At 45.6% G+C, this 72,089-nt stretch overlaps 1 protein-coding gene across 1 annotated transcript; it reads left to right on the forward strand.

Moving 5' to 3' along the window:
• The first annotated feature begins 3,959 nt into the window (after window positions 1-3,959).
• On the forward strand, window positions 3,960-48,798 carry LOC126522261 (uncharacterized). The gene is made up of 5 exons (XM_055066307.2): window positions 3,960-4,037; window positions 14,768-14,940; window positions 35,113-35,216; window positions 39,719-39,819; window positions 48,690-48,798. Exons 2-5 carry the CDS (start codon window positions 14,855-14,857, stop codon window positions 48,774-48,776), a joined length of 378 nt encoding a protein of 125 aa, XP_054922282.1. The 5' UTR covers window positions 3,960-4,037; window positions 14,768-14,854; the 3' UTR covers window positions 48,777-48,798.
• The last annotated feature ends 23,291 nt before the right edge of the window (window positions 48,799-72,089 follow it).

Raw genomic sequence — 72,089 nt, forward strand, 5'->3', positions numbered from 1 at the left:
GGTGGGCGAAGACAGTTGCACTGAATGTCGTGTGGGGCCTATCTACTGGGAGACTTGCGAGGTGGTGGGTAGGGGTCCGAGTGAAGTGTCTTATGTGCAGACGCATTGTTTCAAAGCTACGGTGCGTTCTTAGAGTGGAATCTTGAGCGACTGTAATAACTTCAGTCGTTGACGCACTCCGCGATAGGCCAAGGCATATATTGAGGTCTTGGCCTTGGATGCTTTGGATTATATTCAGGTTAGTTCTGCAGGTGTTGGAAATGACCAGTAGGCTGCACCGCAGGAATCCAATAAAGAGGACCCTGTACAGTTGCAGCATAGATTGCATTGGCACTCCGCAGGTCTTTTCTGCTAAGAATTCAAACATATGGCAAATTCCTGTCAGGTGTTTTCTCACGTAATTCACATGAGGGGTTTAGGAGAGATTTCTGTCAATGATCACCCCCAAAAATATGTGACTCATGCCGAGCGAGATCAATTGTCTGTCGACGGATATCACATATAGAGACATTGATTTCCTAGTAAACGCCACCACTGCACAGTTTTCATATGATATATGAAGTCCTTGTTCTCAAAGGTAGGATGATGCTAAAGTGGCTGCCTTGTGAAGCCGCGCGCGAAGCTGCGGTCGCGTCACAGCCGACGTTCAAATGCAAATGTCGTCGGCATAGATGGAGAGCCTAATGGTGCATGGCACAGGGCTGGTCAAGGAACCGCACATACCGCGAGGGCTAAGAATCTGACAGCTCAAATACAATATTAGTAACAATAAAGAAGTAACTGTATATGATACCCTATAGAGAACCCTATGACCCGACAATATAAGCACGGATGTAAAGTCGAGATTTCTTGAATACCCAAAGCACTGATGGCCCCATTGACATTTCAGTGTCTGTCAACTTTAGTAGCTATATTAAAAACTGATGGTAGCGCTAAAAAGGACGGACACACGATGAAAAGACGACACGACTCCTCGTCGTCGTGTCGTCTTTTCATCGTGTGTCCGTCCTTTTTAGCGCTACCATCAGTTTTAAAGAATGCATCACCAACTAGCCCAGCACCAAGTTTTATTTTATTAGCTATGTGGATCGATTCCCCGGGAGCCTTATTTGAGTGCGTCAGGCAAGAAACCAAAGACCAGCGACAAATACCTTCAAGCTCTACATCAATTCTTTGTAACACCGCAACTGCAATTGCTGCAGCGGAAACAAAGATGATCCATACTGCAGTTGCGCAAATTGTCATAAATTTACTTGCGTGGACCGGGGGCACTAAGAAACGCCTCCACACGGCATAGGATCTGGGGGTACAATTAAACGCGAAATCTTGTCAGCTGTTTCCATACACCTCTTTGGTACCCTTCAATGCCGACTTTTACTCTCGAGCCGTCTGGTAAGAGAATTAGTAAAACGATTCCAGTAAAAATTTGACATAATTATATGTGTGAGTAAGTCGTAGGCGAGGTCTTTAGGCCTATTTGCGTTTGTTGCCCGTAGGCCTTCAGCGTGAAAACCCTCCCTACATGGAAAACAACTAGAAAGACAAAACTGTTAATTGGGGCAAAGGGCGGGAAATGAAGATCTGACATGTGCGTACCTAGCGTGCATGTATAACAAAGTCAGCTAATAACGCACAAGGAATGGCAACTGGGAGGTTTGTCACGTAGTGTTTCAACCACCGCATGTATTCGTATGAGCCCTTCGGTCTGTAAATGTAGACGTTTCTAGAAAGTATAAAAAGAGAATATTCTCATGGGCATGCTAACGTTTATGTCACCCGGAAGGACCACAGATGGTAGACAAACAGGCGACTGGCATTCTACATGCGACTTGGGGAGAAACCTAATTGATTGATTTATGGTCCATAGGCAATGATGGCAAGGAAAGAGACGCTGAGGCGGAGCAATTACCAGCCGGATTTCTACGTCCAGGAGAAATTTCACGGTCTGTTGGGCTAGTTGGACGAACACAGTTACCGGTTATGTAGCACGTGTCCTCGACTCTATGTATACTTTTTTGCGCTATATCAGCAAGTTCCCTGCATAAGCAAGCCTGTAGGAACATCATGATCAACACCATCACGATCATTACTGAAGACCTTACTCCTCGTCTTTGATGACTAGCATTGTACCAGCGTTGTTGTTTGAGGGTCGATTCCTCAAACAAATACAATCATAAACGCATTGTATTTACTGCCGTCGCGCGTTAGTCGGAAGCGCAATAGCAGCTTCGAGTGACGACGCGTAATGCACAAAGATGTGTAGTGTAGCTGACATTTTTAGAATTGCTTTAGAAAATTTTCGGCAGTGTATATCTTATACTGACTGTCCAAGTTAATGTGATTAGCATTCAAACATTGTAGCGACACACCCTAATACCGAAGACACAATTATTTGGAATCTCTTGTAGTCACTGTGAGATTATCATTACCTACGTGACATGCGGGATACACTGGATCTGTTATTGGCCCCTTCGTTTATGACGCAAAATTGCTAGCTAGGGTCACCCATGTTCATGACAGCTTGAAGATGGCTGTATAACAACGATGCTGTGATGAAGAAAGAATTATGTTCTGAGTAATGAAGAAGGGGATATGATAACGATGCCGTAACGACAATGAATGACATTTTTAAGATTAACACGATGGCATAACGACGGCAACACGATGATGACGGCATCAGAATAATGGTATGACGACGCGTGTAAGACGACAATGGCATGGCGATGACTGTATGACGTCGACAGTATAACGACGATGGCGTGACGTTAATAAGATGACTAAGCTGCAATTGTTACAAAGACCACAAAAGGGGTCTTGAAGGAAAATACAGTGATGTAATGTGACAATGAAATGACCATGGCAGCATGAGGACGAATCTATGACAACGAATACAATCACGGCGATGACATGATAACGGCTGCGTAATCACGATATAATGTCCGTAGCCTGGCTACGAAAGAAAGCAGATGGAAAGAGGATGACAGAATAAAGAAGCCGTTATGACGACGCCAACATGATAGCAATGGTATGGCGTTTGTGAAATGATGCCGATGACATAACAATGACAGCGTGACTACGGCATGACTTCGATAGGATGACGACGGCTCTACGATCACATTGACATGATGATCATGTCATGGCAAGAATCGGATGACGAAGTTGGCATGACGACAATGAAACGACCAGGACGGCACCACGAGGATGGTATGAAAACAAATGCATGTCCACGGGTGTGAGACGATAACACAATGACGATGATGGCATGCCAATGGTAGAACAATGACACTTCTGTAATGGGACGACGACGACTGTATGGCAATAATGGAAATACGCCGTTATCACAAGGATCCTCTAATGAAGTTCGAGTGCGGACGATGGAACAATCCGACAGCAACTTGATACCATTATGACAAAGAATGCAGGACAATGATTTTAGGACGGCGATGATGGTATGTCTAGGTCATGGCGAAGGTTGCATGACAAAGTTGAAATTATCACAATGCAAATACTTCGACGGCATTACGACGAGGGCTACGTATGTAGTGGTCCAAGCTCTTAGAAAGCTTAAGCCACATGGTTGACGTGGGAACCTAGATGGGTAGATAGATAAATTCAAATGCACGAAGTAAGCAAAGAATGCTAATTATAATAAACCCACTCAGCGCAGATGGCACTCATGTTCTCGTCCCGTTGGGTACGTATTTCAAGATGTACCGGTTCAGTCATATAAAAATATCGGCCCAACAATACCACCACGCATCATGACCCCGAAAATGCATACGTATTGCTCGTTGGTAACGCCAACGGCACGAACAATCTCGAGTGAGTGTTTATTTGATAACCTGAAATAATTAATTACGCATGCGCGATACAAAGGCAACGAGCGCTTCTATTTTCTCCACTTCATAGAAATTACATTTCAAGAGTTCGTGTTTTTGTCTGTTTTCAAGGCTATGATCCTCGTATACTCTGCTGCTGCTGGCCCATGTATAGGTTTGCTGCTTCTGGCAATAGGACTCCCATTTGTACATTCCAAGGTACGTTTTGTTTTTCTAAATTGATAGCCATATACGCGAGCCCTACATATTTTTTAGGTATGCATCTGATGAAAATGTTGGCCAAAACCAAACGCCGCGCAGTCATATCGCAATTCCAACCAAATGCTCGCCCTCTAATTACCGTGCCGATAAACAGCTGATCTAGACTCAGCCTTGGGTTGCCACATCAACACATGTGCTGCAATGCTGCCTCGTAGGTCCCAAAGCGTCATAATGCTACCACGCACAAGCTCGAAAAAAATTTATTTCGAAAAAAATCGCTGTATATTATTATGCGGGTCATCCAGTTGGAAAGACAGCAATTCATAGTTTTATCATTTTCCGAAAATGGCAGTGCAAGACGACATGGATAAAAAACTTGCGCATTGGAAAAAAGAAACTGACATTATGGTGATTTGATGAAAATTCTTCACATGCAACTTGTTTAATTCTGGCAAGTAGACGATTCCTTTCGTTTCCTCTCTTTTAAATATGTTACTGGTGTGTAAATGAGCGTAGTGTACTTTAATTATTAGCCATACGCTTTGATAAATCCAGGATGTACATTTAACGTTCGTTTGGTGTGGTTAGCTTAGTGTTCAGCGTCTACATTACTATTAGTGTTTCCTTAAGCAGCATTAATATTCCAGTTAATGAGCTTGGTACGGAGGCACAGATAGCAGGGACTATAGCTATAGCGCTGCAGGTCTGAAGTTGATAATGAATCATGCTAGGGCGCAAGGCGACGTATCGTTTTCAAAGCATGGTTAATTTAACAATGGTATGAGCAGAAGATAATGTTTTCTCATTCAGCGCGATAAGTTGTCAGTTTACTTCCCCGGAAAAAAAAATGGAAAAGCAACTATATAAAGGGCTCATTCTATATTTAGTGCATTCGGACTGGCTAAAGCGCCGCTATTTCTCTTTCCGTTAGTGTGTACACAACAAAGTTTCGTTACGACTGCTTCGTTTCTTCGCGATGTCATGCATTCTCACTAATACAAGTGACATTGCTCAAAAAAAACCCTCGCTAAATTGTGGAAGCCTAGCGACTACGCAAGCAATCTGAACGTTTGCAAGCACAGCGCAGGATTCTGAGGTTTTGTCCCTGAAAGATTTCACACCAATCAGCATAAGGTAATGGGCAGCAAAGGGTCTTTTACTCGTTGACGAAACACCTCGATTATAAGCCACAAACGCGAAACGCTACCACCACACCAGGCGAAAGAGCCGCTGTGAACCTAGATTTCGTACCTATTTTTCTTCATTTGACCAGCGTTGCCAGCAGGAGTAGCGCGTTCTGAAGTTCTGAAGATAAATATGAAGATAATATGGTAGTGCAGTCTAACAGAGCATCTCAAAACATTAGCTTTCGCAAGGGTATGGTTAAGCAAAAAGCTGAGATGTGACGTAGGCGCCGGTGGTTTCAAAGAGCAACTTTCCCGAGCGAAGCATGGGCGCGATTGCGGTCTAATGTATTGACTATTCGGCGGATGTGCTGCAACACAGAGCTTCAAACCGCCATCGGTCATGCCCAATTTCTTACAGTAACATCATCATCATCATCTTCAGCCTGGTTACGCCCACTGCAGGGCAAAGGCCACTCCCATACTTCTTCAACTACCCCGGTCATGTACCAATTGTGGCCATGTTGTCCCTGCAAACTTCTTAATTTCAGCCACCAACGTAACTTTCGGTCGCCCCCTGCTACGCTACCCTTCCCTTGTAATCCAGTCCGCCACCCTTAATGACTATCGGTTATCTTCCCTCCTCATTAAATGTCCTGCCCATGCCCATTTCTTTTTCTTAATTTCAATTAAAAGGTAATTAACTTGCGGTCGTTCCCTCACCAAATCTGCTCGTTTCTTATCGCTAACGTTACACCTATCATTCTTCTTTCCATACCTCGTTGCGTCGTCCTCAATTTAAGTATAACGCTTTTAGTAAGCCTCCAGGTTTCTGCCCCGTACGTGAGTACTGCTAAGACACAGCTGCTATACACTTTTCTCTTGAGGGATAATGGCAACCTGCTGTTCATGATCTGAGAATGCCTGCCAAGCGCACCCCAGCCCATTTTATTTTTCTGAGTCTAATGATCCGGATCCGCTGTCACTACCTGCCCCATGTAGATGTATTCCCTTATCACTTCTAGCGCTTCGCTACCTAACGTAAACTGCTGTTCTCTTCCAAGACTGGTAAACATTACTTTAGTTTTCTGCAGGTTAATTTTTAGACCCACCATTCTGCTTTCCCTCTCCAGATCACTGAGCATGCATTGCAATTGCTCCCCTGAGTTACTAGCAAGGCAATATCATCAGCGAATCGCAAGTTGCCAAGGTATTCTCCATTAACTCTTATCCCCAATTCTTCCCAATCCAGGTCTCTGAATACCTCCTGCAAAGATGATGTGAATATGGAGAGATCGTATCTCCCTGCCTAACTCCTTTCTTTATTGGGATTTTGTTGCTTTCTTTATGGAGTACTATGTTGGCTCTGGCACCGCTATAGATATCTCAGTATTTTTACAAACGGCTCGTCTAAACACTGATTATGTAATGCCTCCATGACTGCTGAGGTTTGGACTGAATGAAACGCTTTCTCGTAATCAATGAAAGCTGTATATAACGGTTGGTTATATTCCGTACATTTTTCTATCACGTGATTCATACTGCGAATATGGTCTACTGTTGAGTAGCCTTTGCAGAATCCTGCTTGGTCTTTTGGTTGACAGAAGTCTAAGGTGTTCCTGATTCTATTTGCAAATATGTTAGTAAATACCTTGTAGGCAACGGACAGCAAGCTGGTCGGTCTATAATTTTTCAAGTCTTTGGGGTCCCTTTCTTATGAATTAGGATCATGTTAACGTATATCCAATATTCCGGTACGCTCGAGGTCATGAGGCATTGCGAAAACAGGGCGGCCAGTCTTAACCAGACAACCTATTTTCAGTTACGTAACAGAACACTCGAGGTGGATTGAGCGTACCTGATCGCGTCACTGTTTAAACAAAATCGACAACCACACACTCGGCCTAGATGTGCCAATCTGACAACGTAAACTATGCAAGAGCACCTGTGACACGGCGGTTATCGAGGCGTCATAATCATCGCAAACTATGATGTCGTATACTGGGACACACACAGACACACACACACACACACACACACACACATATATATATATATATATATATATATAAGAAGCCAACAAACACTGACACCAAGGACAACATAGGGGAAATTAGTTGCGCTTATTAAATGAAATGAGGAAACGATAAATTAATGGAAATTAAAGTGGATGAAAAAGCAATGCCGCATGTGGGAACCGAACCCACAACCTTCGCATTTCGCGTGCGATGCTCTACCAGTTGAGCTACCGCGGCGCTGTTTCCCCATCCACTTTCTTGGGTATTTATGTGTCCTAGTAGAACCCTGGGAGTGTTAGCCATCGCAACCACTCACAGACCTTGGCGGCGGATGTGGGACGTCTTTCTTTGCCGCAGGCGTCACGAGAATGTGAACTTTTTGGGTGAAGGCAACTGGTCAATACACCCACATATGATACCTGAAGGCATCAATGTTGCCGTATAGTGTCCTCCGTTTCCTCATTTCATTTAATAAGCGCAAGTAATTTCCCCTATGTTGTCCTTGGTGCCAGTGTTTGTTGGCTGCTTATGGTAGGACTAATAAAAATCGCGCCCCTCGGTTAACCCCCTTTCTTCTCGTTTATATATATATATGTATATATATATATATATATATATATATATATATATATATATATATATATATATATATATATATATTCCAATACGACATGCCAATACAGTATGACCTCACCGTGCGTCACAGTATACTTACTATTACTGCGAACCACACTCCCGTGCCTGTCTGTAACTTTGTGTTGGCAATGCAAATTCTACCGCAAGGTATTTGCTATGCCACCATTGATTGTCTCGGCGACCAATACGTGGTAGCGTTATCGATCGATGCCTCTCGCGAGCTTAGCATGCCCCTCGCGCCAGCCTCGGGCGCCGATTCCAACATAAAGATAATGGTTGCGACGGATCTGTCCTCTACGCAAGCTGAAGACCTTTGCGATGTATTATCGTCCTACCGCGATATTTTCGACTTCGACGATTGCAATTTAGGCCATACGCTCGCAGTCAAGCATGGGATTCTTACTGGCGATGCTGCGCCTATTCACCGACGACCATATCGAGTTTCTACGTTGGAACGCTGAGTAATTCAAGATGAAGTGAACAAAATGCTAGGTAAAAACATCATTCAGCCTTCATCGAGTCCCAGGGCGTCACCTGTTGTGTTGGTTACGAAGAAGGACGGCACGTGGCGCTTCTGTGTAGACTACCGTCATCTGAACAACATTACTAAGAAGGACGTCTACCCCGCAGCTCCACCAAAATGTTACGTCTAGAAAGACACAGACGAAAGAGGCTATTCACACTAGTTTACACTGGACTGGAGCCAGAGCACCAGGCCGACATCCGCTCGCGGCAAGGGCACAGACTCACTTCATGGACGTTCTCGCGGCGGCTCGTCTCTTGAGCATCGCTCGATGATATCGTAATATCGTAATGTTATATATATATATAAATATATACTTGGACGTATACTTGGGTTTTTTTTTCTCTCCCATACGACCATGTAGCACCAACCTCCGCGCACGCTTGTTCATTTACGACAGCACATGTCTTTATTTTCCTAGAAGAATACATATTTCCTTGATAGTCTAGATAAAGAGGTCGACCTGAGCTAGTGCGCTTCAGTCTGCTAGTCCACACTGGTAAAGAGCCTAGGGAGTCAAAGCACTGGGATGAGAGGTGATGATGAGAGAAGTGGCGAGTGCTTACGAAGACGCCGAGAATGGTGTCCTCCGACAATGATTGCCTGCTAACGCGGGCTAGAGAATTATCCAAGGTGCTTCGCTCCAGGAGGCGGGGGGGCGATATATGTCTAGCTTTCTTCATAACTGTAGGGTGAAATTCCGTATGAAGATATTCCATTTTCCTCTTACAAGAAGGAAAAGAATCCCGCAGCGTCAGTCAAAAGTGTGTGTAGTGATATCTTGGTGTTTTTATTCACTGGTCGATATTAATATTTCCGGTTTTCGCGCGGAATGAAGCTAGTGGCTGCATTTCTTGTGCTAATTGAATAGTTGTCATCTTAACCGTGCACAAACGGTGGCAGGCAATGAGGCTTGTTCCGCTGTCGACAGAAGACGCATTACTATCGTTGCAAGGGTTGTCTATCACACTTCCTACTTTCTTTATACAAGGGAGATAAGGAATATTATCACAATAATAAAGAAATGTGCATACAACAGCAACCGTGTTGACATGCGTCTGAGAGGTTATACGGATTGGTGCTACACGCCACTGTCGTATACGCGTAAATGAGGCTAGTGATTAAGGGTAAAAGGCGTCCGCTGCAAGTCTGCTCTGGTCAAATTTTCTGTTCTAGTGAGCGGTTTTAACGCGGACCAATAAATGATATGGACGATATAGGAAGCAGGAAAAAAAATGTATTTGCACGACTAAAATTTATTTAGATCCTCTTCTTCGGCCACACGACGTGCCATGGTCTTGGTCAGTGCTACTTTTTCTGGTGGATTTCTGGTGGAGCATCCACGTTTCATCACAGAATGTATGGATGTGCTTTCCAGGACAATGACCGCCGACAGAAAAGAGCAACACGTAAGGAATCTAGTGAACTTTAGCGTGAAGAACGATTTACGGTTTCTGACTTCTGATAAGGAAGGTTGTTTTGTAGTCGTGCCTGAAGGTCTCTCCCAAGAGAAGGCGATGACAGCGGTCAGAAAGAATTTCGTACGTGTCGACATAAAGCTAAAAAGGTGAGGGATAAAGCAGTCACATTACTGGCAAGCAACAAGTTTGAGCGACTTGCTTCAGCAGTTAAGCGCTCGTGCAACCTACACCTCGAATTGTTTTTCGTGGCAAAAACACATAAGGTTGGCGTTCCGTTCAGAGCCATAGGGCGCTATAACGTAAAGCTATTCCAAACTTTTCTATTCCAATTCTGCTATCAGCCCTCCACGATTGGTCAAAAACTTTTTTCGACCACCCCCACTTCACCTGTCTGTCACGCGACGTCACGAAAACCGCGATAGCTCCCCATCTGATATGATGCGTACATACTAATTATACATGATTTGACAGAAAAAGAAAAACAGTTATTCATGATTCGACCCCTTTTCGCCAATAGTCCTCGGCTATTGGTAAAAAGCTGTCGGGCTGCACCCACTTCACCTGCCTGTCACGCGACGTCACAAAACCGCACAAACTCACCGCGTCAAAGTGACGTGTACGCGATAAAGATGCATTAATATGCCGAACAAAACAGATTTTTTTTTCGGAATAGCCGCAGGCTGCCCCGTTCCGTAAGGAATAAAGATAGCTGCCGCCGATCGCTGAGACGCTGGCTACACGCACCTGCCGGAGAGCATGGGTGTATTTGCGTACAATAAAACTTCTTGCGTGGCCGTGTAACGTTTTCGAGCACTTTCGGCACGTTTACCACCTCATTCTGCCAACTCTTCTTTGCTGAGGGTCAGTTTTAGCGTCATTCTTAAGCTTCCGTTGCATGCCGCCGCGGTTTTCGACCAGCCACCACAAGCTAAGTAAGGGAAAGCCGACCAATCGCAGACGCCGGCACCACCCTCTTCATCCGGTTATCGATTTTCAGTGCACTTGCTCTGCCCCAGCGGATCCCTCTCCACTTGAGCGTTCTCCTCGCCTCTTGTCAGCCAATCAGATACGACAAGCCGCTCAGTGTAGGCGATGTTATTCGTTTTTCAAGCGAACAAAAGTGACCTCCTATGAATGAGGAGAGTGTTTGATTGGTCTGTACAGACAACCCTGTGGGTGACCGCCCGGTGCTTGCGTCGGTGGTTACGCAAATTTGACGTCAGGAGATTGGAATAGAAACATATTGGAATAGTTTTACGTTATAGGGCCCATAGTATCAGAAAGGGACTCGTGGCAATTGGTTGTCTCTTCTTTTCTTCAAAACCACCTTAATGGCTTGATAGTTACCGATCCGTTCGTTTTACCAAACTCTGAAACGTTAGTACGTACTTAAGCACGTCTAACCCTGGAAGATGTGAATTCTTCAGCATAGATGTACAGGATCTGTATTACGATATTGTCACGTGGTCGTGACGTCAAAGAACACAGTAGCAATACTGTGGAACACAAAACTAACTTTTATTGGGCGAACCTGTGCCCAGAAAAGAGGCTACACTTATAGCACAACGATAGCGGCGAACACGGTCGGCGATCGTCGAAAATCTGATCAGCGGGTCAAGCGCGTCGGCTTTTATACAGAATCGTCGAGTGTTCCAGACTAATCGTTAGGACCCGCGTGCCTTCCACAAAGTTCTACAGCATTCGCGTTAGGCGAATAAATCAGATAACACAAGGTTGGGCGACAACAGACTGCGGATAGAAGCACCGATAACTTTCCAGAAACTCCGGATACATGCAAGCGCGTCCCGCGCTGTGCGATAAGATTTGTTAGGCGGCGAAACGTGGTCGCCCGATAAAGATAAGTACACGTGTCAATATACCGCATGGTCCCTTATTATCGAGTGTTAGGCTTTGTATAACGGAAGACAACGGCGAGATGCAATTTGTCAGCAAATGTGGCGTATCAGTTAGTACATTTCTTGAACTATTAACCTTTTACCTTGAGTCCACATTTGTAATGTGGAATAATGTTATGTACAAACAAAAGTCCGGTATTTGTATAGGCTCAAAAGTAGCTCCAGTACTTAGCACAATTTTTTAGGTAGCATAGACTACGCGATAGATGCAAACATCAAAGGCCTAGCGGTAAAAGTGTTCCGCTTTGTGAACAATTTTTTGGTTTTAGTCGAACATGGAGTTTTGGACGTAAGAGTGAATGAAGTCTTAAAAGTGTTCAAGGACAACAGCCAAGGACTGGCTTTCACTGTAGAGTTGCCGAAGAATGGCAAGCTACAGTTTTTAGATTTGGCATTAACTTCCACACCGGACCACGTTTGCTGGTCATACAATCCACGATCAGAAAAACCCTTGCTTAGCTATAATTCGGGACACTCTAAAAATTGTAAAAAAAGTGGCATAGATTTCTCGTGCCTGAGGGTGGCCTTAACTAAGTCTTGCCCGGAAAAAATAAAAGAGACTTTCAGCCAGCAGGTTATCAGACTAAAGAATGCAGGATATGAAAAACATGTACTATGTACATCAGCTTATAAGTTGATTCGTTATGTGCGCAATGGCTATCAAAAAGAGCGCAACAGAAAAGAGATTGACAGCAAAAAAAAATGTGTCACTACCATATGCACACAAAATTGCGCATAACTTTAAAAAAACGTAGGCGGCAGATATGGTCTACGAGTAGTTTTTTCAGCGCCGAACAAACTCGGAAAAATATGTGCCGCACTGGATCGTAGAGTTTCAACAAAAAATAAAAGTAAATGGTCGTAAGTGCACTGTCAAGCAAAAAGAAAAACTTGTCGAGTGCAGGTCAGCTGTAGTCTACTGTTTGCCCATATCGTGTGAAAAAAGTATACATAGGCCAAACGGGTCGGTGTGTGAACACTAGACTTTTGGAGCACTAAAGGTCACTGGGGAGGAAACATACATTCCCACATTAAGGGGCACTGCTCACAACATGGGTGCTGGCGGCTTTACGATGATACCACAGTTTTATCGCACCACAAGGATCAGCTAACCAGGGAAATAATCGAAGCCTTTCATATTCACAAGAGGGGAGAGGGTTGTATCAGTCAGCCATCTGTACAACTAAGCCACGGTGAGGTTGCCTTTTTGGAAGCACACTAAAAAAGAAGGAAAAAAATAAATTGTGTAATAAAAATGGTTGTTAGGGTTGCAACAAATTACGATAGGATTGCACACCATGATAGATAGGTGCCATATCTTTGACGCCCGAGTATGCGCGGGCAAATGATTTTTTTAAAAAATGCCTTTAATCTTGCCTTGATCATCTTTGACGCCTGAGGGGGCCCAGGTATATAAATATTAGGTATGTGTTCTGAAATAAAATAGTTACGAGTGCAGCGAGTGTCGTCTTTTCTTGTGTGTCTTCCCTGTGTCCGTGTCAGTGCGCTGCTTCACCAGCAAGGTATGATGATTACTCACCAACTAGCCCAACTTTCCACTTTACTGAGCATTCTATGTTTAGCATCTGAGGGCGCTATGACATCGTGAAAACATTCAGAAGCAGCAGCCATAGCACTCTTCCGAGCGTCACTTCCTCCCCGCACTTCATTCCACAGTACTCGTATTTTTTTTTTGTGCGGCGTTTCAGTTCATCGTCCAGCCCATCACGCTATGAGCACCCTGAGATAGAGTTGGTGACGCCACCACTCATACACGCATCGCATGCGATAGGTCAGGTGATAAGGTGATAACTCAAGGCGAGGGGGCGGGGGGGTGGCTGAGATTGCAGCCACAGTTTGCAAGTGTGCTGGAAGCCGAGTTCACGCTAGGAGCTTTTCGCCACGCGATTAAGCGAAATTCGCATCGACCACCAAACAGGCTCGTTTACATCGGAGCTACTATCACGGGCGACAAGGTTTTCAGTGCAGCCCGCCAAATCCCAAGACATGCGCTATGGCAGCATTGAACCTCACTGGGCCATTTCTCGCTGCTTTACTACAAATTCATGGTTAGTAAAAAAATATTTCAACAATGAGCAATAACACACGCATTTTGTATCGCTCCATTCTCTGATAGCACTGCCAATACTTGTACTGTACATATAAGAACGAAACGCCGAATGACATCATCGTGTCGATCCCGCTCTCTGGTACAGCATGTGGATGACTGTGTGCAGCTCGTATCATCTACACAATCCGTCTTGACGACGTAGGACACGCTCACAGCTCACATGTTGCATGGCGCAATAGTTGGAGCTTACACACTACGGTGGCGTTATTCTGTCGTGCAATGTAGATTTTTCAGTGTATCCTGTCGTCTACCGGAAGTCGCCAAGTGTGTTCGCGCCTAGAGTGAACTTTCATTGCATTTCTTTTTGTAGCAGCATAAATCGGCAGTAGCGTTACACTGGGGAGCAGGTAACCAAGTGTGCATTTGAAATGAGTTCTTGGGAAACACGGCAGTAATTTTTCGTTTTTCCCATATGCTTCCCATATCCCATATCCATTTCGTTTTTCCCATATCTTTTTAGTATTTAAGGGACGTGTCCGTGCTTGTTTTTGCGTTCGCAACTTTCTTGAATTTACTCAGTGCCAACAAGGTGGAGTTTAGTGGCGACCACCATTTTTTTACGGCGTGAAACATTCAATTTCGTCAAGTATGTCTCTATCTCCTAAGATGTGATTAGTTAAATTGTGTTCTACATACATAAAGAAAGCAACGCACTACAATCGTTCGTTCCATCGTTGGTGCTCAGCCCATGAGCACAGAAAAGCAAAACTTGTACGAAAGGGCCGCGGTCGGCAACAACAGCAACAAAACACCTCATTGAGCCACTACATTCACAAGAACGATACAAAAGAAACAGAAATATACGATATAACATGAACCCCTACTCGAACCCTACAGTCCTAAGGAGGGCCCATATGGTCTCCCTCAGGTGTCACATAATAGAAACATGGATTTGTGCTACTACAAAGATAATGAACGCTTTCGCTGACTAAATGACTGGTAAACTGTTTTATTACAGGGTGCCGGAATTTCAACTCTCGTCTTCTTCGCCATTCAGCTGTACCTCCTGTGGCAAAGAATAGAGAAGAAAATATTGCCGCAACGTATGCCAGTAACGCTTCAGTACTGTCCACGGAACACCACCTACGTACAAAAGAGGTTAAATGAAACGTACACTTGGAGTCCACATAGGTGCGTAGACAGAGCTAAGTATGCTAATAGAACATGAGTGGCTGCAGCCTTGTTAGCGTAGTAGCTGAATTAGGAACTCGACCTTACGTTGACGTAATACGAACTAGGTACAAATCGCTCATTTATATGAAAGCTCGTGCCCAGGAAGGAATATTGTCAGGCTGGCATAATAAGATACCACAATACTACTTGTTTTCAAAGAGGAACTGGAGCACTGTTCAAGTCATTGTTAATCACGTAGCCATAAGTACAATTGCAGGTAATTCTTCTTACTTGATTTTTATTGTCATATGCCAATTACATTAACATAACTGGTTAGAAATACATGACAATTAGCGATAAAAGGGTAATTTATAGGTGCGACAATAAGAAATAGATGACACTTTGTATTAGGGAGCGTACTTGTGTAGCTCAATTTCAAATTGCCTAACAAGGACAAGTTAGAAAAGCTGGATAGTAAGACGAATAAACAGACGCCTACTACAAAATGCCGTATACTAAGGGAAGAGAAACGCTTTCAAGAGCAGCGAATCGTTAGAGAGAGAAAGAAATGTGTATGAAGGTACTTAAGCTTAAAGTCGAAGTCGATGAATGACACACTCTTCATGAGCTACTTCGCGATGACAGAGGCAACGTCACTGTGCACGACACTCTATTGCATCCCTTCTCGCGTGGGGAGATTAGACAGAGCGTCACTGCGGAATTTCGGGAAATCACAGTGCGGATTACGCTGCCCGGTCAGCCCATGATGGTGCCCAGATTATACTCATACCGCTGTCAGGAACAGATGCAGCAACAAGTCTTGGCTCCTTCGCACGCAAGCTTACGCAAACTCTGTGGAACAGTAGTGAATTCAGGAACGGACGTCTTCACAGATTGGATCCAAGTTTGCAACTCCGTCTTCCACCAGCGTTGCCACGAGGAGAAGCAACACATCTGTGCCGCCTATGGCTCGGCGTGGCATTCACGCACTCCTATTCCTTCCACATTGGAATGGCCGACAGCCCTGCTTGCCATACCTGTGGCCGCGGGGAGACGATCGCGCACCTCCTCTCTGTCTGTCTACGCTACAATGCGCAAGAAAAGTGCTCTTGACCGCGCTCGAAAAACTGGACAATGGCCCCTTCACAGAAGAGAAAGTTCTAGGACACAGGTCTAGGCGGGTTTCGGCACTGAAGGCATTAAGGACTTTGCTGAAGTTTTTAAGGGCCTGTGGAATGTGCGACTGCCTTTGACTGTTGTTGCGCGTAACATCGCGTTACTGCGTCAATTTTTCTCGTTTTTATCTCTCTTCTGTTTCCTTTTATTCCCTTTACCCCTTTCCCGTGTACAGGGTAGCCAGCCGGCATTTATATTGGCTAACCTCCCTGTCTTTCCTTCCCTTTTGTCTCGCTCCCTAGACAGAGTGTCAGGCTGGTTAATTTTTACTTCACTATCTTTGGAATCAACACACTATTCAGAGTGTACTATCTTCAGGATTGTCTCTCAATTTTGAAGTATAATGACGTGTGAACTTTAAGAAATTTCAGTGAATTACATTCCAGAACTGCGATTTGATTGTTAGGATTGCCGTTGTCGGGAAAGGCGTACCTGTTCTAATGGTTACGGTATCGGGCTTCTGTTCTAGAGGTCCTCCCACCAGATCCTGCCTTCAGGCAATGTTTTTTTTATTAAAGAAATCCTGGTACTTTCGCCAAAGAGAGCCGTTCATTACGTTTGCAACATTTAGGTTTATCCTTGGACTCCTCGCTCAGTGTTTAAAAGATATGTGGCTGCGACATCTTGTCGCGATGAAGCGCATGAGGTGATTCCTTTTGTATAGATGTAAAAACGCTCTGTCAAGATACTAAACGTCTGGCAAGGCTGTCTTGGTGAGCGGTGTTGCACGCTATACACGTCGATGGTGCTCAAGCAGAGACCGACGGGAAAGAGTTGGCAGTGTGAAAATGCGCCAAGCGTCTCCACTCGCTTGCTTGCCGTCTGGAAATTATTAAGGATCTTCCATTCTGTCTCTTGAGGCATGTCTGTGTGGCATGACATTTAGAGTAGTGACCATTTGTCCTGGGTGGTACCATGATAGCAGGCCGCCAGGTGAGAGCGTATATATATATATATATATTGTAAGGAAGAAGAAGTGCGCCGTGCCGAGCTCCGCAGCCGGATCGCCAGCGCTACTGAAGTGGGGCTCGGGCTAGACGCTGTTCCTGGTTTTTGACTGGCTAAGCCTACGCTGTTGCGTCTTCTTGTCCGCGTCCTTCGTGTCGTCCACAACCGTGTCGGACTTCTTTACCATAATTGGTGGAGGTTTGCTGGGTCTCCTGCAATCCTGGAATTGCGCAGCCGGACTCTCCCTGCCATCATGACCACCGAAAGCGCCACGAGCTTCCCACCACCTGCTCCCCAGTCTACCGTCTGCCCCGGCACATTCCGCCAGCGGGACCCTCCTATCTTTAGCGGCACTGACGACCACGACGTTGATGACTGGCTCTCCTCATACGAACGCGTCAGTCGGAACAACAGATGGGATGACATCACGAAATTGACCACCGTCCCTTTCTACCTCACCGGAATTGCCCACTTGTGGTTTCGGAACCACGAAAGCGAAGTCCCAAGCTGGACGGTGTTCAAGACAAAGTTCAGCGAGGTCTTCGGCCGCCCTGCTGTACAAAAGCTTCGTGCCGAGCAGCGTCTGCAGTCGCGCTCTCAGCAGCCTGGTGAGAACTTTACCAGCTACATCGAAGATGTCATCGATCTCTGTAAACGCGTCGATGCATCCATGACTGAGGGCAACAAAATCAAGCATATCATGAAGGGTATCGACGAGGACGCGTTTCAGATGCTCATTTCCAAGAGCCCCTCTACTGTTGCCCAAGTTATTGAACTGTGCCAAAGCTATGACGAGCTCCGCCGTCAACGCCTCCTCACTCGCCGTCCTGTTCCCCATCAGGAATCGTTGTCCGGCTTGACCTCTCCTTTTCCAGATGCCACCCTCCTCTCGCAAATCAAGGCATTCGTCCGGGAAGAAGTTGCTCGCCAGCTCTCCCTGATCTCCAACCCACCGGAGTCCAGTTCGTCTCTTAGTCCGACCCTACGACACGTTATAGAAGAACAAGTGTCCGAGGTCCTTCCTCTGGAACGGGCGCCTCAACTTACCGCCCCATTGACTTACGCCGACGCCGTCGCACGACCACGACCACCGACCTTCCGGGCTTCGCCTCCGATGCCTAGCCCTGTTTTTACCCCCACCCCACCACGACCTCCAGCCCATCGACTAATTAATCCCTGGCGCACACCGGACAATCGGCCCATCTGCTATTCGTGCGGTATTCCCGGACACGTCGCACGCCTGTGCCGCCGCCGTCCACTTCCTCCACGTGACGACCCACGCACAGCCGCGTACGACCATCCGTCGTCTTACGCTCCAGACCGCGATTTACCCCTTCCCCGTCCAAGCCTTCGCCCACTTTCCGACCGCCGTTCTCCTTCTCCTCGTCGTCGCTCGCTCTCCCCGATGCGTCGACGTCCCTCTACCGCTGACACGGAAAACTAAGTGGCGCAGTTCCAGAGGCAAGAACTGCGTCATCGTCACAATGCTCAAGCCCTCTTCTTTCGCCGCCGAACGTTATTGATGTCGCTTTTGAAGGAGTCTCTGTGCTTGCCCTCATTGACACAGGTGCCGCCATATCTGTAATTGCCGAAAAACTATGCCGCTCATTACGAAAAGTCATGACGCCTTTCTTCGGTCCTTTACTCCGCACGGCCACAGCACAGCACGTCCAGCCGGTGGCTGCGTGCACCGCCAGACTTGAAATTCAAGGAGTGCTCTACACAGTCGAGTTCGTCGTTCTTCCCCACTGTTCCCACGATATTATTTTAGGTTGGGACTTTCTCTCCCGTCACCAAGCTATTATTGATTGCTCCCGTGCAGAAGTCGCCTTCTCTTCGCTTGGCAATGCCATATCTGATGACGTTTCGCTTTCCGGCACCAAGTTGTCCCTCACTGACGACATCCACATACCTCCGCATGCATCCGTTCTGGCACCTGTATCCTGTTCCGTTGCCTCCGACTCTACCGTACTCTTCACGCCTTCCACTGCTTTTGTTCACCGCCACCTCTCACCACTCCCAACTGCGTTGCTTAGCCTTCAAGCTGGTGCTACTCACCTTCCTATACACAACCACTTCCCATTCCCGATTGCGTTGCTTCGCGGCGAATCTCTCGGCTCTGTAGAGCCTTATGACACCTTTACCACGTCGGAACTTTCTGTTGGATCGTCAGAGGTCAACACCCTCTACTGTAGTCCCGTTCCTGCCACATCGCCTGAAGACGTTTTCAGCCACGTCATCGACAACGCCTTAAGCCCCACGCAACGCCATCACCTTCTCCGTCTCCTCGAGAAATTTCGCCCTGCTTTTGACAGCCATAGCACTTCTCTGGGCCGAACGACGACTGTATGTCACCGTATTGACACCGGTTCTCACCCACCGCTACGGCAGCGACCCTACCGCGTCTCGTCGACAGAACGACGCGTCATTGATGAGCAAGTAGGTGACATGCTAAAGCGTGGTGTCATTGAACCGTCCGACAGCCCATGGGCATCGCCAGTTGTTTTAGTTAAAAAGAAGGATGGCTCGATCCGCTTTTGCGTGGATTACCGTCGCCTAAACAAAATAACCAGAAAGGATGTTTCTCCATTGCCGCGGATCGACGACGCCCTCGACAGCTTACAAGGTGCAGAGTTCTTTTCCTCCCTCGATCTACGCTCTGGTTATTGGCAGGTGCCTATGGCTGCAGAAGATAAGCCTAAAACTGCTTTCATCACACCAGATGGCTTATACGAATTTCGTGTGATGCCATTCGGACTTTGCAACGCTCCCGCGACTTTTGAGCGGATGATGGACACTATTCTTCGAGGTCTCAAATGGAACACGTGCTTGTGTTATTTGGATGATGTAGTAGTCTTCGCACCAGATTTTCCTACTCACCTTCATCGCTTGGAGCAGGTTTTACGCTGCCTCAGTGACGCTGGCCTCCAACTAAATCTGAAAAAATGTCACTTTGGGGCACGCAAGCTGACAATTCTCGGACATGTCGTGTCGAAGGACGGCGTTCTCCCTGATGCCGCTAAGCTCCGTGCTGTTAAAGAATTCCCGAAGCCAACGTCTCTAAAAGACTTGCGCAGTTTCATTGGCCTCTGCTCGTACTTCCGCCGCTTTATTCGCAATTTCGCTTCGATTATGGCACCTCTGACAGAGCTTCTTCGGGGAGACCCCAATCTTTCCGCGTGGTCCCCGACTTGCGATGATGCCTTCGCGACGCTACGTCGCCTGCTCACAACACCACCGATACTGCGCCATTTCGATCCAACTGCTCCCACGGAAATCCATACGGATGCTAGCGGGGTTGGTCTTGGCGCTGTGCTCGCGCAGCGCAAGCCCGGCTGCCAAGAATATGTTGTTGCTTACGCAAGCCGTACTCTGACGAAAGCTGAAGCGAACTATTCCGTCACGGAAAAAGAATGTCTCGCGATCATCTGGGCCATCACAAAATTTCGCCCATACCTGTACGGCCGGTCCTTCGATGTCGTTACCGATCACCACGCACTTTGCTGGTTGTCGTCTCTCAAGGATCCCTGCGGCCGCCTAGCCCGGTGGGCACTGAGGCTCCAAGAGTATGATATCCGGGTTGTCTACCGCTCAGGCAAGAAGCACGCCGATGCCGATGCTCTCTCGCGCTCGCCTGTCCACGCCGACATTGTCAGTGTGTCTGTCCTAGACGACCAACTTCTCCCATTCGCTTCTGTCGACATGGCTTTGGAGCAGCGCAAGGACTCCTGGATTTCATCTTTGATAGATTCCATCTCTAATTCACCTGCACGCCCACCATCCCGAGCATTGCGCCGACAAGCTCCGCACTTCGCCATCCGCGACGGAATTGTCTATCGCCGTAACTACGGTTCCGACGGCCGCAAATGGCTGCTTGTAATACCTCGGCAGCTCCGCACTGATGTATGCGCCGCTTTCCACGCCGACCCTCAGTGCGCACACGCTGGTCTCTTCAAGACCTACACCAGACTACGCCACAGGTTTTATTGGCGTGGTATGTACACATTTGTGCAAAAGTATATTCGCTCTTGCACAGAATGTCAACGCCGCAAGCCTGATCCTTGCCGCCCTTCTGGACCAATGCAACCTCTGCCATGCCCTTCGCGGCCCTTTGACCGGGTTGGCATAGACTTATACGGACCTCTGCCATACACAGCTGCTGGTAATCGCTGGGTCATTGTCGCTGTAGACCACCTCACGAGGTATGCAGAAACGGCCGCTCTACCAGCCGCGACGGCTCGTGACGTTGCTTCCTTCCTGCTTCACCGCTTCGTTCTACGTCACGGCGCTCCCCGCGAACTCCTGAGCGACCGAGGTCGCGTCTTTCTCGCCGACGTGATTCAAGAACTTCTCGCTGAATGCCGCGTCATTCATCACTGTACCACCGCATATCACCCGCAAACAAACGGATTGACAGAGCGCTTTAACCGAACTCTTGGCGACATGCTTTCGATGTATGTCGCCTCCAACCACACCAACTGGGACCTCATCCTTCCCTATGTCACGTACGCCTACAACACGGCACCCCAGTCAACGACGGGCTTTTCTCCCTTCTTTCTTCTATATGGCCGCGAACCATCATTTCCCATTGACACTATTCTCCCTTACCGTCCCGACTTATCAGAGGGTACACCGGCTTCCGAAGCCGCCCGGTATGCAGAGGAATGTCGGCAACTAGCTCGCGCCCTTACAACGCAAGAACAAGCGCTACAGAAATTTCGTCATGACGACGGGCGCCCCCACCACCAGTTTTCGCCTGACGCTCTTGTTTGGTTGTGGGTGCCTCCTACTTCGACACAAGGTGTCTCCTCCAAGTTTGTATCCCGATATCATGGACCTTACCGGGTTCTACGCCAAACTTCTCCGGTGAACTACGTTATCGAACCTCTGACGCCCCCTACGGACCTGCGCCGCCGAGGCCGGGAAATTGTGCACGTAGATCGGCTCAAGCCGTATCACGAGCCCTTCGTCCTCACTACGCCTTAGGCCTCCTGGGCGGCTCCGTCTTCAGCGAGGGGGGAAGTTGTAAGGAAGAAGAAGTGCGCCGTGCCGAGCTCCGCAGCCGGATCGCCAGCGCTACTGAAGTGGGGCTCGGGCTAGACGCTGTTCCTGGTTTTTGACTGGCTAAGCCTACGCTGTTGCGTCTTCTTGTCCGCGTCCTTCGTGTCGTCCACAACCGTGTCGGACTTCTTTACCATAATATATATATATATATATATATATATATATATATATATATATATATCCCTTTCGTTTATTGATACCGAATATTATCATAGTCTCAGAACAGCCTTTAAGCGTTACTTCCACAGCTCTGCTTTGAATTGTCGCAGTTCTGCCTGCAAGAATTATGAGAATTTTTGTCACACTGCTACTTAGCGAGGCATGTGGCAGAACGTGTTACAAATTGTCAACGAGTAAAACCTCGTGGCGCTCTTCCACCGAGCTTGATGCAGCCAGGTACAGTCCCTCTCAATTCGTCGAGTGTGACGTAACGAACGGGACATTTCCTCCATACTCCGTGGGTCAACTGCTCCTTATTGGTGGTTACCGACCTCTTTAAGAAGTGGGTTGGCTTATACCCATTGCGTCCACTTACTTCACAGAACAGTGGGCACTGTCTCCTCGATGTCTTCTCGCGTTTGGTTTACCACCACAACTGATAACTGAAAACACCACTTCTTTCATGAGTCGCGCATTCTTCATCGCCTGTTCTGTTTCACCGTCAAACACAATATAATAGCGCCGTACCATCCACAGGCTAACATAACCGAACGCATCAATAGAAACCTGAGGTCAATGCTTATGAAAAATACTACCGATCACAGGACATGAGATATTGAACTTTCGCAAGTAGCATTTGCGACGCGTAGCACGGTCAACAGGTCCACTGGTTATACACCTGCACATCTAACTTCTGGCATGGAAATTTCACTTCCACTAGCCCATAGCTAGGTACCATGACGTTCGACCTATTCTCATAACAACCTTTCGTGCATGCATGACGTAAAAGGATTACAACCGCTATTAGCGCTGTTCGTCAGCAATTTCATAATGCTCGGCTCGAGCAAACGCGCTAGTATAACACACACCGCCACGACGTTCAGTGAACCTGGTGACCTAGTATTGCTTCGTACGCATCAAATGATCAACTCAGCTAAATATTTTTAAGCAACCTTAGCACCTCGACGAGATGGTTCATTTGCTATTTCACGCAACGTTTGTAATCTATTTTACCTTGGGTTAAGAAGGTTGGCTTATACGCACTGAGCCTATGTACTTGGCATTGTCTTCCGTATGTCTTTTCGCTTTTTTGAATTCGTGACGCAAGAGGATTACAACCGCTATTAACGCTGTTCGTCAGCAATATCATAATGCTCGGCTCGAGCAAACGCGCCAATATAACACACGCCGCCACGCCGTTCAGTGAACCTGGTGACCTAGTATTGCTTCGTACGCATCAAATGATCAACTCAGCTAAATGTTTTTAAGCAACCTTAGCACCTCGACGAGATGGTCCATTTGCTATTTCACGCAACGTTGGTAATTTATTTTACCTTGGGTTAAGAAGGTTGGCTTATACGCACTGCGCCTACGTACTTGGCACTGTCTTCTCTATGCCTTTTCGCTTTTTTGTTTCCCACCACTACTTATAACCAAAAACGGCACTTCTTTCACGAGTCGCGCATTCTCCAACGCCTGTTCTGTTTCACCGTCAAACACAATATAACAGCGCCATACCATCCACAGGCCTCCTATTTCATGCAACGTTGGTAATTTATTTTACCGCTTACAAGACACGACAACCGACACCTTAGCTGAGCCAGTACATGTCTCGGATCTCAAGCGCTATAACGTTAAGCTTTCTTCTTTAGTCTTGTTGTATTATTGTGACCCAATACGCTGGCTTATTAAACACAAGATGCAAAATGTCAAGCTTTACTTATGAAGTTTTCCAATGACATGGACATGCCTGCAATTTCATGCACTGCACGGCGGATATATCAGTTGCCCCACTCTCAACGCGAGTACCGCCAGTGTCCACGGATCAGCAATCAGTGTGCCCCCTACTACCCTATCCTTTTCGGCGTTCACTTCCCGTTGGCCGGCGCTACGTCGCAACCTGGACGGCCCTTGATCACACGAACAGCTCCGTTGGTTGGGTGTCACGGCTGTCTTTGGGGCTGCAGCCTCGGCCATTCATTGGGTACTAGCGAGGCCTGGTTCCAGAGCCGTTCCCGGCCCTTCTAGTAAAAAAGAAATAACCCTCAGAGCAGCCTCCCATATCCAAGCCAGATAAAGCCTACATTATCTGCCCCTTATATCGCATTCCCAACATATCCAGGCACGCCCATCAAGCGGGATCTATCCACAGGGCCAGGATGGCGGCCGCTGCGGTTTGCAATCACGGCCTTTAGCCGCCAGGGACAGGCATCGTTGAAGTCGATGTTCCTCTCCTCCACTATATGCCACCAGATATTCTTCAAGAGGAGGTGTTTTATAAAACAGGAGCATCCGAAAAGTGCAGAGGCAGTTGCTCCACCTGAGCCACAAGCGCCCATGGAGGACCTCCACGACCTCGTCATGGATCCGTGATCCGCACAGGAGGGGCAGTGTGGGAACGCCGGCTGCATGGCTGCACCACTGTGCCGCCATCATCTGGGCCTGGCTCATGCTCCCTTGCCACGCGCTACCAACCTGGAGACGGCGCACGAGGAACGGTGACCAGGAAGAACTCCAGCTCGTTTGGGGCCTCAGGCAGTAAAGTTTCTCCTTCGCATGGCTCTTGCACTGTGTCGTCTACGAGGGCCTCAGCTGGCTTCCATCTTTGAAGCCATAGCCCGGAGCCCAGATTATGTATATATATATACATATATATATATATATATATATATATATATATATATTGTCGCGATGCACTTTGGGCCGTATGCGTTCGCGACTAGAACACGATATTGCAGCGAGAGGTGGTACAGCCGATCGAGCACCAAAACAAGGTTTGTCTCTCTCGTGGTATCTCCCTCGCGCAAAAGGAAGCCGTCTCGGTGACCTACGCGTAGGACAACACAGGCAGGTCACAGTATGACTTTAGACGCTGAACATGCACAATTTCACGTGCTCGACGGCGATGATCCAAAGGTAGCTCGAGGGGTTCCACGATATAGTTGACTGGAGAAGTTTGGTTGATCACGTGGTAGGGGCCCTGGTACTTCGACGCGAGTTCCAGCCCCTACCCCTAGGGGCTGGAACCCAAAGCCACACTAGCGAGCCAGGAGCATAGGATACAGGGGCATGGGTAGTTTCTCGATGGGGCTTCTGGCGTTGCTGGTCTTCTGCCGTAAATATACGGGAGAGCTTGCGACACTATTCTGCGTTTGCAACAGCTTCAGATAAGGTAGTGGTTCTCGTGGTGTCATGGCGGTACGGAAGGATAGTACGCAATGGGAAAAAAGGTTCGCGTGCGTACAGGAGAAAGAAGGGCAAAACTCCCGTGGTAGTCTGCGTGGCGGTATCTTAAGCGTAGGCGAGAAATTGTAGAACATGGCCCACATTGCTTTGGTCAGATGCAACGTACATGGCCAGCATGTCACCGAGAGTGCGATTAAAGGACTCGGTCATGCCATTAGTCTGCGGATGATATGCAGTAGTAGTGCGATGAATAATGCGGCATTTTTTAGGAGAACCTCGATGACGTCAGAGAGGATAACGCGGCCTCTCTCACTAAGTAATTCCCTGGGTGCTCCGTGGCGAACGATGATATGGCGTAGGAGAAACCAGGCGACATCACGCGCAGAAGCGCTGGACAAAGGGGAAGTTTCCGCATAGCGCGTACGGTGGTGAATGCCCACGATTACCCAGCGATTGCCGTCTGATGAGGTTGGCAGAGGTCCAGAAATGTCGATGCCTACTTGATCAAAAGCACGTGCTGGGCAAGGCAACGGCTGCAATGGGGCGGTTGAACGACGAGGGGGATCTTTGCGACGAGGGGGATCGTTGGCAACCGAGGCAGGAGCGGACATAATGACAGCGCGTATGTCTTTAGTACACCTGCATGGCGCACTGGGGATCGTCGTGGAATGCTGCACAAATATCCGAACGCGGATGCCGAGGAATGACAAGCAATCATTTGCGGCCGTGCAGGAGGTAATTACGACGGTACAAGAGACCATCGCGAAGTGAAAAGTGATGTTCTTGGCGACGTAATGCGAGATTGGTAGTGCATGTGGATGGGATGGACAAGAAACTCAGCATGGACACGATCCATGAGTCTTTCTTCTGTTCCAGAAGAATGTCCGTGGCAGCAAGGGAAGACTCGGACAATGAGGTCTTCGGGGAGCTAACCTCGTCTGTTAGTGGCGAACGAGACAAGGCATCAGCATCCGAGTGTTTTCGGCCAGAGTGGTACAGCACCCGGATGTCGTACTCCTGCAGTCGAAGGGCCCATCGAGCAAGACGACCGGATGGTTCTTTTAAGAACAACAGCCAGCACAGCGAGTGGTGATCAGTTATCACGTCAAATGGTCGTTCATATAGATGCGGATGGAATATGGTTATGGCCCAAATTACAGCCAGGCATTCTTTTTCTTTTACCGAATAGTTCGATTCGGGGTTTAGTGAGTGCACGACTGGCGAAGGCGACGATGTACTCATCGAAGCGACCCTTTCTCTGAGCGAGAACGGCACCAAGGCCCACGCCACTGGCATCAGTGTGTATTTTTGTTGGAACGCTTTGGTCGAAATGGCGCAGGATTAGTGGTGACGTCAAGAGACGACGCAGCTTTGCGAATGCGGCATCGCAATCCGGTGACCAGGTCGAAAGGCTGTGGCCGCCGCGAGGAAGCTGCGTTAAAGGTGCTATTAGGGTGGCGAAAGTGCGGATGAAACGGCGGAAGTGTTACGCTAACCCAATGAAGCTGCGCAGTTCTTTCAAGGTCGTTGGTCGCGGAAACTGTGCAGCAGCTTTTAGTTTCGCCGGCTCAGGGAGTACACCTTCTTTCGACACGACATGGCCGAGGATGACTAGCTGCCGGGCACCGAAGCGACACTTCTTCAATTTAAGCTGCAGGCTAGCATCGGCGATGCACTTGAGGCCGCGTTCAAGTAGAAGTAAGTGGGAAGGAAAGTCGGGTGAAAACATAACTATGTCGTCCAGATAACACAGGCATATCTGCCATTTGAGGCCGTGCAAGATGTTCCCCATCATTCTTTCGAATGTGGCAGGCGCGTTACACAGGCCAAATGGCATCACGGTGAATTCAAATAAACCGTCAGGTGTAATGAAGGCCGTTTTTAGACGGTCTCACTCGGCCACTGGCACTTGCCAGTACCCGGAACGTAAGTCTGAAGATGAGAAGAATTCGGCGCCTTGGAGGCCGTCGAGCGCGTCGTCAATGCGGGGTAGTGGATAAACGTCCTTGCGATTGACCTCATTGAGTCGCCGGTAGTCCACGCAGAAGCGAATTGTGGCATCTTTCTTTTTGACCAGCACTACAGGAGAAGCCCAGGTACTGTGCGAAGGTTGTATGACGCCGCGTTGGAGCATGTCTCCAACTTGCTCAGCGATGACGCTGCGCTCCGTGGTGGACACACGATACGGCCTGGGGCGTAAAGGCGCATGGTTGCCGGTGCCGATGTGATGGACAACAGTGAAAGTACATGAATTAGTAAAGGCAAGGCGCAGGAGACCAGGACTCAGAACACAAGCGACACAAACGACAGAACACAAACGACAGGACCGGCGCCAGTCCTGTCGTTTGTGTTCTTCTTGAGTCCTGGTCTCCTGCGCCTTGCCTTTACTAATTCAAGCATGAACCAACTAGCCCAAGCAATAGTTTTACTTCTGTAGAAGCACGGCCTAAGCGAGATTGTTGTAGGTCGAATGACGTGCGGAAGCGGTCAGGAGATCGACGATCTGGGCGCGCTGACATGGATTGAGAACGGGATAAATTCACAGGGGAAATGTCGGGTCACACGGCTGCGCGAGATGTGAAACTTGAAGGGCCAGAGCGTCAACCGTAAGAGAACCCGGCTAATCACGCACATCGTAAAGGAAGCTTGGTTCAATTTCGTCATCATAACCAAGACACTCATTGTGGAGCAGGCTAGCAGGGTAAGGAAACAGGTTCGATAAATAAAGTGCGCTGGAACCATGACGAATCATAGGAAAGGCAAAAGGAAGCAAGAAGGGAAGACGGCGAGTGACAAGCTTAGACGGCGTAAAAAGAACTGTGGAGTCGGAACACTCAACGCAGGAAACGGGTACAAGTGCGGCACAGTAAGGAGGAATCTCGGTGTCGGAGGTGACGAACACACGACCGGAAGCGTCATCAGTATGTTCAAAAGCGGTGTGGCCGAATGGCGTCAGCGCGAGTTCAGCACAGGCACAATCTATAACGGCATGATGAGAGGACAGAAAGTCCCATTCTAAAATCATGTCATGGAAGCAGCGAGGCAGAACAACGAACTCAAAATGGTATTAAGTCCCGCTTATAATAACACGCACAGTACACTTGCCTAAGGGTTAAATTGGCGCAGCGCTTGCTCTACGTAATGAAATGGCAGAATATGGCATCGCGACTGTTCTAAGGTTAAGACGAAGCTGGTCTAAAATCACTTACATTGCTGCTCCCGTGTCTACAAGCGCATGAACGGCAATGTCTTCTGCATAAACTTCAAGGACGTTCGCAGGAAATAAATGAGGTCTTGAGGAGTTCGTTGAGATCGCAGTTCTTGCCTCCGGAACTGCGGTCCTTAATTTTCCTCTCGGATAGCATCAGGGCGACGGATAAGCGGCGACAGAGAACCCCGACGGAGAGACGGAGACAGACGGGTATTGAAGGTTCGGGAAGCAGTAGGCGAGGCTTCGAAGGGGTTAGCGCCACAAGTGAAACGGGTCGGAGAGTCGTAACCGTTGCTTTGTGCCCTCGAAGAATCCGAATACCATCCGCGCCGGCGGCAAAACCATGCTACATGCCCAGGTAGGCCACACGAATAACAGGTGGGCCGGTTGTCATGGGTGCGCCATGGATTGAGAACAGCGGGCGGAGACGGATGGAAATATTGGCGAGGTATGCGCACGTGCTGCTGTGGCGGCCGGTACGTGCTTGTAGGTGAACATGTTGTAGCCGCTTGCGGAGGTCACGGAAAGGCGCTGGGAAGTCTGGATTTAATATCTGCAGACGGAGGCCTTGGATTCGCGACAGCGGCCGCGTACGTAAGTAGAACAGGCTTAGGGGACGGTTGATGAGCAAGAAGTACGGCGTTAGCGACTTGTTCTTCTACCACTTAACGGAGATCGAGAGACAAGCGCGGCTCTGACGCTGGACTGACTGGGAGAAGAGAGAGTTGGCGTGCCACTTCTTCTCGTACAAATTGCTTGATTTGGTCGAACATTGCTGAACTGCACGGAGTAGCACTGACACCAACACTCAGAGTTGAAAGCGCGACGTCCGGAGCGAGAGCGCGGCGAGTAGAAAGACTTTGTTTTCGTAGCTCCTCATAGCTCTGGCAAATCGTTATGAAGTCGTTGACCGTCTGAGGATTCTTTGCCAATATCATTTGGAAAGCGTCATCTTCTATGCCTTTCAAGGTGTTCTTGACCTTGTCATCTTCGGTCATATCTGGGTTGATTCGTCAGCAAATGTCAACTACATCTTCAATGGAGCTGGTAAAAGTTTCGCCCTTTTGTTGGGCACGACAGCGAAGCTATTGTTCAGCCCGAAGTTTGCGTACCGCAGGGCGTCCAAAGACGTCTCGAAGTGTCGTCTTGAAAGTCAGCTGAAAGGTGGAAAAGTCAGCCTCGAAAAGGTAGAATGGTACGCACGTAATCAAGCTTGTCAGCTTCAGTCCATTTGTTGTGGGCACTCACTCGGTTGTGCGATGACAGCCAGTCCTCTACGTCATGATCGTCAGTGCCATTGAAAATGGGAGTATCCCGTTGGCATGGCGCACCAGGACAGACTACTGGTGACGGTGCCTGGGGTCGATCGGTGGGACTAGTCTCCTCAGACATGAGAGATGTGACAGGGATCGTCCGGCTTCGGAGTTCCAGGTTTGCAAAAGGTCAATAACCTTCCACCCAGTGTCGCGATGCACTTTGGGCAGTAGGCGTTCGCGACTAGAATGATAGACCAGCGAGTGGTAGTACAGCCAATCGAGCTGCGAAAAGAGGTTTGTATCTCTCGTCGGTGTTCTCTCTACTAGCCACAGCCCTACTGCTCCTTAGTTTCCAGAACAATATATATATATATATATATATATATATATATATATATATATATATATATATATATATCAATTTAAGTATGCGATGACTGGAGAAACGGACAACGAAGAAGCGCGCGTGCTTTAGAGAAAGGACAAGGCTACTCGGCGGAGTGGAGGCTGGCTACTCGCAAGCCTCCGCTCACCATTACAAATGCAAATGAAGCCGAAAGACGTCCCTGCCGACAAATGCCTCCGTCTTTTCGAGATGAAGGCGGCTGGAGCACCGCGGACGCAGTCCCTTCGGGTCAGTCGCTTCAACGAATACATGGAAGGGGAAGAGTTCATCTGGTACCTGACAGAGACATTCGGCCACAGTGATTCATGGGAAGACATCAAGTGCAGCATGTAGGACCGCTTTGCGACGACCAATAGAGATGTCTACCGGCTGAATGAAGGAGGAGACACCATTCATCCTACGACGCAAAAAGAAAATTCGGTGCCTTGGACCACCTCAAAGGCTACCACATCATCTATGGGTCGACCGACGATCTTCCTTCTGACGTTCAATCAGCGATAGCCGGACTGTCTTTCACCTTACCATCCGAGTTCCTTGCCGCTGCCCTATAGGTTGAGACATCCATGAAACGAGTGAGAGGACTTGCCTTTGCTTTAGGTACCAGTACAATGTCAAGAGATCCACTTCCCTTCAGCAGATCGCAACACTGAACATTGACATCTAGCCCACGTGTTCCAGGAAACGAATGTAGATACTGCTCAGCTGCTGATTTTCCCCGGGAATTTCATTGCCACAATTAATGTCTGTGTCGCTGTCCATGTCTGCTGTTGAGACTGCATCGGAAAACTGTAAGAGGGACCCCGAGTTCCACTAATAGGCTTTACTGCTCCCATCAACTGAAAACCAATGACTTCAACTCTCGATGGAGGAGGAACGATTACTTGTATTAGTGAGGCTGTGAACAGACAGCTCCGACTTCAGTTGATGAGAGACTGTATCATCACAGTTCAACAAGTTCCATCAAGCATTCGCGCTTTCTTTCACATAATCAGTCAATTGCAGGTTGGAAAGATCACAAAGAAAGTAGATGTGCGCGTGCTGCAATGCATGAGAACCGAGTTGATCATTAGCCTAGACAGTGCTTCCTACTTCCACTTTTCTGTCAGCATAAAAAGTAAGACAGTTACAGAAGCACGTAACATTTTCAACGCACGCGATGGGTACCATGAGGGAAGCAATAAAACCTCTCTAACCAAACACTGAGGTGGCAAGCGGTTACGCTCGAGTGTTCTTTAAATAAATATGAACGTATCTTCTCGAAATGACAGACGGATATTGGATGCATTCACACTGTGTTCATAAGATTGCACTTACCAATGTTGTTCCAATTCAAGAGCACCATACAGATGTTTGCAAGCAGACAACGCAGAAATAGTAAACAAGTTGACATCCTCGTTAGGCAAGGCGCTGCGAGGCCTTCATTGTCTTCGACGCCACATCGGTCATTCAAGCGGAGAAGAATGGCGAGGGACGCACTAGTTTATGTATCGACTACCGCAAGTGGAACTGCATAACGGTGCCCGGCTATCACCAAATTCCATAGGTTGACGATGTGCTTTAACACTTGGGAGCTGTTTACTACGCTGGATGTAACTTCCAGATACCAGCATGTCCGACTGCATCTTTTCGACATCCAGAAAACTGCATTGGTTAACTAGTGGTCGTTATAAAAGCCTGGTGACTCCCATAGGGGTAAAGAGCGCTCCTGATACATTGAAAACAGGCATGAAGCCAATAATGGCGAAACATTCACTGCATAATGTAGTCGACTATATTGACATTGTTGTATTTTATTCCGAGACATTTGACGACCATATGTACCTTCTCGAAGGATTACTGAAAGCTTCTAAGGCCTAGAATGTAGAACTGAAGCGCGAAATGTCTCAATTTTTCATTTCGAGCATCGCGTATTTTGGCCTTAAAATTTCACTAGGAACTTTCACACCTAACCAAAGCAACGTTGCTGCGGTACTCAATTGTCCAACACCAAAACAAAGGACCTCCAGCATTTTCTTGGCATCGTAAACAATCACTGTCTGTGCAACCCTCATCTCAGCGATATCGCTTTCCCTCGCACAGTACTACTCCGCAAATAAACTAAATGGACGTGCACAGAAGTATGCGAGCGAGCTTCTCTGGAACTCAAGAAGCGCATAACTGAAGAACCAATGCTTTGGATATACGGTGATTCAAGACCGTATGCTGTGTATTCCGATGCATCTGGTAAAGGAACTGGTGCTGCGTTGAATCCACCAAATGACAAAGGCAATGAACATCCCCTTACCAATAATTCCAGTAAACATACTCAAGAACGAAGGTAACTACACCATAGCGCACATGGAATGTCTTCCCATCATAGATGCGATTGATAAGTGGCGGTGCTATCTACATGTGAAGCCGTTCAATGTTGCAACGAAACATTCTGCGCTACAGAGGGTGTGGAATGTCAAGGGTCATCAAGACTAGTTCTTTCGGTTGTCGTTAAAGTTTTTAAGGTATAAGGTGAACATCAAACATCGGAAAGGCATACGCAATGTTCAAGCTTACGCACTTTCTAAAGGTCCAATAGTGGGGCTTCTTTCACCCGCATATCTTCAGAAATTTAATAACGAGCGCCCCAAAGCAACGCACTTGCTAGAGAAATGCATAGGAATCGAAAAAGAAAGGCCTAAGATTGACATACCTGCCTTATGAACTACGCTAAACTATTCATGGGAAACCTCATCAATATTTTTGGGACGTTGGCCAGAAAAGAACATTGTCACTCCTGTCTGCACAATTCTACTGGCCAGATATAATAGCCGATGTCGCCAACCACATTCGTCATTGTGACATATGCTCGTAGTACAAAACGACCAATGCAAAGAAGTACGCATGACTTGGCTCAATGTCTCACATTGTAGATTCTAGAGGATTTTCTAGATATGGCTACTCAAAAAGACTCATCCAGTTGGCCACTGAGCATGCTACTCGCTATGTATAGGCGTTCGTTCACGAAAATGAAAATAGCGACGCCTACATTTTATGCTTAAAAATCAGTTTTACTGCCGGCAAACCACGAAAGTTTCTTTTAGACCGTGAAAGAGCGTTCACTGCAGGAAATTAATAAGCACTTTCTAAAGCTTCACCAAAGGCATGGACTCTTCACGTCGTCCCATCATGAACAGTGCAACGGTATGAAGGAGTGGACAACTCATAGTCCGCACATTTGACGATGAACCACCGTAGTGTTGGACTAAGCTGCTTTCGGAAATCTAATCGCCGAAGACAAAAGAAGGCTTCAGGAAGTTACGGGTTACGCACCTTCGTATCTGACGTTTGGAATTATATATTATCCAGCGATATTGAAGCAACAGGATTAAATTGTTGAAAGAAGGTTAACTGCTGTTTTGAACTCGCTCGCTTACCACACAGAACAAAGTACTCTATGAGAGGAAGTTTCTCCCGATAGACCTTCATGTCACTCATTCAGTACTTTACGAGACACCATAGCTTCCCAATGACGTCAAGTTGAGCTCCCTTATGTAAGGTCCTCACAAAATTCTACGCATCGTGCCGCCAGTGAACTATCAGATCAACCGCTCAGTAACGCCTTTAGGTGGAGACGGTGTCTCCCCCTAAAGCTATATAGATAGATAGATAGATAGATAGATAGATAGATAGATAGATAGATAGATAGATAGATAGATAGATAGATAGATAGATAGATTGTTAGATAGATAGATAGATAGATAGATTGTTAGATAGATAGATAGATAGATAGATAGATAGATAGATAGATAGATAGATAGATAGATAGATAGATAGATAGATAGATAGATAGATAGATTGTTAGATAGATTGATAGATAGATTGATAGATAGATTGTTAGATAGATTGTTAGATAGATTGTTAGATAGATAGATAGATAGATAGATAGATTGTTAGATAGATTGTTAGATAGATAGATAGACAGATAGATAGATAGATAGATAGATAGATAGATAGATAGATAGATAGATAGATAGATAGATAGATAGATAGATAGATAGATAGATAGATAGATAGATAGATAGATAGATAGATAGATAGATAGATAGATGGATAGATAGAATGATAGATAGATACACACACAGTACGGCAAATCATGGTGACCAGTCGTTCTATGGTCACATGCACTTAGAAGACTTACATCGACTAGGTGGTTGCTGGCTTCGTGGAACATTGTTATGTCCGCGCGTTTGAGAACGGGACACAGAAGGAATAGTAGCACATATTCACCCATAATTTAGGCTGCTCTGTCTCGGCAATGGATCTAACAAGCAGGCTACACGCACTATCTGTACGGAAAATTTATGGTAACTCGACAAGAAAGACATCGGCTATAAAATTTACGGCAGAACAATGCATTTTTGTTCAGAATCTGCAAGAGACGAAGTATTCTTTCTTCTTTTGAGTTAAGTGTTTCGCAAAGGTACAAATGATGCGGGCAATTGTAGTTGTATTTCGATGGCCTTGTTCACACCACCGGATTGAAGGCTAACTGAAAGGAAAGTTTCCTATGTCTAACTTTATGATAGATAGACAGTGCATACTACTGAAGCACACATTATTGAGCTGCAATGTTGGTAGCTGTCCAATTTTCCTATTACCAGCCTTTAATTTGCACCTTAGCAGACGACGCGTGTACTTAGGGTGCATCTAATGTCGGTGCATCATCATTAGTCCCACCAACGTTTTCGGCAATGATGCAATAAAATGCAGCGTGCTAGTTACTACGCTCTTTAATATTTTTTCTCTTGCAGATCAGTTAATCATGATGCGCCATATCTCATTTCACCCTTTTGGAGCTCTTTATTTTCCACTGCAGGGACGTTCCTCTTGGGAATAATGATTAGTATTGCCACTGGTAAGTATGACATCTGTAGTAGTGTTAGTTTGTGTTTTTCCTGATGAAGGCTTACTACGATCGGTTAGCTTCATCGTTAATAAATCCTTAAATACTTGATTCTATTCCATGAATCTTGGTACTCCAGTGATCCCACGTTTTTGCAACTTTCATTCTTCAAGGCAAAACTTCGTTTTGCGAACAATTTACAATCAACGGAAAGGCTACATGAGTTTCTTATGTCTTATGCGCTAAAAAAGTCATTTTCCTTGAAAAATATAGTTTAAACAACCAGATTATCACTCTTTCCTTGTGTATAAGGCAAAATTGCTGAAATCACTCAAAAAGAAAACAGAAGTGTGAATTATTCGAGCTGTATTTGAACGGAAACAATGAAAGATGACCAACATAGAAGCGAGCTCTTACCAGGCAGAACCTGTGTGTCACAACACCGTCTTTTCATTGACAGCATGGCCATAAACGAGTTCTGCTGTATCATCGGCGTGTCACGGAACGTTTATACGTCAGGGTAAAAGCAATACTGCAGCGTGTGAATCAGGTGACGCTGACAAAAATGTTCTCAATGCTCTCGCCGGATTAATGTAAGAAATAGAATGCTTCAATGTTCAACACCATTATCCTACAAGCTTTCCATCGTCATTGCAATTACGAAGAATGTGCCGTAACATTTACATTGATGGGCACTATACTTTACCAAAAATACACCACTGTTGATAAATAGAAATAACCTCCTTACTTTCTTCCCCGTTATGGTGCCTGTATTTCATAATTATTGTCGCAAGCTTGTCAAAGATCCGCTGATATATAACTACACTATTTCTTGAAACGCTTCAACGACGATCGATTCAGCAGATAAAAAGAAAAGCACTCCATACTCAGGCCTGTAGTAATAATATTGAATTTGGGAAGGCGAAAGCGAAAACCAATTTTGACAAAACAATCTTATTCTTAGGCTTTCGGTACTTTTTTCGCTACGGGACCACCCCCACACAAGTCGAGTGCCATTATTTTAGTAACTGAGAGGGTCTCATCGCCACAGCGCTTGTATGGACGTGCGCGTTCTGCGGCTGATCACCGATGTGTGGAAAAGCTATCTCGAGAACAAAGAGAATTATTGAGATGCACGCGATAAAGATTGAGTGCTAGTGCTCATATGTGTTTACTCATTGGCACTGAATGTAATGGTTTGCAAGTAATCGAAGTTTTTGACGTAAAGCTGAAGTATTGCGATCTGCGGTTCAGTGCTGCAGAGAAATGGTCACTATCCGCAAAGTGGAACGTCTTTAAAACCATGTTTGCAATGCTTCACACCACCAACTAGAGCACTCGAAACACGGAGGCACCAGATATTACACTGGCGCCTTCGACGAGTCATGTATACAACCGACAGGCTTAACCCTCAGGTCAGATTTTCGACGATCGTTGACTGTACTCGCCCCTATCCTTGAGCTTCGACTGCTACTAGCTTTTAGGACCAACAGTTTGCCAAATAAAGAGCTCTGATTCACAGTTATTATAATGTTTTCTTGAGCATCACTGCAAAGTGATATCTGGTAGAGGTGCTTTTGAGTTCATGAATGGTATGGCCCTTAAAATCCACATCCCCTAGACAACACCAGCGTCGTCCGCGGCCGTCTATCAAGCCGAAGGAAGCAAAGCCTGCCTCCGAAGCACGGACATCAACCTGAAACGTGCATGAAGATAGTGGCCATGTCAGCAACCACAATGCCAGCACCCGCGTCCCCCATCGTGCTGCAGCAGCCCAGGGAGCCATCGATCTTCAGCGGGTAATTGTTTGAAGACCCGAAATACTCGCTCGGAACATACGAGAGTGCCACTACATTCAAAAACTACAATTCTGACCGCAAGCTGCGGCGTGTGTACTTCTCCTTGGAAAAGGCCACCAGGACGGTATTTGAGAATCGTAAGCCCGCCCTAAGAACGTGGGAGCTCTTCCGTAGCGCCTTCTTTAACACCTGGACGAGGAACGTCTGCCAAGAGGGGGCTGAAGCGATAGTGTAATCCAGTGTGCAACTCGCAAACAAGAACATTGCAATCTATACTGAAGAGACAACCCACCTCTTCTGCCACGGCGACACAGACATGTCTGAGGACCACAAAGATCGCTTCCTGCTGTGTGGTGTGAAACAAGAACTTTTCAACAGGGTGACTGGCTATCCAACCAAGACCATCAAGGAAGTTTACCGGAAGTCAGCGACATCGAGAAGACGCTGGAAATGCTGTAGTTGTAAATAATAAAAGTTCTACGCTCAACTGCGTACCCTTGAATTCGTGCACATTTTCAGAACGACGTCATCCTATTTACCAGATGAAAAGTTTACAGTACCTCGTATTTTGTTTCGTTCCTAAAAAGACCAACTCGATGCTCCATTTCAATTGACGGCAGTTCAATTCTCAAATTGGTTGTACAGATGCCCATAACTAAGACTGTGAACTGCTCCAACGTTTGAGAGTGGTCGTTATCATCTATTCCTGAAATCACAAAATTTCTTCTACGGATTTTATGCTTGAGGCCTACAGTTTCCTTTTTGTAGAACTGTTACTTGATGAGCTAGATCCTTAATTGCTGTTGCTGGCTCAAGTAGCAATTTATTAATGTAGCTTATGTGGCCATTGATTGTATGAAGCTTGGAGTTTATCTCAACCATCTTAGCATCATGATTTGTTATCCTGCTGGTAATTTTACCTGGGTTAGACATGACAGTATACTGCGAGTTTATCGAATAAATAATTGTGAATTTGAATTGTGAATTATTTGTGAATAGTTGTGAAATAAAATGAATTGTGTTCACTGTCATCGGAAAGTAGCAAGAGCCCAGCGAGGTAGAGCACTCGGTTCACACACACACAAAAAAGAGGTTTCCTGACAAGTCTAGTGCACACTCATGCTGCCGATGCAACACATGGCTTTGTGGAGCAGCAGGCAATGCTATAACTGATTTAGATATATCAATAAGGCGAACACCACAAACCTGCGGAAATAACAGTGGTCTGAGCTACATGTGGGCAAGCGTGTCGGCTCCATATCACACGCTGTCAAAGTGCCGTGCAGTTATATATGCCAGCCCAGGGTCACGTGGCTCAATAAGTTTGAAGAGACTGCCGCCGACGTCGTCGTCGAACAAACTGTTCAGGCGAACCTCGAAATATTCGTTGTCCAGCTACGAATCTTCGACGATTATCCACATGTGGGATGATGGATTCGAAAATCGGTCGGTGAAGCACGGATAAACCGTACTCATATCAAGGAGCTGATGCACAATCACTATCCGAGAAGCAGGGAAAACCTACAGAAACGAGAGTGGTCTGAGCTGTATGTGGGCAAGCATGTCGGTTACTTATCCAACGCAGTCATGGTGCCACGCAGTTATACACGGCAGCCCCGGATCACGTACTCGCAACGCTCGAAACGACTGCCGCCGACGTCGTCGTCGAAGAAAGTGTTCCAGTGAGCCTCGCTGAATTCGTCGTCCAGCGATGAGTCTGCGTTGGTTGTCGACGTGTGGCATAATGAATCCTAATATCGGCCGGTGAATCACAGATAAACAGAACTCCCACCAGGCGGTAGAGGCGCAATCACCGTCAGAGCAGCAGGGAACATCTGTAGAAAGAACAGTGGTCTGAGCTATATGTCGGCAAGTGTGTCGGCTCAATATACAACGCAGTCATGGAGCCGCGCGGCTATATACGGCAGCCAAGGGTCATGTGCTCACAACGCTGAAAGATACTGCCACTGACGTCGTCGTCACACAAACTGTCCAAGCAAGCGATGAATCTGCGTCGGTTGTCGACATGGGGCATGATGGATCTTAAAATGGGCTAGTGTAGCACGGATAAGCCGTACTCCTATTATGGGGCTGATGCGCAAGCACAGTCCAAGAAGCTTCGACGATCGGCAGAAACAACAGTAGTCTGATCTGCATGTCGGCAAGTGTGTCGGCTCCATATCCCACGCAGTCATGGTGCTGCGCAGTTATGTACGCCAGCCCCGGGTTACGTGGCTCACAACGCTCGAAGAGACTGTCCCCGACGTCTTCGTCGGACAAACTGCCCAAGCGAGCCACGCAGTATTCGTGGTCCAGCGAATATTCTTCGTCGGTTGTCGACATGTGGGACGATGTATCCGAAAATCAGCCACTGAAGCCCGGATGAACCATACTCAAACCAAGGGGCTGATGCACAATCACTGTCCGAGAAGTTTCGATAACCTGCATAAACAACAGTAGCCTTAGCTGCATGTCGACAAGTGCGCGCACGTCTCCAAATGCCCACTGTAGGATACTGATCAAAATATTCAACACATTCAATTTTTATTTGCTGACTACATCCATGTATTCATGGTTTATTCTTGCTGAATAATTACTTACTGTACACTTCTGACAGGTAGTTGTTTTATTGGCGTAATAAGACAACTTGTGCAGCGTAAACACCGAAGGTTGCTGTTCAAAACGTTGGCCTATCACTTTATTTTACATTTTCAGGCGAGCACAAGCGACTTCCGGCCGACTTCAGGTATCTGAACCCTTCGCTGGCCAAGATGTGGGTGAAGCTTCACGTTATACGGGACAGTGACGCAGAAGAGGTCAGTTTTGAAGTAAGGGCCGAGTTATAACCGGCAATTGGGGCACCTGTTGAGGAAATCTCTGATTCTAATGTTTCAACACAGAGACGTAACCAAATAATGAATTTGTCATGCACTGCACGAATGCGTTGCAGGTCAAAAAAGAAAAAAAAAACTTAAGAGGGCTGTGAAGTAATTCCAACAACAACGGTGACCTGTTGGAACATACGGAGAAAGAACATGCAAGCAAGTGCCACAGATTGTTCAAAGGAAAGCCGCGCTTGCGAAAATTTTATGATGACCGTGAAATATATATTATAAATACTTCTGACAATGTAGCGATAACATTCTTATGCACATAAATGAATGTAGAAAGACACAAAGATAAGCAAAACATATTTATGTCGAGAGCATGGAAAAGCAATTCTGCGATTTACGTTCTGAATTGACACTACACAATTTTCATTCATAACATATTTACATGTATGTTCAATAAACCAAGCGATACAATACAAACACCACATTCTTATGCACCACATAAACATAACATTCTTATGCACATAAATGAATGTAAAAAGACACAAAGATAAGCAAAACATATTTATGTCGAGCGCATGGAAAAGCAATTCTGCGATTTACGTTCTGAATTGACACTACATAATTTTCATTCAATAACATATTTACATGTTTGTTCAATAGACCAAGCGATACAATACAAACACCACGCTATTTAAGCTAAGATTATAAAAGAACAATTTATTATATGCTTTATACTTAAATAAAGAGACTGAAAACTCTAACCAAAATTTATATTGACAACCCGGCGTTTCAGAGCCCTATCGACTCCTTCTTCATGGCTGGGATGGCGCGAGAAGTAAAAGGCTTATAGCGCGTTTGGGGCTTTTACAGGTGCTCTGATACTTTTCGTACACCTCAAGAGTGAACGGCGGGAACTGTTTTTTATGAATGATTCATGTTGCCCGGCTTCTTCTGGAAAAGCCACGCTTTCGAAAAGTGCCGCCGGCGGTGGTCCTCTCGCAAAGATTACACCGCCGTAAAAATGAAGCTCGTGAGCGAAAAGCTCACAGTGCTTGGCCACTGCTCTGTATTCTCTGTTTATATAGCGAAGGTAGTTCTTGTGTTAAGGAATTATTTCCGGGAAGCCTTTAGTCTCGCTAAGATTCGACGCAGGGCATTCGGTGCACGTAATCTTGTACACAACGCCCTGCGCTTTTTCGGCAGGAGCGTGGTCTTTTCGGCGAATGAGGAGGCTACCGACCGAAGAGAGAGCCTTGTAACCGACGTCCACCTCTGCCCCTCGCCACACACAGGTTGTTGTCTCGCCGAGGCAACCTAATGTGACTGAGGCAACGATGCCTTTTGCGGATACCGTTTGCTAGGGGCGTCAGGAAGACATACCCCTGTGCTGCCAGGGGCAGGGGTTGAAGTAGGCAACAAGGCTCTTTCTGCCCTCGGTAGCGTCCTGCCTCGTCTAAAAGACAGCGTTCATGTCGAAAAGGCACAGAGCATTGCGTATATCATTACCTGCACCGAATACCGGTCGTTGTATAATAGCGAGACTAAAGACTTCCCGGAAATAATTCGTCAAACGAAGAATGACCTTTGCCGCCTAAACACAGAATTCAGTGTTGTGACAGAGCACTGCCAGCTTGCCAGTTCTTTGCTCAGCAGATTCGCCTCGACGGCGCTGTAGTCTTAGAGAGAAAATAATCACCAGCGGCGGCTCCTTTCCGAATCCTTGCACATTCAGGAGCGGTCATGTGACAGCGATCCTTCGTAAGGAATACTTCGCACCATTTACTGTCAACGTCTACAAAAAGTGTCTGCGCTCCCTCCAAAGGGCCTGTAAAATCATTAAAACACGCATAGCACTGCTACTCATCACGCCATCTCACCCCTCAAGGAGGAGCCGGTCGTTCTCCGCTAAGTCTGAGTTCCTACATAAGTTCACCGTTTGCAGTTTTCCTTCTCTTTAATTATATTTTACCAAGCAGACAGCTATAAGCCAAGTGTTTGCCTTTGATGCGTTATACTCATTTTAGAGCGAAAGCAATTGATGTGGTCACGAACGCGATTCTCACATAAAAAGCGTGCCTCTGGCTTGGCCTATCAATAAAAGCAGTACAATAATGCTTTCAGTTTCAGTTTCACGGTGATGGAAATTGGAGCCTTTACTTACTTTTGAGTCCTAAGATTAGTAGTAAGAAGTTGAATTTTTTGAACATAGCAATGAATGTAATAGTAACTTTCGGTGAACGAAAGAAATTCTTAAGTAGCTTTTTTTTACGGAGAATAATGTAAAAAGCGGTATTTTAAGAGCTGTTCAGCACGTTTTAGAGGAAAGTTTACTTGTTTCGCTGTATAACTGCTGTTAAATTGTGTTCTAACACAGCTCCTTGCATCCAATATTTCAATATTTTGATTTCTTGATAAAAACATCACCAAGAAGGGATTGATACCTTAATTAAATTGTTATTTTCTAGTGATGTCATTTAGCCTAATTTGACAATAGTATTCATATTAGAGGTCCACAATCTTTTCTGCAATCTTTGTTACGTGTGGCAAGAGCACAGACGTGGGAGCGTGTTAAGAACACGAAATCACTATTCGTTGCTTAACGGGCTGATGTCTTTGTCTGCAAATGAGATTAGAAATAACAACTTCCCGTTGACGAGCAAGCTAATCTAGCAATTGCGCCACATCAGCTAAGCTTAAGTGTGAAATTGTGGCAGTATGCCGTGCAGATCATCGGATGGCCGCCAGAATGATTACATAGCGTCATGTTGCGTGAGCTTTGCAGGGTGTATTGCCTAAGGTTCGATAAATTGGAACCCTCTGCTCCTACCACAAGAAAGCCAAGTGCAATGGAACTCGCCACTGTGCGTATGCTTCGTGGGGTTGAGGGTGTGGCATTACAAATGCACCACAAACCGCGAAATTACACTTGACCCCTTTTTTTCTAATCTCTCGAAAGGGCCAGAAAGGCTTTCGAGAAGGCGTAATTATTATATTCATTAGAGAGGACTATCAACCATCTCTTAGTGATAGTCGACTTCCCCTCGAAGTAGTCTGTGTTCGGTGCATAACATCGTCCATCATACAGCCATTTGGAATTTGTTAATTTTTTCAATGATGCTGTACAACAGCTCATATCCCAGTTCCAAAAATGCATATTGATATTAGGTGATGACTTTAATTACCCAAGTATCGATTAGCCGACGTCGTCCTAGAAGGAGAAGAGCAACAGAGGTTAACGTCAATTTCTACAAACATTGCACTTTCATCATTTAACTCAAGTCGTGCGCGAACCAACTCGGGGTGCCCACGTACTGGACGCTCTTTTAAGAAATCATCCAGATCTTGCTGACACACATGTACTAGGACCAGTAAGGGATAACACGGGGGTGCAGTGTTTCTTTGCATTGAAACTTGCCGTGCAAAATACAGCAAAATATGCACTTTCAACTACGCATTCGCCGACAGTGGCAGAATGATTGGTATGTTAGCTTCATTTACAGACGACTCTGTAAAGAATTTTCCAAACAGAGCGGTTAATGATAATTGCAACTTCTTCCACGATAAACTTAAAGAAGTTCAAACTACGTGTGTACCAAAACTGATGATCAGGTCAGCGCAGAACAATCCATGGTTTATCCTCAAAGTTAAGAAATGCATAGATAAGAAAAAAAGCGTCCAGAAAAGCTGCCCGAACAAATGCTACAGAAGACCGGCAAAATTACAAAACCATAGCACGTCATACAGAAACTGCAATTCTCTAAGCTAAAGACAAGTTTTTTCATTGCGTCATTCCCAATATGATGAAAACCTGATTTGAAAAAGTTAGGTAAGTAGTTAGCCCAAAACCAAATCATGCTGCTGCCTGACTAATGTCCGAAAGCGGAGCAGTGCTTAACATAAGAGAAAGCACAGATCTATTTAGCAAATGTTTCTCTGCACTTTTCACTTGATAACACTCACATACTTCAATAATCATTGATTCCATTCTCTTTTCATCCATCGTAATATATAAATATGTTGTCGCTGATGCAATTGACAGGCTGTCTTATAAAACCTGCCCAGGTCCTGATGGTATAAGTGCTAAACCTCTGAAATTAACTTCGCACTTTTCTTCTGTTTTGTTATCTCTAATATTTCAGCATTCCCTAGATACGGGATGCCTACCGGAAGATTGGAAATCAGCATTAGCTGGTGATACTGTACGGTATAATTAAACAGGCCTATATCACTGACATTTATTTGTTGCAAATTACGGGAACCCATCCTGTACTATCAAATTACAGCCTACATTAACAAGAATAGCCTGCTCCTCAATAACTAACGTGGCTTTCGTGAAAACCGCTGGTGTCAGATGCAACTATATGGACTTGTAATAGACATTCATATTTCTTTGCACAAACTGATTTCTGCAGTCGCCATTTCTATTGATTTTTCTAACGCTTTTGACCGGGTAGCTCATAATTGACTAAAACTGAAGGTTACAAACCTACAGCTTGACTACAACACGACGCGCTGGATTGATGAGTTTCTAACGAACAGATTTCAAGGAATCAGTCCAAACAACTGCTTTAGTAACCGCACTCACGTCGATTCGGGAATTCCTCTAGGGTCTGTCCTTGGTCTACTGCTATTTTTAGTATACTCAATGAGATCGCAACTAATATTACTTCACAAATACGTCTCTTCTGAGGTGACTGCGTCTTGTATAATGAAATAAGCTGCCCTGCCGACATGTCTGTGCTCAAGCCTTATTTAACAAAACTAACTGACTGGTGTGACACATGGCAGATGGAAATTAACATAGCCAAAACTAAACACTTAACATTTGCATCGATTACTCGACCTACCGCTGAGCAGCACACAATACGCGGTATTGCTGTTGACTCAGTGTCTTCCATCAAGTATTTGGGTGTTCCGCTTGCCTCCAATTTCAGCTGGAATACTCACATTGAACACATTACCACAAAAGCATGTAAAAACCTTGGCTACCCGAAACGGCACTTACGCCTTGCGAACACACATACCAGACTTCACGCATACAGTTCTCTTATTAGACCCTCTTTATAGAATGCGTCCACAATTCTGCAGCCCTATAACTCTCATTTCCCGAATCTACTTGAATCACTCCAAAATAAAGCTGCGCGGTCCATCTTATCTTCATACTCTCGGCATGGAATTGTGTCCCCCCTAATGAAATTACTCAATCTCCATTCTCTTGAAATGCACAGGAAATTATCTCGGTGGCCCTTCTTTCATAGTCTTTGCCGTAGCAACATTACATTCGCTCGAGCCAATATTCTTGATGCTCCCCACATCTCTACCCGCACAGTGCATGTTTATAAAGTAAATACCTATACTTGCCAGGACTAACGCTCATAAAAATACGCCTCTAGTTTTATATATTGCCGGATGGAACTCGTAACCTTCAAATATTGTTTCGCTTACGGAATGCTCATCATTTCAAGCAGCGCAGCTAACCTTATTGGAGTGTATCAACCTGTCTCAACCCACATATGCTTGAATATTTACATAAAGTGTTTGCATGTGCTTGGTATCGTATAACATTCATTCCGTTTCATCTGATATGTATTTCTGTGTGTTGTTTACCTATATTGTTATTCGATTTTATCTTTAAACTCGTGTACTGATAGATACCTGTCGTCTCCGTCGCGTTTTAAGTTTTTATGCGTTTTTAATGCTACCAAATATTGTATAAACTCCGTTTCTTTTAAAGCGAAGCTTTCTTTGCCTCTTCCTTTTACTTTCCCACTGGTACTGCTGCACTGCTGTCGCTGCTGCTGTCAAGCACATTGTGTCGGAGCGGGCCCAGGGTGGCTGAGAGCGTGTGTATACTTGTCTGGGGCGAGTAAGAGAGGAAAGGCGAAGCTAGGAAGTCGTTGTTATCCCACCACGTCGAATGTGCACAATGCCCTCTGGAGCTTCCTGGCCGTCGCCACATTAGCGTCTTGACAGCAGTGAATATCCGTGACTCCCCTCAGAAGCATTGCTGAATAGCAGCGATTTCCTTTCTACTAATGTTTAAGTCAAAGGGGGCGTAGATAGAGCTGTAGGGAGGAGGGAGGAGAACAGGCATTTCCACCGCAAGGGAGCGGGGGGGAAGGGGGCGTTATGTTACAAGGCAAGCAAACCCTACTACTATACAACGGAGGTTGCGGGGTGATTCGATATGCTTAAGTTCAATGTACGCAACAGTGCGTTGCTGCTATTTCTGAAAAATAAACACCATGCAAATATGCCACGCGGGCACACTACGCAGGGCGTACAGAAGCAGAGTCCCATTGATTAAAGCGCATCGCAGACTTCAGGTGACACTACGGAAGCTGTCGACCGTCAAATCAACACTTCTGTGCCCGCCGCAGCACCTCTACGACTGTGACAATGCTAGAAGTCGCGGATTGGATCCCGACTGCGGCAGCCGCATTTCGACGCGGGCTAGATAGAAAACGCACGCGCACTTATATTTTGGAATACGTTAAAGAGCATCACGGTGTCAATATAATCCGCTGCCCGCCAAAACGGCATGCTTCGTAATCCGATTGTGCTTTGGCACGTACAGCCGCCCCGCCCCCCCCCCCCCCCCCACTCCCATAATCTTCATAATACTTCTTCCATAATGCGAAGTGCCATGTGAGGCAATGAGTATGATCAATCCTCTCAGATGTTATGAAATATGGCGCACAACAACGCCTCAAGCAAACACCTTTCTTTGCGTTTTTTTTTGTACGGCGCAAACAGGACTGGTTTCCGCAAGGTAACGTTTAACATCAACTCAACACTCTCGTGTTAGATTAAACGTTGAAGAAATTAAGCTGAACAGTAAACGCTACCTCTAATTATTGCCAATCAAAGCATCCCCCACGGAAAGCTTCGCTTACATCGGTTCCTAGAGTAGGTAGGATCTGCGTATTTTTTCTTCTTTACTTTCTTTTTTTCTGTTTTGTTTGCTTCTGTTTGACGTTTTGATCATTCTGATTGTTCCTAATGTCTTCCTAAATTTTGGCATTGCACACATTGTATTTACGCTTGACCTTTTTCGTCCCCTCCTATGTAATGCGATAACTCTAATAAATAAAGAAATAAAGAAATGTAAACGCTGTCGGCCACAGCCAAATACGAGGATGAAGATACTGCATACTGCAATAAATTGATTCTGAAGTTCTGGTGTAAAACTCTCATGAGAGAAAACCTGCATGTTTCTAATGTGTAGGTATTACCCCTTATTCGCTCACAAAACTGAAATCCTTCTTTTTAGTCACATTGCTAAGTGAACAAATTTCTATGAATATGTGCTCTAGCGTGCCTACAAACAATGCTAACTCAACACAGCCAGTGTTTCGTACACTCTGCACGAAAGGCACTCAAAATTTTAGCCGTAATAGCCAGAAACAAAAATAGGTGCATGCATATGGGGTGTCGAACAGATGGATTACCCGCCAGCTTATAAAAAGAGAAACTTGTGTGTTGTTTGCCCGTAATATTCGAACGTAAAATATTTGTGGGGACTTGTCATTATTGGTTCAAATCAAGCGCTTCACTTTTAGGTAGCAGACAGCGCCTACATATTTGGCGAAACATTGTACCTTTGGTTACGTAACTTCCATCTACAATACTGGTGCGTATGCTCCTAAGAAATGAGGGGGAACACTGTGCTCAGTGCTAGTTTGTGACAGGGAACATTAATGCATATTGTAGCAATGAGTTACCTAGTGCTCTTTGCGAACAGTGTAACTTGCGACTTTGCTATACCCATCCTAATTTCGCGGCGTTGGTGAAAATACTAGAACTCTGAAATTGAGTATGTCACTACACCCTAAGATAGGAGCAATTATGTAAGAACCTATACGGGGAGACCATTTGCAGCAATATATTATACCATCACGATATACAATACTACCTTAATTTTTTTCACATGAATATGCTCACGTTGAATATAATTTTTATTTATACTTAGGATGAATATTAAGCAATGCGAAAATGCAGAAAGTCCTGTATTACTTGGCGCGTAGGCATTTGCAGGACCTGTCATGTGAAATGTATGATCAAGGTTAAAGAGTTTGATGAAAAACAATGCAAACGATGAAAGACGTTTAGGACAAATTACGGTGAAGATAGCATGACGACCACTATAATTGGCCGTTCTGGCAGCTACCATAAATTGTGGGAGTCGAAATGAAGGAAGCGGAAGTGGGCGCAAGTGAAGGAAAGTACTGAACTCCAAGAAGTACAGAAATTTAACAGCGCGACATGGAACGTAGGCAGCCATTACTACAAATGACTTACGTCTCTTGGCTATGCGAGAGATTTTGCATGAATTTCCTGCCGTCTCTCCCAACGCATAAATAATGTGTCCAACCCTGCTATATTTACATTATCATGGCTGCTTCTAGTTCCGTGTAAACCACAACTGGCCACAACGCCAGTTGTGGTTTAGTGCGCAGGGAAACTCCGACCTCCAGGTGCACTTTCACAGCAGCTCCTAATTCAGAATCACATTTGGAAAGACAATTTGTTCTTTAAGACGAAATGATTTCTGTTTACACTTCGAAGTGGTATTTATTCTTGTTTTCAACATACCTGCCTGGTTAATTTGGTTAAAGAGCGCATGCTCGGACGTGATGCTGTTTTCACTGCTAAGCTGGTAAACATTGCATAAATAATTTTTTGCAGTAAATATTTATTTTATGGGTAACTCATTTCGGTTCTTCTATTCTTGACAAAAACTGAATAATTTAAAAACAAGAAGGACGGTAATTAACACGTAAACTAAACCAGCAAGAACCGCTTGTGAGGAATCTTGATTTACAACAAGCGTTTTCATCTTCACGTTTCAGGCACAGCCGGAGAATGAGCAAGAAACAACGAATGCCGCCCTTGTTTCTAATGGAGAGGAAATGAGGCGTGCTTCCACGAATGTATAATTAAAGTACTGGAAAAGCTAAAGACACTGAGAAGTAATGACTTGAAAAAAATCATCTCTGTGACAGCGCTCCACAATGTCTTCGGTGAGGAAAAATTGAGGCAGATTCTAATACCTTGTTTTGTTACAATACAGATCAACAGCAATATTTTGCATAAAGTTGACAAAGACTGTGCAAAAAGCGGACAACAGTAATGGGGTCAAGTATATCAAATACAATACATCAACTATGCAAGCATATCAAACAACCAAATGACCGGATCTTTCGGCTCAGAAATGCATGTTCATAAATAACTGTGGCAGAATAAGAAATGTGGTAGCTCGTAAACGAAAGTGGTAGTGTCACACTCTGTATCACGTTTACTACCCTCATCTTTTTCGCATTCTATATGTCGGATTGTAACCACGGTGGAAGAGCACAAAAGTATGTCAGTGGTACTGTCTGCGGAGCGATGTGGGTACACCGTTGTCCGCCATAGCGTCCTACGCCACCAGGGGTGCGACCGTGTAGGGTCGACATTTTTTATCATCTGCTAGTGGCGTGGGGCACTGCGTTAACTTTCTTCGTATAGTAATCTGTCGTAATTATGCCTACACGTATTAAGTGACTTCTGTGTCCTACAAGCTTTTACCATTTTTGCATTATTGCTCGTTCTATTTGAGTTGCAAAACTGCAGATGCAGCTAAACATTCCCTACCGAACTTTCTATTGTACCTTGATTTTCAGTGCGGCCACTAAGCATCAAAAAACGTCTTAGTTGGCGCTCTTGAAAAAAGTTTTTCTGGCGCCTCTATATGTCAACCTGACCTTCTAGTTCGTGAATTCAAAATGTTTATTACTGACACATGCCTTATGTGTAGGCTTGCCCTCAATAATAGTGAGTAATGTGTCGTCGAAGACATAGACGGACATTTATTTTCGAATGTACCAGCAGCATCGGCTAATATAATCAGCAAGTATGGCTGAGCACAGCAGTATCTTGTGCGCATATACAAGCATTGGTTTGCTCACAAGCTGTTGCCCTAGTGTTAGTCAAGCTGTGGCGTGTATCACATGTGAGTATGAGAATATAGTGGCATGTCGGAAAATGCCTATATTTGTACAACTGCATTTTCTTCATTTTCACCGCATGGCCCATGATGCGATTCGACTTGCTGTTAGCAGCGTCATTTTTTTTTTTGCTGACTATAGTTGACAACTGTTAACCCCTTCACTGCCGTGACAAATTGCAAAAAAGCTTTTGGAACTGCGAAATTCTGTTACGCAAGCGCTTTTATGCCAACTTTATCTAAAAAAAATGTGATACCAGAACCGCATAATTGGCAAAATTTGCAAAAATGATTGTGTTATTCATTTCTCAAAAGTTCAAGAAACTTCACATATGCGAAAATTGAAGAAAGTTCACGACGAGTTAATTTGTTATGACACCAGAGGACGCTCGTGATCTCGTCATCAGCACTCAATCGGTATGCGATTAATGACAAATTTTGTAGGAAACATAGAAGTGGGGAATTTTATTTCAACCTACACACGTCGGGACATGCAAAAATATATTGTGCCAAAATGCTTATTAAATTTTGGCTGGGCTGGCTAAAACATAGCAAAAGTCATTGTGTATTGTTTAATCGTTAGAATTACAAGACATTGCGCATTCATGATGTCCCAGCTATCATACATGCAGTTTTTAATAAAGACAGATATTCTACGCGAAGATAAGCAAGTGTATAGCGTTTACAGTCTAGCAGAGCAGCCAGCAGCGAGAATATACAGGCCAAAACTGTTAAGAAATACCACGTCTGTATCGGACAGATTCACCACTTTTAACAATACGGAGTGCCGAGTGCCAGTGCTCTGCCATCATCCCCACCAGCACGTTTCAACCACTCCCCTTCGCCATCCTGACACCTGCCCCGCTCACTATGTCATACTCCTGCTGCTCATCCGAAAACTCACGGGCCCAGCTCAGAGACGTGAGCCTGCCAGGACGACAATGCTCCAAAATTCCTCTGCACACATTACCTGGACATCACAACCACATCAACGTAGACGAGGAGGTATAACTGTCATCGCGCTCATTGATAGCGGCGCCCACATATCAGTCATGAACGCAAACCTCCGCATTCGTCTGAAGAAAGTTCTTACTCCTGCTCCGACCGCTGTAGTCCGCGTAGCCAATGGTGCAACTCTGGCTGTTGCTGGATTGTGTACAACCCGTGTCACTGTTGCCGGACGCCAAAGATTAGTTTTGTTTGACTTCTTCCATCAGTGTCCACATGTCATAATCATAGCACTTGACTTTCTCTCGGCACATTCGGCTCTTATTGACGGCTCTGCAGGGGTTATCCAGCTTGCTTTACCTCATAGCGGCGAACCTTCAGATCCTGCGCCGAGTCGGCTGTGTTCCGCCGATTCCATTCGTCTACCACATCTAGCCGTGACGTACATCGACGTCTCTCCTAATTCGCCGGTGGACGACGGCGATTACATCACGTCGCGCAACGATACCTACCCCTTTTCGCAGAATGTCATGTTCCCGCAATCAATCATCAGTATAAAGGGCAATGCCGCATGTCTCCACATTGTAAATTTTGGACTAGGTCCTCAAGTGATACCCCAGGTATTTTTCTTGCAACCCAGGCTCCAGCCTCCGACTATCGTGTTTCCGTCTTAACTGAGCCAGCTGCACCACCTCCCGCTGCTATTGAATCGATGCCCGTGAAGTTAGATAACAGAACGACGATGATTGCCACTGACATTAAGGCCGAACACGTACACGAGCTTCGGGACCTGCCGATATCGTACCAGGACATTTTTGATCTCAATGAAAAACCTCGGTGCCAAACAGCTCTAAAGCGTCGTATTCGCAGCGGGGGTGCCAAACCCATACATCGACGTCCCTATCCTGCCTGCTCCGCTCAGCGCCAAGTTATACAAAAGGAAGCTGAGAAAATGCTTGCCCGTGATATCATCAAACTTTCTTGAAGTTCATGGGCATCTCCTGTCGTGCTCGTTAGAAAGAAGAACAACAGCTTGCGCTTCTGCATGGACTACCAGTACCTTAAACAAGTAACAAAAAAGACGTGCACCCCTTACCTCGGACAGATGACGCCCTTGACTGACTCAGTGGTTCGAAGTATTTTTCTTCAATAGACCTTTGTTCCGGGTATTGGCAGATTGCAGTTGACGACGTGGATCATGAAAAGACGGCGTTTATTACACCTGTTCGACTCTATAAGTTTAAGGTGATGCGATTCGGACTATTTAATGCTCCCGTCACATTCAAACGAATGATGGACGCCACCTCCTTTACAGCTTAAAGCGGTCAATCTGCTTGTGCTGCGTCGATGATGTCATTGTCCTTTCCCTGACTTTTGACACACACCTCGAGCGCCTCTCGACAGTTCTTTCAGTGTACGGCAAGGCGACACTTCAGCTGAACTCGACGAAATGTTACTTCGACTGCCGGCAACTTACTGTGCTTAGACACCTCGTCGACTCTTGCATTGCTCGTTCCGATCCGGAGAAAGTTCGTGCGAACAAAGATTTTTCTGTGCCCACCTGCGCAACCGACGTTCGAAGCTTTGTACACCTCTACTCCTACTTCCGCAGATTTGTGCGAAATTTACTGGCATTGCACGCCCTCTAACGGAACTTATAAAAGACGCGACCTTTGTCAGGGGTCCCGACCAAGCTAGTGCATTCGCTGAGCTGACGACGCGACTCACGTCGCCATCAATTCTCGGCCACTTTGACGTGGCCGCCCCAACGGAAGTTCGTACCGTCGCCAGTGGCCACAGTATCGGCGCTGTTTCGGCACAACGACAGCACGGTTGCGACCGTATCATTGCATACGCTAGCCGGCTTCTGTCAGCAGCGGAACGCAATTACTCGATTACCGAACGTGAATTCCTCGACCTTGTTTGGCCAGCAGATAAATTTCGCCCCAACCTCAACGGACAGCCTTTGACGGTTATCACCGATCACGATGCCCTGTGCTGCCTTTCGTCTTTCAAATATCCAGCCGGACGTCTCGCTCAGTGGGCTCTACGGCTGCAAGAGTACTCTTACATCGTGGTGTGTAAGACAGGCCGACTCCACGAGGACGCTGATTGCGTGTCAGGTCATTCAGCAGACACTTCAGACCAGCCTGAGACCGGCGAGTAGCTTGCGTCCTCGCACTGACTGCGTTTAGTTACTTCGCCGATGAGCAACGACGTGACCCTTAATTGAGAGACATCATTCTCAGCCTGACGGAGGTGTCAACTTCACCCTCTTCGCCTATGTTTGTGCTGCAAGATGGCATATTATATCGATACAACATGCACCCTGATGCCCCTGAACTGCTACTGGTCGTTCCCAAGCATATGCGTGAGACTGCGTTGGCACAGTTGAATGATGTCCCAAGCACAGGTCATCTGGGAGTCCCAAAGACGTATGATCAAGTTCGGCGTCGTTTCTTCTGGTCCGGTTTTTACCGTTCCGTGTGTCGTTAGGCGATCTCCTGTACCGCAAAAAACAAGCAGCCCTACCAGCTGGCCGTCTTCAGCACATTCATGTTCCATCTTCGCCATTCTTTTGAGTTAGCCCTCCTTGGCCCTTTTCCTCTATCGCTTACTGGCAGCAACTGGATATCAATAGCTACGAACAACACCACCCGGTAAGCTATCACGAGGGCTCTCCCTAGCAGTTGTGCAAGCGACGTCACTGAATTCTTTCTCGACACAGTGATACTAGACCACGGCGGTGCCCGACAACTCGTTACCGACTGGGGCCGCTACTTTCTATCACAGGTTGTTCAGGAGATCTTGCACTCCTGCGCTACAAAGCACTAGTTTACAGCGCCGTATCACCCTCAGACCAACGGCCGCACAGATAGGCTCAATAGAATTACCATAGAAGTTCTCGCTATGTAAACCTCCGCCGACCACCGTGACTGGGATGCTGCTCTGCCGTTCATGAAATTCGCCTCAAATATTTTTGGCCGTGATTCTGCTGGTTCCTCGCCATTTCTTTTCTTGTATGGACGAGACGATATACTACTGTTTGACACGATCCTTCCAGCCGTTATCGATACAACGTGAGAATATGCCCGTGATGCCATATATAGAGCGACCGAGGCAGGTTAGATTCCACTTCTGCATCTGACCACTTCCCAAGAAAAGCAACGACGCATATATGACGCTCGTGACCGCGATGCCGCATTTACCCCTGCTGACATCGTGCTTCTTTGGAAACCAGCACGGTGAGTCGGTCTCAGGCCCATACTGTGTCTTCCGTCTAGTGACCTACGAGTTCCAACGTCTCAATACCTCCACACCGCGATCCTGCTCTGATTTCGTTCACGTCGCTCGATTAAGCGATATCACTGAAACCAATCGAGCGCCGGAACAGCGCCTTCGCAGCCGGGGGTCATGCTACGAGACGCTGCAGGAGCGAACGATGATGAGAGGACTGACGAAGACGACAATCGCCGATAGTCGTGAGCTGGTGCTCGATCTTGTATGCCTGTCTTTTGCCCATATCCTGTGAATATATTTTGCAAGCGTTTTTCGCACCGTAACAATATTTTGTGAAAGTAAAACCACGCAAAAGCTATAGAAACGCCGATCCCCCCCCCCCCCCCCCTACGGAGACTAGCGATTAACTTCACGAATACCACACATTGGAAATCAATACGCAATCATATTACATTTACTGGAGAGTGGAATTTCATTAAATTATTTTAGCAAAGTAATACTACAACCGCTACCTGGCGCATATAAAAGTCTTCAGAAGGTCTAAGATTTCTAACATGGTATTTTTATCGGTGCGTTTGTGCTGACAGTGCCTTTTACAATTATTTTTATTGCCTGCACTTCTTCCATGCTAACACCTATCATATATGTATGTGCTATCAAGTAGCTCTTGCGCTTTGATAATTCATAACCTGTACAGCATAAGTTTGGCCTTGGTATCTGTTTTCTTTCTTTATGTACTGCACTGTATCTTGTAGTTGCTTCTCTGCTAAGTGTCGCGTCCAAGTCGTACATTTCTTTAGCCTTTAGCCGTGTATTCCAAGACAATTTAGTAAATTTTGGAAATAAATAAATACAGGAGTTTCACGAAATGCAATCGCTCAGCGATTGTTGTGCAGGGTGCAAAAAGTCGAATGACGGAGCGATTGGGAATTTTAGGCTCAGGATACAGTCCAGTAGAACACGCAAATATAACACCGCACCAGAAACGCGCTTCGCGCTGAGGTGAGCCCCCTGATAAACTGCCTTATGAAGATTATGCTCCTTTCATGACGACGAACGTGCCTATGTGGAGTCCGTCCTACAAATTTCCAAAACTGAACCATTGATCGCACGATGAAGTGTAATATCTGATTCGCCAACCAGAAAAATTTTATAAGAAGTCCAAGTGACATATTCAGCCTTTATAGAAGCTGTCCTTTACATATAAATTGGTGTTTTAGACAAATGCCTATGCTCAGCAGCGGTGCAAGTTGTAAACACCAAGCAGGTTGGTGGAATGTGTTCTTTTCTGGGACTCCATCACTGATGGAGGCACAAATAATAAACTCAAAGCCTCACGAAGGCAATACAATACCTATACTTCAATGCAAGCACTAACGGAACAGGTGACTCATAAGAAGATGTGGCGTCCTATGTACATAAACCCCAACCTTCGAAGAAGACATCGAATTTTGATATATACAATGATCCCGTTTTACTGCTAGGAAATAGGGCCTGTTTGGTGGCCTCCAGCAAAAGTGACTTCTCGACTCTTAATGCATCTAGACCCTAACTCTGCCTGACTGAAAGGTAATGTAAACTTTTAAATATGAGAACAGAATTATTTCAGAAAACGTTTAGGTTCCCGTTTAATCAAATTCCATCTTACTGATAAAATAATCTCTGCATGAATGAAATGCAATCAACGCCAGTGCTGGGAACATCGGTAAGTGACTCTCTTAAGCGCCTAGCATCTGATCTGAAACCATCTGACTTAAGCGCCTACCGTCACACGCACAGGCCATCCTCCATGTTCAGTCGAATCTACCTCTCTACCAGCTAGCCCAGATCACGGACCCAATTGCCGAAAGCTTTCTACCATCGCCACCAGTCACGGTGCTTGCCGTCGGCGTCCCGCAGCCCACCCCCGAGCACGCACACCGTATCGACATCACCCGTCAGCTGAACTCTATTCAGACGCACCTGAATCAACGCCCGCAGTCACATCTCCGCAACCGCTTCCAGTGCAATATTGTAGTACGATCTACGATTCGTATCAAACAAAATAAACTCGAATGCTCAACCATTACATTCCTTGTGTGCAGCGCTACGCAGTATTCGGGGAAACGCTTAAACGTGTGAGGTCCTTATGGAATTGTTGTTAACGTTGCGCTCATCATTGTGGTGCCGTTGAATGATTAGAATGCAGTAGAACTTCAATGAGGTGGCACTTGGGTTATGCCAAACACTGTAGTTAGGGGCTCCAGGGGCTAAAGTCACCAATCTTCGATTTAGAATATGGCTCCAGAATTCCAGTATGCAATCAGCTAGCACAGTTAGTGTGTAACTGGAGATCGCTGGATGAGGGGGGAATACCCCCCTCGCCTGCACACAAGAAATATACCTGTTCAGCATTCGAGGTTATTTCGGATGAAATTCTTTGGAGTGGTAGGTCTTGTTACACTATTGCACTTTATTCGAAGCCATCACAGCTCTTACAGTAAGAGGCCTGAAGAGGGATGTGTCCAAGCTGAGGCAGACGCCCTATTCTCTCCCAGTGCGAATTGAAGGGCGGCACCGGGTCAACTGCGCGGTAAAATGACAGCTGGGTCTTAGATGTTGAAACCCGGAATTAGGCTGTTTTCAATTCCACCACAGAACGGAGGCCTATCCCAGAGATATCCACGTGCCAACGACCTGCGCTAGCTGAGCGGTAGTTGTGGCTGCAAGTTTCTGAATTTGAAGAAAGTTCAACACTGCAGTAAAATCTACTACTTGGATCAATGTGACCCAAAACCAGGTCGAACGTTGAACCGTTATGTTCTTGGCGTGCGGTGCTGCACAAACGCTCGAAGAATGCTGGCTGCGATAGGTCCCGGTACTCACCAGTGACGTTAGAGAAGGCAGACTCAGAGGAAATGCGTTTGGTGGTGTTACTGTGAACGTTGTCAGGTCCGTCGACCGGGAAGGTGGACCATAGCGGCGGTCGACAGCCGCGCATGTTTTTGCTTCTGGCTTGGTTTGCGGCGATTGGGGCTGCAACTGAGGAACACCAAATAATCTCTGCAGTTCCTCCTTGGCCATCTCAGGGACCGAGGCCAATTGTGGTGGCGATGAAGGAAAGATCTTGCGAAGTTCTTCGCGCACAATGGCCGTGATGGGCTCATCGGTACCCTGTGCTTGCATGGCGCGCTGCGGCGTGAGCATTTGGCAATTATGTTGCCTTGTGCGCGTTTCCAAAGTTTTCTCAAGCGTCGATGCCTCTGTCGGAAACTCAGCTGCGTACTTGGGCGAGTTGTGAATGCGTCCGGAGAAATGTTCTTGTTTGACGCGTTAAATGTGGGAGCGGACTTTGTTCTCCTCTGACAATTCCGGGTAGGCATGGTGGAAAAGTCGGGTCATCTCCCACATGAAGGTTGCGATGGTCGCCTCAGACAGCTGTACTCGGGTATCCAGTAGAGCGTGGGCTCGCTCTTTGCGTACGATACTTGTGAATATATGCAGGAAGCCGTTTTGGGACACGCCCCACGTCGGTAATGTGATCTCTCGATTCTCGAACCACGTTCTGGCGGTGCCATCCCGTGACAAAAATACATGGTGCAGCTTGTCTTCGCCGTTTCAGCCGTTAAATGTAGCGACCGTCAAATGTTGAACCGTGGAACGTAGAGGGTTGCTTGGGCCGCTGCAACACCATCGGTGTTGCCGACACTGGAGCTGTTAATGTAGCTGTTGCGTAGCCGTGCACTCCCTGCTCGTCTCAAGCAAACGTCCGTGCTCCGGGGGCAGTGCTTCCCGTGGGCGGCTAGCTCGCTGGTCCTTGTCGATGATGGTGTTCTCTTCGTTGCTCGTTATTGACTCAAGGTTTGCGGTGGCGTTCAGTACATGAACGCACCAGCACCTCCACCAGTTGTCACGTAGTAATGACGGCGGATAATGCAGCGGAAAATCTGTGAATGATGAAACTAACTCTTATGGGAGAAATTTGTGCAAACCAAATCAAAGTTACATTCAAAACGCAGCGTTAGCACGGAGTACGATCGGCGATCGTCAAAATACGATCTGCGGGGCAAGGGCGTCAGCTTTTAGACATGCCGCATCGAAGGCTCCAGGATAATCGCCAGTGCCCACGTGTCTCGCAGGAAGTTCTACACAAGTGGCACTTACAAGCAATCCGATTAGACAAAGTTCTGTAACAACAGACAGCGGATAGAACCCTTGGTAGTATTCGGGAAACTTCCGGTACATGTAGGCGCGTACTGCGCTGAGCGATAACATCTCATAGACAGTGAAACACATCACCCAATAAAGATAATCAACTACACATTTCAATAGGATACCTAACGGCTGTAGCTTGTGCAAACGGATGATCGTCAAAGTATATATATCGCGGTATGTAAACAGAACGCGATGGAGCTCATGAGCGCGCTCGGACGACAAGTTGTGTGAATTCATTTACAGCAAAAGGGAACAGCCCGCGCTAGCCTCTAATCTTTGTCGTCGTCTTTACGCCGCTGGCCTGTTCTTTATCGTAACTACTGGTGCGTAGCAATATGGACTCTTTTCACTAAACTTCAAGTCATAATACATTCTGCGCAATTCGTAATATCAGCCTATACCGCTATGCACTGATTGCATAGGTAATTTGTTCCAAAGACTTTAGCTATTCTCAGCACATTATAGTCTATGGGTAAGAAAAACCCATGACTTAAACATTTTTCGAACAAATAAAAGTATGAAGTGCAATATTCATTACCGAATAAAAAGAGAACTCTCACGCATTTTGTGCAAAGCGAAAAAAATGGGAGGTAAATATTACGCAAGTATTATCTAAACGTATTTCACTTAACCAACAAGCATTGGAACATATGTCCTTCTGTATGGGCCTTCCTTCACCCACACTGACTCCTAGCAAATGCGCATTCGGTGCTGTAATCGTTCACAAAAAATTTGAACACCATGAATATAAAAAATACAGACAAGTATTTTGTGTGGAACACGCTTTCTGCTATAATATTACGTTTACACTATTTCAACGAACCAAGCGAGACTAGTGAAATTCCAGTTCAATACATCTGTAATAGAATGCGCCTACACCTTAACAGTCATTCTTTTCGGACCGCGAGTGACTAAAATGAATGAGGTAGCAATGAAAAGTGAACTTAGCAGAAATATTTAAAAAATGCAAAATAGAGAGCAAAAAGTAACACTTTCGGCTTTCGAAAAGAGAGCACAACTGTATTTGTAAAGATTGAAAAATGTCAACTTTTAAGCAAAGCTGCCTCAAGCATTCCAAATACGCCAAGGACTCTTACAAAACACTCTGAACGTCGTCAAATAATTCGAAAACAGCCATTACGACACCCTCGCCCACATATTAAATGCACATAAAAAGTAATTTATCCAGGAGATTTCATTTACTTGCACAAAAAAACATTATGAAACTATTAATCAAGTGGAAACACAAGTGACCAACCAATAAAATTCAAAGGTATGTGGACATTGCCGATTTGGGAAACTTATCGCTGTACATAACAGCGACAGTTATTTGCTCTAGTATGTTCCGGTTATAAGATCGCTCAGGCTACTAGAAGTTTTTAAAGTGGTTGTATGAAGTTTGAAACGATTTCATAATAACGCGGGCATAGATACGTAACGTTTTCGTTATTCTGTGGTTTGGAAATGCATATTGGGCTGAGTCGAGGACGTTATTGTTGTCGAAACGAGCCTCGTCCCAAATGTCATGAAATTGTTCATTTGGCAGGGAGACAGGAGCGCTGAGGGCGACTCACGCGTTGAGAAGCGACACAATGAGACTATAATTCAATGTCAACTACTCTATTTCACCTTGTCTATTGCAGGCGCCAAACATGAGGACAGTAGCCGTTGTTTCGATGAATGACCCAGAGATTCGCACAGCTCTAATTCACAAGCCAACGCGATTTCCGAACGGTGATTTGTGGCGATTGCGGCATCTGCGGTTAGTATAAACGTAGCATTCTTATAGATGGGAATAAATTATCGAGCCGTTGCAATATACGGCATAAAAGTAGCTTTCCAGCATTGCATAATTTGTCCAATTCCTCTAAGTATCCATCACGTACTACACCACGTTAAATAACGACAGGCAAAAAAACACAGGGCACATGACACACATAAAGAAGGAACACGTTCTCATGATGAGTGCGCCCATAAATGTGATAATACACGAAATTTGCGCGTTGCCACACCTACTCCTGCTCCACAACATTAGGAATAAAAAGTTTAATGAAACGTCACTACACAATAATGCGAAACTTGAATAAATAAACCAACATCAGGCGCTAATATCAATTCGTACCTCCAGATATTACCTTTAGCCGAGTTGAATATAGATACCAAAAATATAACGGCATTAACGGCATTCACCACGCAGGAGTACGTTTATGTAGGTCAAATACTCCCAGGGTACCGTGATTTGCGACGGAAATCCACATAATAATTAAACTGGCATGGAGAGAATAGAGCAGGCATCAACAAATTAAAGACCGGAGGTTATTTCCGTTGCTTAAAAAAATGCATAATCGTTTAATTCTACCTGTACTAACATACGAGGTCGACGTATACAGGGTAACGAGCTATTCTGAGAACACATTATGGACCGAGCAAGGAGCAATGAAATGAAAAATGTTACGCGTATCATTAAGAGACAGCAAGAGAGTAGTATGGCTCACAGAGAAAACTGGGGTAGCTGACATTCTAGCAGCCATTAAGAGAAAATTATGGAGCTGCGGAGGACGCGTATTTTGTAAGGGCCAATAATCGGTGCTCCATTAGAGTAACTCAATGCGTGCTAAAAAGTGAAAGGACGCTTAGTAGAAGACGGCAGAAATTTAAGCGAGGCGATGAAATGTCGAAATTTGCAGGGACATCTTGCAATCAGCTAGTGCAGGTCGTGTGTACTTGAAGATCGCCGGAATAGGCCTCTGTTTTGCGTTTTCCAGTGGATTGAAAACAGGCGGATGGCGTGTTTTCAATCGTATTTGAACCCACAGTCACTCGAGCCGCACTTCGATTCGCACTGCGAGACAGAAGAGCATCTGCCAGAGCTATGATACATCCCTCCCCCCCGCCCCTCCTCTGAGCCTCTTACTATACGTGCAGTCATGGCTCCGAACAAAGTACAAAACTGCAGTAAGATAAACCACTTGAATTCATGTGATACAAAACCAGCTCGAATGCTGAACTGTTATGTTGTTGACGACCGGCACTGCGCAGTATTGGGATATAAACTTAAACGTGTGATCTCATTATGCAAGAAACTTTATGCAAACGTTGATGCTCGTCCTTGTGGTGCTGTTTAATAATTAGACTTTTCAAGAAGCTGCCGCTTGGGTTATGACGAACACCGCATTTAGGGGCTCCAGGCATTGACGTCACCATTGAACAGTTTAAAAGTGTCTCTGAAATTGCAGTATACGAGTAATTGTGCATTTAGCCTTTGTCCGAATGCCACCCCATGAATCTTCAAAGCCAGCACCTCACTTGGTGCGGAGAATCATTGCGGTTGATTAGCTGAGTACAATCCAAAGAAAGAGATGAACGTTGATATGACGTCAAAGCCTAATTTCCGCGAAACTTGCACCTACGGATGTTATGTAAGGATGTTGTCTTTATATGAAGTGTCTCTTTATATGAAGTGTCTATTGACGGCAAGAGTCCCAGAAAACTGGAACAATGCAAGCATTATACTAGTCCACAAGCAGGGAGACGTTGCAGAATTGAAAAATTACAGGCCATTACGTTACTCCCGGTACTATATAAAATATTTACAAAAATAATGTCCAGTAAAATAACAGCAATATTGGACATTAGTTTACCAAGAGAACAGGCCGGCTTCAGAATGGGATACTCTAAAATGGATCACATCCATATCAGAGAAATGCGCAGAGTACAATAAGCCTCTCTGTATAGTTTTCATAGATTACAAAATAGCATTTGATCCAATAGATACCAGCAGTCATCGAGGCATTACGTGATGAAGGAGTACAGAACGCCTACGTAAATACATTGAAAAATATCTACAGAGGTTCTTCAGTTATCCTAATTCTACACGAGAAAAGTAGGAAGATAGCTCTAAAGAAAGGCGTAAGATAAGGAGACACAATCTCTCCAATGCTATTCACGGCGTGCTTGCAAGAGGTATACACGCTATTAAACTAGGAAGGCTTAGGAGTAAGGATCGACGACGAGTATCTCCGCAACCTTCGGTTTTCCGATGACATTGTTCTAGTCAGCAATACTGCAGACTGGTTAGAAAAAATGATTGAGGACCTTAAAATAGAGAGCGTAAGAATGAGGTTGAAGATTATTATGCAGAAGACAAATATGATGAATAGCCCGGCTAGGAAACAAGAGTTCAAGATTGCCAGCCAGCCTCTAGAGTCTGTGAAGGTTTACGTTTAGCTAGGTCCATTAATAAGAAGGAACCCTGATCATGAGAAGAAAATTTATAGCAGAATAAAAATGGGTTGGATCACATACGGTAGACATTGTCAGCTCGTAACTGTAAGCTTATCATTACCATTGAAAAGGAAGGTTTACAACCAGTGAAATTTACCAGTGCTGACATATGGGGCAGAAACTCGGAGACTGACAAAGAAGCTTGAGAACAAGTCAAGCACCGCGCAAAGAAAGATGAAACAAAGAATGCTAGGCATAACGTTAAGAGACAGAAAGAGAGCGGTTTTGATCAGAGAGCAATCTGGTATAGACAATATTCTAATTGACATCACGAGAAAAAAATGGTGCTGGGCAGGTCATGTAATGCGCCGGTTAGGTAACCGTTGGACCATTACGGTTACAGAGTGGGTACCAATAGAAGGAAAACGCAGTCGAGTACGGCAGAAGACTATGTAGAGCGATGAAAATAGGAATTGCGCGGGCGCTAGTTGCAATCGGCTGGCGCAGGGAAGCGGTAATTGGAGATAGCAGGGAGAGGCCTTCGTCCGGCAGTGAATGAAGAACAGGCTGATTATGATGATGATGATGATAAATATGTGTACAGGTATTACTAAGCACACATAACATAAACACATATCCCATCTTGTACATCACAAAAATAGGTGAAACATATAAACACCCTCTGTTGTATACCTTGAATTTTGCTGCTTGACAACAGCTTCCATTCACATAGGCTACAACGCAGTATTTGGATACGCAAATGTCTTTCATGCATATCGGCGATATTCCTTCACCTGTGTTCAATTGACTGATACAACTTATGAACTGTTTTCACTATACTTCAAATCGTAAGATATTCTGTGGTATTTGTAAAATGAACCTATAGAACCATAGAGCTAAATTCCTGCCGGTTTTGAATTTGGCGGCCCTAGAAAGAAGCCGACTTCGAGTATGCCCATAGATTAAGATTATGCCATAGAACCATCCTACTCTTACACATTTTACACTGATCATTGTATTGCCCTTGACAGAATCTGCTGCAGGTCACCGGCTTAGGATATATGCCTGTCTGCCGGAGGCACCAGGTCACAGCCGGTGTCTTGATTAGCTCGGGCCGAGCTGTTGGGTACCGGGTCCTTCCCCGCCTATAGTAATCTTTGATTAATTTGTAAAAATTGAGAGGCAAGTACTACGCAATTATTATCTAGACCTACTTCAGCAAAGAATGGAAAAAATATCCCCGTATATGGACCAACCTCCAACCGCCCGCATTACTAGCGATCGAGAACTTGGAGCTGCCTTCTGTGGCAGAATTTGAACGCCATGAACATAACATATACACACAATGGTTTTTTATGAAACTTTGTTTCTCTGGAAAGATTACGATGGCTCTAATAGAATGAAAAAAACGATACTTTTAAATTTCCAGTTCAATACTCCAGGAATACAATGCGCGCACACCTTAATAGTCTTTTTCGCAACTGCTAGCGCGGCAAATTTTTTGGCTGGTATTACAAAGCAAACTTCTCCCAATTATCAATTTTATTATATACAAAGAAAAAATCGTGAGTCATTACACTCTGTGAAGGTGGTTGGCCAGAGAATCTTTTTAGCACACGGCACAGAGGTGACACATAATTTTCAACGAAGGTCGGAACTCATTTTTTGTGTTGATGGGTGGTCATCGTGAGGAAATGTACGCCCACTCATTTACTGTTTTGATAGGCTCTCATTATTTCACCGCAAGTGCAATCTCATTATCTGATAAGCTACCGCTACGACTTTGGGAAATGAGATCCTAACTATACTTCCAAATATCTAAATATAATTTCAGGTCACCTTCTGAGGAAAGCAGCGTTAAACGTTCTGAATACGCTAGGAACACTACACGACTTCAAGAAAACACTTAATAAAGTAGGATACGTCAAAAATACAAGTTTCGGCAATATTCGTCACATTAAAATCCAGATACAAATCAACTTTTAAGAGGCTGCTTTGGCTTGTATAAAAACACACATTATTTCAAATTTTTACTCAAGGAAGAACACTAGTGAACTGCTATTATAATTCTATAAGGTATGCGGACGTGAGATCTTTGGACATTTATCACTTTGCAGAACAGTCATCACCATTATTTCTTTTATTAGGTTTCTGTTATAAAGTTGTTCGAGCTTCAGCAAAACACTTTCGAGGGTTGGTATAAATTGTGACATAATTTCATATTATAGTAGGCATGCATCTGTCGAGTTTTTGTTGTATGATATTTTGGAAATGCAAATTTCTCTTGGTTTAGCACGTCCGTCCGTCCTATTATCTGCCAAATGACCCTAAATATAATGTATGTCGGTTACCTCCTAATTCATGCAGATGCGTGCACCTACATGCGAGGTCGATTAGAAATAAGGTCTCGTGCCTAAAGAGTTTTTCACTGAATTTTCATTCCTATATTCCGCCATAATGCTGACTGAAACTTGGAGCCCTAATGAATGCGACGCCTTTAGGCTGCCCAATTACAGGACATTTTATTTAAATCGCATGCACGGCCGTGGTGGGGGTGTTGCTTTGTTGGCTTGCGAAACCGTTGAATGTCAACTGTTGGATTACTTTACGCAGACAACCCCTAGTTTTGAAATGCTTTGTGTACGTGCAAACAATAACGTGCTGTCGGTTTGTTATCAACCACCAATGGCGATATTGCAAGGCTTCTTGATTTTTGTAATCAATTCCATTCATTTATGGCACAAAATAAACATGCATGAATGGCTAGGGGAGACTTTAATATTGACGTCAGTTTTACAAGCTGTGTTACCAGTGGCTTTAATACTATCATACTGTCCAATGATTTCATAAACACAACTAACATACCCACGAGAGTGGCACTTGAATGCGAGTCAGTCCTGAATCTTTTTATTACAAATTTGTCTGAGATTATTATTAGGTCAGGTGTTTTGTCATGTTGTATCAGCCACCATCTTCCAATATTTTTATGTGCGGAGCTATTGACACAAAGTAGAGCAAAGCCTCGAATAACCAAGTTTCAGTTAATTACACCTGTGTCGCTCAGTGCATTTCGTACAGTCCATTGCAGGCAGATTGGAGCATTATAAGAAAATCTCTTGACGCAAGCAATGCTTACGATATATTTATTGTGATTTTCAAGCGATTATATCATTTGAATTTTCCGCTAAGAGAGCGCAGAATAAAGTGTAAAACACGAAAACCATGGATAACGCCTGAGCTGCGTCATCAAATGAAAACAAGATATAAACTTTACCCAACATCCCTACATGCTCATTTACCGGAGGACTGGCTGGCCTTCAAGAGTTATCGCAACAAACCTACAAAACTCTTGCGATGCGTGAGAACTCTGTAGCAATGCACACATCTTGAAATTCCTGACAATCGTTCTGACGTACTGTGGTCTAGATTAAACACACTCCTTCATCGCGGCCACTTTACCGCCCTTGGGGTGCTATGCAGGATGCGCCGAGTTTTTCGTTCACCCGAGTTTTACCCGAGTTTTCTCAATGGCAGCCAGCGAACTGAGATAGCGTAGAACGCGCAAAAGCTACAGACAAAAAGAAATGTTGACAAAAAGCCGCGTATGACAACATGAGCGCATCCTGCGCGGCACGCTGCTTCCACAACGGTTGCACAAAGGCTGCACAACGAAACGCGCCAGCGCCGCGTATCGTTATCAACGGATTACCGCAAGTTAGCAATACCGTGAGCGTCCCGCTCTCTATCTGCACACTTGCCGTGAGCCACTTGCCACGCTTTTCTCGGGCGCGTCAAGGGCGTGCCTCCTCTTTCGTGCTCTATCTATCCTCCGTCGAATGCGAACAAGGTGCACGCGGCGCATTCTTGCACCAACACTTTCGCTCAATCGAATAAGTTAAAATGCAACAAATAAAATTATCTTTTTATTCTTTAGGTATCGCTTTTTCGCTTTGAATGCTAGAAATTTCTTATGACAAACGGAGGATGCACTATTTATTAAAGTTTGCACTTCTTGCCGCGAGTGGTGACAGTGAGGCGAAAGCTTAGAAGCGGATACATTGAAGGGTGTCGTACGCGCCAGGGAGTTCATACGATGAGAAGTCGCCTAGGGGCGCTGCCGTGCTCTTCTCAATAAAGTCAGTCATAACCATTCTTTCTCTATTAGGGAAATTGAAACGCAGCGCGCGGTACGGCTGTTCATCGCAGGCGCTTCAATGGTCTGTTAAGACCCCGCTTTACCAACTAAAAACGATACACGAGTCATAGATACGGGAGCAACGGCTGTCGCTGGAATATGGTGGTACGTCATTTTAGGATGCGTAGTGAAGCAGTACAGTAAAAATGTACTAGTTAATCTTTATGCGCGAAGCCTCTGCGAAGCATTTCGAAGACGTGCGTGCTTCCCAGCGACACAATTCATCGCTTGTCATCACTAGCCCAGTGAAGGTGCGTCTGAGCGCATGTTCCCAGTATTTGAGTGTGTTGTGCACTCCAAGGTGCTTACGGATTGCCTCGGCTGGTGTGAGCAGCGATCGCAGATGGATATTTTCGACACCGCAGCAATCGCATTTTGGCAGGTGAAGGCTCTTGTGTAGAGTTACGAAATGAGACTTCGTACGGAGGAAGGTGTTGAAAATGTTGAGTGCGCAGTGCTTGTGAGGAAGAAATTCCATTGCACTGTGTCTAGAAAAGCGAGCGATTCTCCGACGCTGATCGTGTTTGCGACGCTGTGGCTCCGATACATCACCGATGACACAGCAGCCATCTCAAACGACTGCTGCAATACGCACTCCTCAGCATCGTCGTCCACCCCGGCGCATCGAAGCCCTGCAAGCAGCTACAGTGACGTGTCGATAATTATTTACTGTGCGCTACGTCGCCACAATGCAGGCAATGAAACCGTGTTGTGGGACCATCTCAGCCCGAGAAGATATATACATAAGCCAGCGACAGTCAACGCTTTGTTTTTGATAGTAGTGAGCATTACATCACCGATGACATTGCGTTGTGCGTGTTTTATGTCGGTGCTGAATATTGTTGATGCCTCTCAGCTCCCCACCGTGTCGCTGTTGCCGAAAGATAAGTTGGGCATGGCCCAACCGTAGTGGGTGCGTGCACAAGAGTTACATGCCTCGCGCGGGGCTTGATCTCTGGTTTTGATTGACAGGTGAACTCGCACTAAACTCGTACATCGTGAAATCCCCTCCGAGTTCCACTCGGCCACATGGCGGCGGCAGCAGCAGCCTGTGTCATTGCATCCAGCGGCAGCAAGTAGCACTATCACCATCTGGATCCGTTGACGTAAATGACCGACGTGGAGTTTCAGCGTCATGTTCGCCTGTCGGAGACAGTACGCTGGTTGTGTGACGAGCTGGGCGACAACTCTAGTCGGTGGAGACAGCGTGGTGGGCTTCATTCGCACACTGTCGAAGAGCAAGTCCTCTGCACCCTGCATTTCTACCGGACTGGGAGTTTTCAGGGAAGCGTCGGCGCCGAGCGTTACATTGGACGTCATCAAACTACTGTGAACCGCTGTGTAGGATATGTGTCTCACGCGCTCATCGATGCGGCAGTGAGTAAACGGTGGCTGTCTTTCCCGAAGACTGCGGCTGAGTGGGCATAAATATAAGAACGCTTCCTACTGCGCTGGAACATTACGAACGTAGTCGGGTGTGCCAACGCAGCGTACGCAGGGATTAAGGCGCCTTCAATGTCAGCGTTACTGTGATTCGCATTGAAGCAACGTCTAAACACGCCATATTGCCAAATTTCTCACTTCTGTATAGCCGACTTAAATTTTGGGTTACCGACATCTCACACGCGGCTGCCTATGACACTGACTTTTTCGCTGGTTGCTGACTTTTTGCCGATTGTTCTACTTGTCAATCAGGGTGCCTTCCAAATGACTCACTTTCTTGGGAAAGAGGTTTATTAACTATAAATAGATAAATGGATATCGCAAATTGTGTGACGTACCCTATGAATGCTAATCCCAACAAGAACTTAGGGTTCTTCATTGGTGAAGTTACTTAGTACGCATAATGCTGAATTTCGGTCATGCGTCATCTATCGGCCGCACAATGAAACCGCGAGGCATTGCACAATTCATCGCAGTGCGAGATGCAGATCTTGCGCCAAGCCTGTTGTGCCAATGCATATGTGGAGAAATGAAAATGTATTGAGAATCTTAGTGTGCTTTGCATAAACAAAATACTTCAGTGTGTTTGCTCTGTTCACTGTTGATGCATAGGCCAGAGGTTCAGTGTATCTTTTTTTTTTTGGGGGGGGGGGGGGGGCAGCGTTATTGTGGATGGAAAAATCATATATTTCGTCCCATAATGGGGCTCTAATTCTTAAGCAGTAGAGCAATGCAGATCCAATGCTCTTCAGAACTCGGTGTGCGTGAAAAATGTCATAAACCACTAAGGCAAAATTACATATCGGGAGAAGTGTGCTGCAGATGCCAATGAAAAGTGGGTCTTTAATCCACCATAATAAAAATAAAAATTGCAGAGAGACAAGACCTTTCGTACAGCTTTAGAGCAATGAATACAAAAAACGTAATATGCTCAAACGTGTAAAAGCTTGCCGCAATGCAAAAGTAGGATGAGCGACATGCAGCATATTTTGGCATTGAACATGTCTTGTAACGGTTAATTTTATTGTAAGCGTCGCTGTCACGCCTTTCCCTCCGGCACTCTCTTTACTGATACGTGGCACTGTCTTTACATCGGTGTCGTGATGGTGATGGTAACGGCAGCAGTACGGCTGGTTATTGCTTGCCCCTTTGATTCCTGTGAATTTAGTGGTAAAGAATATGGACGTACACACACCTGTGCTGCAAATTTAACACTTGTGGTGATTTTTCGGAGAGCTAATTTGTGTTGGGACATTTCAAAGAAGTGCGCCATTGCGGCTTGATAACTAGAGCATTGGTGAAATTGAAGACTGGGTGTATTGGTATGGGAGATTGAAGTTGAATTGCACAATTAGACGGGACAAAAAGAAGAGAAATACACACAGCAGAATGCTCTGCTGTGTGTGTTACTCTTCTTTGTGTGCTGTCAAATTGTTGCGCGATCCAACTTCAAATAGAGAATTGGGCTTCTTTGGTGCAGACCGAGGAAGTGTGAGCTATTCGACAACATGCCAGTGCCTTGCCACACAAATATGGAACTCTGAAGGTTTGCAGACAAAGCAATGCTTTCAAATCTACTTCCTCATCTAATACAAGCACTGATTCAAAGAACCTTCATACAAAAATTATTGTGAAATGAATGGCCTTTGAAAAGCGTAATTTGTATATTGACACTGTTGACATATTAGCTGCCACACCGGACTCAACAATAGCACTGGACGGAGCAGTTTGTCTCTATGTGAAGCACAAGCTTCCATTACATGCTGTGCAGATAACCAAGCTCAGTTTGTTTTGATGTGGTACACAACATTCACGGTAATCTGTTTTTGAATCTAAAGAAGTGCCAAACACCACCTCTTTTTCAAGCAGGTCATGCGAATATTTGGCGAGAGCTTCTTAAAGCCACTCATAATGGAAGTGTGGCCAGCCAGCTTTGGTTGGAGGGCTCTATAAATTTATGTTCCTGATCATTGTGTGCTATCAAGTTGCTAAAGTCTATGCAACCGCTGCAAGGCATCACGTGATTCTAAAGTCGGATACAACTTTTGGAGGCCCCGGAATCTTCACTTCAAAGGCAGGTGAACACAAGCCTGCACCAATGTTCACGCACTCTAGACTGACGTCGTGCTGCCGGACGCACTAATACCCGATCGTTGGAGAGGGACTATTTCTTTAGACGTGGAGGCATCGACTGCTGCGCTTTGGACATCTGGGTTCTCTCCCGTATTCTGAAGTTGCATCCGACTGTAGGAGATGCCGCTTTTTGCACAACACAAAAGGACAAAGTGTACAATTATTTGGCCGATGAAACGTATACATCACAAGTGAGCTATGCAAGGGCTTAAGCTGTGTGAAAATTAGTACATGCAAATATATGACATTGTTAATGAATATGTGGTATCCAACATGCATGTAATGGCACGTTTGAATTGGGAAGTGTTGCATTCGTATGCACAGTCTATAGGTAATAGAATTATGAAGCTCCGGCTGTGTTTCCTGTCTTTTCATTGAGAATTACACAAACCTTCATCTTGTGGCTAATCAACACGCACTGTATTCTTGCACACAGAAAGAGCAAACAGGGCAGTGACGTGTATGCTGCATCAGTGTATTTTATTTATATGGTCCAAGAGTGGCACAGGTTGCCTTACGTTGTTGCCCATTTTGAAGAGACACCATGTGCATGTTATAGGTGTCCTAATAGGCTCAGCACGATGTTTACTGCAATAATTTTATTCACGCTCTTGAATAATAAAATAATAAACTGAAAGCTCCTGTAGAAGGTTTCTTCTGGGGGCTCGAATGGAGAGCAGTGAGGGCACCGATACTGCTGTTGCAGAGCTGCCCTCTGGACCTCTGCCACACTCTCAAGAGCACGTGACTGGCGCTCGCCTCTGCCACCAAGCGGTTCAGTGCCTCCCGCAGCAGAATGTCTTGCTGGAAAAAAAGTGGATTGTTGGAATGAATCAAGCGCATGTAAACGAATTATTTACAAAGAAAAATGCTCGTTGCACTATTGGTACTAATCGCCCTTAACTGTTGAACCCTTTCGTGTAGTATGCATAACAAAACAATCTGTCGGTGCAACGTTGCTTTATTTTTCATAACTGGGGTTGTCTTTTTAAGAGCCAATTGTCATGTTGATTAGTGTGCCAGCAGCTGAGATGTCCCCGCACCTTCATGAGTCTCTACTGTCAGCACCGCAAACCTAATTTTGTTCACTGCAAAACAAAAGCCTCTCCATACCATCCTTTCTTATGCGAGCTGATTGCATCCTATGCCTACAAACATCATATTTTTGTCCCATTACGCAATATTGTACCATCTTCGGCTGCAGTTCTGTCTCCTTGACATCCATTCTGTCATGCTTGTGTAATCGCCTGTTATAAATTGGCAACAAGTGATTGAACACGTCCATGGCCTGCCTGCCGACTCCATTTTTCTTCTTAATCACAACTAGCATATCAGTTACCACGGTTTACTTCGCCACTGTCTTCCTGCCTTAATGCTATCTCCAACAATTTTTGTTACATCGGTTTCTGCACAGTGCTCGACTTCTCAAGTTTCTTTGTTAATCTCCAGGTTTATGTCCCTTGTTGCATAACCGGCAGAATGCAATCATTCTAAACTTTTTTCAAGGATATCCATAACGTGGCGATCACGATTCGGTAATGCCATCCATGTGCTTTTCAACCCATGAAATTTTTGTATAAGTTTTCTGCTTTATATGAGTACCTGCTATTGATATTTCACCTGGGGAAAGATACTCTTCCATAGATTCTGCCGGCTGATGGTCACTCATGAATTTCTGTTATCTCACCAAGTTAGTGAAGGTTACCTTTATTTTTTCCATATTGTTCAACCTTCCAATGCTCACTTTACGTCTAGAGGCATGACGCCCCGACCAAGCCTTTTTTTGCTGCAGGTGGTGCGAGTTCTCTATCCACCATGCTTCTAGCTATGGCATATGCCTACTGGGGGAGGGTAGCATGACTTCGAAGCTCGGGCAAATGCGATGAC

Source organism: Dermacentor andersoni, chromosome 6 (assembly GCF_023375885.2).
Source record: "Dermacentor andersoni chromosome 6, qqDerAnde1_hic_scaffold, whole genome shotgun sequence".
Taxonomy (NCBI): Eukaryota; Metazoa; Arthropoda; class Arachnida; order Ixodida; family Ixodidae; genus Dermacentor; species Dermacentor andersoni.

Excerpts from the sequence above, each read along its gene's own strand:
- LOC126522261 (XM_055066307.2), top strand. The coding sequence starts at position 14,855 with ATGCCAGTAACGCTTCAGTACTGTCCACGGAACACCACCTACGTACAA. Across the intron at positions 14,941-35,112 it reads TACACTTGGAGTCCACATAG|ATCAGTTAATCATGATGCGC; the intron begins GTGCGTAGACAG and ends TTTCTCTTGCAG. Across the intron at positions 35,217-39,718 it reads AATGATTAGTATTGCCACTG|GCGAGCACAAGCGACTTCCG; the intron begins GTAAGTATGACA and ends TTACATTTTCAG.